The sequence below is a fragment of the Corvus cornix genome, chromosome Z, assembly GCF_000738735.6.
Source record: "Corvus cornix cornix isolate S_Up_H32 chromosome Z, ASM73873v5, whole genome shotgun sequence".
NCBI lineage: Eukaryota > Metazoa > Chordata > Aves > Passeriformes > Corvidae > Corvus > Corvus cornix.
Genome location: NC_046357.1, coordinates 34,574,987 through 34,647,075, shown reverse-complemented (window position 1 = coordinate 34,647,075; position 72,089 = coordinate 34,574,987). Strand labels below are relative to the sequence as shown.

The 72,089-nt window shown below is 39.1% G+C and overlaps 1 protein-coding gene across 1 annotated transcript; it reads right to left on the bottom strand.

Moving 5' to 3' along the window:
* Positions 1-16,459: 16,459 nt before the first annotated feature.
* MFSD14B (major facilitator superfamily domain containing 14B) lies at positions 16,460-47,076 on the bottom strand. Its single transcript, XM_039566807.1, has 12 exons — positions 46,841-47,076; positions 34,648-34,743; positions 31,499-31,561; positions 29,132-29,259; positions 28,140-28,254; positions 26,957-27,175; positions 25,783-25,896; positions 25,156-25,227; positions 22,500-22,612; positions 21,506-21,603; positions 19,549-19,706; positions 16,460-18,052 (listed from the first exon to the last, which is right to left on the bottom strand). The coding sequence occupies exons 2-12, from the start codon at positions 34,654-34,656 to the stop codon at positions 17,849-17,851; spliced, it is 1,293 nt and encodes a 430-aa protein (XP_039422741.1). The 5' UTR covers positions 34,657-34,743; positions 46,841-47,076; the 3' UTR covers positions 16,460-17,848.
* Between the last annotated feature and the right edge of the window lie 25,013 nt (positions 47,077-72,089).

Here is a 72,089-nt window from a genome sequence, read left to right as displayed (position 1 = left end):
TCCACAAGGCAAATTGCTGGCCGGAAGCCACTTTTTATTTTCAGATAAAAGCTTGCTATGTCTAATGTACAGTTGTGCTTTTCACATACCTATTCCCTCTAAAGGCAGCAATTTTCTCAAAGCAGGGGAATATTCACAGGGAGAGGAGTCCTTTAGTAGCTGACTTCAGTCGCCATGGCCCAGATTTCCCCCTGTATTTAAAGGGTGCTGGGCCACCACTTCGAACCAGCGAAGAATTGCTCTCTATGGAATGACTGGCTCTCTGTGCTGAACTTACTCCATGCTGACGCTGACTTCAAGACATCCTCATTCTGCACATCTGCCTTCCAAATGGCTCTGCTTAAATGATTATTTCCTTTCCCTTTATCAGTTTTGTTTTCACCAGGGATTTTTTCTTTGCTTATTTCTGAAGCTACCAAATGACAGCTTTGACTAGAGTAAGAAAAGTGAACACAAGGCCTGAATATACACAAGACTATTTGCTAACTGAATAAATGGCAAACAACATGTTTCCAAAAATCTTAGAAGAATATCAAAACTCTTCATGTAATAAAAGTACAGGAACTAATTTCTGTCATGAGCATGATTTCTCTTCCATAATCCTTTCAGACTTGAAAGCAGGGGTTTAGGTCACCTTTCTGTTCCCCAGACTGGCCTTTTCCAGGATAAAATATATTACTGTACAGTGCAAAATACTGAGAACATTTTTTAAAAATTGATTTGTCTAAGGGCTCCATTCACTTACTTTTTTTTCGTACTAGGAAATAATAGATTCTGACCACTGAGTTTCATAAATGTGTGAGTCTTCACCTACTTGCAAGTAAGAGATCTGGTAGCAATAAAGGAGTACAGTAAGTAATAGCAGTTGGTGCATCTGGTGCATGAGCATAGAAATGTAGTTAACTTGTTCTGCCATTAGTAGCCATCCTCAATACCCTGAATTCTTGAGTAGTTTTAATTGTTTGTCTCCCTTGATTAATAGTTGAAGGAGACATGGAATTATGCCTTAGGAAGCAAAGTATAGTTGATAGGCAGGAAATAATACAGCTTTAAGACGTTTGAATGTGTGAGAAAAGCACTTGAAATAAGTGCAATGAAGGACATCTTAACACTGGAGTTTCAAAGAGCTGATAGCACAGTCCAGGCTATTTGCAGATCATTATATAAGCTTCATTTTCAACACCCTGGATGGTCTGAGGTAAGTAAAAGATGTTTAAAATCAAAATTAAAACTAAAACCACAGAATTGGAAAAAACAAAAGAAATCCTATAAGCAAAGGTTATTACTTTAGAAACTATTTCTGCCCACTGCCCTTCCTATTTTCTTGCTAATCTGCACTGGAGCCTGAGCAGTGAAATATTCAGAAGTGCCCAGCCCTACTGAAATCCAATTTCTTTTTCTATTTTTAAAATTAAAGGTCTTGAGTCAAACCATGATGTATTATGCAATGAATCTGCAACAGGAAGAGCTGTATAACATTGCCAGCTAGTGGTCACTTGTCTTCAGAGCACAATAACTCAATTCTAGCACAGTTTAAATATTTTTGAAATGTAATAAAATCTTTTATAGTTGTAGCTTAAGAAGATGACAAATAAATTGCAAACATATTTCAGTACCTTAGCTATCAGAACATAAAATTCTGCATGAAGGTAACATTTAGTTCATGAATATGCTAGTCCTTCATTTATGTTTAGTTTTCCAGTTGAAAAGTACATGAAAATTTTAAGTTTATAACAGCACTGGTACCAGCGATGCAGGTAACTATATCTTCATAATTGTTGTTTAACATCACTATGTCATCTCTGAGCTGTATCTTCCAACACCTGAATATGTTGGTTTTTTTACAATTGTTGCTGCTAAAGACTATTTACTCATTAGAAGTGAACTCTCACAAAGGCCCAGACATCAGGAAAACAAACATGGAATGGATACAAAAGAGACAAAGAAAATTGAGGAGCCTGCATTTATAACCAGTTGTGCATATATAATCATTACACTTACAGTATTAATGATGCATCTTCCTGAATTCTCTCTGTAATCTAAGGTCTAGCTTCAAACAAGCTGTTTTGTGAAGCTATAAAGGGACATGAACACCAAGTAATGCAAAATACACAGTAAGACAGAAAAGGAAGAGAGAAAGAATGGATCCTCACATAAATGTCAAGTCCTGCAGAAACATACACACTTAACTGTTCCTATAGATAGCTTGACTAGCTACATTACTTTTGCAAAACTTAAGTCAGTCAGCACTTGTGTGTCAGCATGTAAAGTTCATAGAGCAGAATACACATTCTGGAAGCAGACATTTCTTTCAGACTAGCATAAGAAAAAATGAAGTTTTATTAAATATAAAAGAAATTTAAGGCAAGCCTATGATGGTGTAAACAGTTATCACCAAAGAGTTCTTATTAAGTCATTGATGGTCTTAATACATTAAAGGTTATATCTATGCCAGCTTGCAGGCATTTTTAAAATCACACTTTTCACCCTTGGATCAGAATTGGGAACAATCATCCCCTTGCAAGAAACCTGTGTTAATTCATCCTGCTCTGCAGACAGATCTATTGTGTGGATTTCATTTCTGAGCTGGCTGTGGTTACGGGGCCGACACAGTTCAGAAAGAGAACACAGCATGCTCATCCTGGCAGTGTGCACCTGCAGGACCAATCTGGTTTTGCCTGTAAAGGACTGGGCAAACATATCCTAAAACGAATCTGTTCAAGGTCCTTCCAGTCTCAGGACATCATTCTGCAAAGATTTACGTGCCCATTTAATTTTATTCTGGCTTCAGCAGGACTGCTCATGGATGAATACAAGCTTAGCAGGCAGCTTTGCAAATGATTCTGAGAGCCGGGATAATTCTGAGGTGTGATCTGAGATACTGAGTCTGAGGGCCAAGCCCACAGTTGTCTGGAAAATTGAGCTGCCATTAAAATTCAAGTGAGAACTATCCCTAGAGGAACAGATCTGTCAACAAAGGCAGAGAGCTACCAAAGAGGCCTTACTCAGAATCCTTTAAAATTACCCACTACCTATGATGGAAGATCTAATTTAGAAGATGTCTTTAAAAAGTGGAGAGAAGGCAGATTTCACCTTTTAGTCTGAAAGAGGGGTTACAAAAGTCAAAAGAAAATTTGTTCCCTTTGGGCTGATTCCACACCAGTTTTGAAGCCCTTCCCTTAACTGACCCTACAGAACAGTTTGCTTTCACAGGATGGTGTTCCTGTACACTGTACAAATGCCTTGGGCAATACAATAAGTCTCTCTGTCAACAAGGAAGTCCAGTCAGCCTTTAAGCATTTCATCTTTAGCTATCTCCAAACTACCTGTGTGGTGGAGACTTTTGGCATAGGGGATCAAGCTAGATGTAACTCAGAGTAAATCCCCTGAACAACCAGTGTAAACAAAAACAGAAGTCCAGAGCCAGCTTCCAAATAAAATCCCAAGTTTCTGTCGGCACACACAGACTTCCTGTCAAGCATTGAAGTTAACTCAAGATAACTCTAGGTGGGTTGTGGTCATCCCCACAAGCGTCCAGGGATTACTTAGATTTTTCTAGCCATCACAGTGCACCACAGAGCTCATCTCATTCAAGTTCTCCTTCAATACTTGCAAAAGTACTCACCTACTGAGAAATGCCTATTTTTACATTACATTTTCAGGCTCTTGTATCAGTGACTGACACATACCCTCCTCCAGCCAAAGGATGCTCTGCAGCTCCATCTTCCCCTGAGTCAGACTTGGCAGCCTGCATCTTGCTGTGATCTAGCTCTATGCATCAAGTTTTTTTCCCCAGTTTCCAGTGAGAGGAAGTTTATGTTCCTATTTCCTTGCTAAAAAGATATTGGCAGCACTTTTCCAGCTAACTTGATAGTTACTAACTTGTGCAGCTACAAGCAGCTTGTGTAGGAGTGCTTCTAGGCTGACAGTCTTACAGTTCCAATGGTGTCCTTTGACTGCGAAAGCGCATTTGTCACCTCTTGGATCACTCTGTGCTGTGCCACCACTAGCCAATTTTTACAGTTTTATATAATCCCCTCCACAGCCTTCAACTGTCTACAGTACAAAAACTTTGTACAGCCAAAAGCTCATTGATCTCAACTTCCACTTTTCACTCTCTGTCCCACATAAACCATTACCTGATCAGGTACTCACATTCTTCTCCTTCCAGCAATTACTACCATCAATACGCATACATATGCTTTATTTTTTTTAATATATTTAGAACTTTTGTTGATGTATGCTTCACTTTTGCATAGAAGGCAGCATTCCTAAATTTTCTGCAATGCTGTTGCACTAGATCATCCACCCAAGATAAAGGAAAGACACTAAAACCAAACCGTTTCAGAGCTAGCATTGCCACCTAAGAAATGATCCTCTGGCAGACTTCCTTCTTAGTAACCTTTGTGAACACAAAGCAAAGTGCTCTCCAGTCATCACCCATTCTACTAAAATGCCATCAGTCATGGCAAGGCTTTTACTTCACTCCTATATTTGTGGGAATTTGGTCTAGCAAAATTCAGTGCAAGATGTTACAGAAGAGGGAGGTAATTTCATTTAACAAAATTATCTCAAATACAGTGTGCATGCATTTGCATTCTACGAAGTGCCAAGTTATGGTTTCTCTTTTTCTGGCTGGGGGATGAACAGATCAAGAGCAGCCCTGGGGAGAAGGACTTGGGGGTGCTGGTGGATGAGAGGCTGGACATGACCCAGCCATGGGCACTCACAGCCCAGAGAGCCAAACGTGTCCTGGGGTGCATCCAAAGCAGCGTGGGCAGCAGGGGAGGGAGGGGATTGTGCCCCTCTGCTCTGCTCTGGTGAGACCCCACCTGGAACACTGCATCCAGCTCTGGGGTTCCAGCACAGGAAGGACGTGGAACTGCTGGAGTGAGTCCAGAGGAGGCCACGAAGTTGATTAGAGGGATGGAGCACCTCTCCTATGAGGAAAGGCTGAGACAATTGGAATTGTTCAGCTTGGAGAGGAGAAGGCTTCAGGGTGACCTAATTGCAACCTCTCAATAACTGAAGGGAGCTTTACAAGAAAGATGGAAAGGGACTATTTGCAAGGGCATGCAGTGACAGGACATGGGGGAATGGTTTCAAACTGAAAGCGAGCAGGTTTAGATTAGACACTAGGAAGAAAATCTTTACTGTGGTAGGCACTGGAACAGGTTGTCCACAGAAGTTGTGGATGCCCAATCCTTGGAAGTGTTCAAAGCCAGGCAGGATGAAGCTCTGAGCAACCTGGCCCAGTGAAAGTGTCCCTGCCCATGGCAGGCAGGTTGGAACTAGATGATCTTTAATGTCCCTTCCAGCTCAAGCCATTCTGTGATTCTACAGCTCTGTGACACCTAAGCCAGCTGGCCAGAATCACTTGGGTGCACCATGGAGGACAAACACTGCTGTCTACGCAACTCTCATACATGTTGATTTCTTTTGGATTGACTACTTCACACTGACTGGGGCATGTGCTGAACATCATCCTTTAATATGGACAGTGCTGGAGCAAAATGCCCAAGACTTGTGGTTCTTTTCATCTCCTCTATGAATATTTCATTAATGCCTTTTCCTGGTCTTAAAATCAAGAGGCATACACGGTTAGAAGGGTAAAAGGGATTTTACCTTGGTATTTATTCTTAAGGATCCTTAGGTGTACACGTCCAGGTCATATGCATCGAGATGTACCCCACCGAGTCTTTCCCTGTGTCTCTGTGTCTCTCTCCTCCCGTGTGTCCCCCCCAACATTGGGTATATCATTATAGGCTTTACTAATTAGCATATCTATCAAAGATTCCCCAATGAAAGGTTCAAGTGAGCCCCCCCTCCCCAAGGAACCTTCCCCTGGATGGTTCTATCTTGGTTTACAGAATGTGTTCTGGAGAGGACCTTGGGGTCTGGGGCACACTGATCCCTAACTACGAAGCTTCTAAGATGTTTAGTCTCTTAGCTTAACAAACAAGTCCAAGAATGTAGGCAAAAAGCACTAAGAATACAGAAGCTGTAAAAAGGTGTAACAGGGGTATAAAAGAAAAGGCAAAAATCTTCATGGCATCACATGGCTCCAGGTCTCTGTCAGAATTAATACTGCAAGTTTTTCCTTCTTGCTATCTCTACTGGGTTTGCACGGCCTGGTTTTTGGTAGCAGAGATTTTTGGTAGTGCAGGGGCCACAGAGATGGCTTATTTGAGAAGCTGCTGGAATGCCAAGCAGAGCCAACCCCTGGCAGCTCCAAAGACAGACATGCCATTGGCCAAGGCTGGCCCAGTTAGAAATGGTGATAATGCCTCCGTGATAACATAGTTAAGAAGAAATCAAAACAAAAGTGGTGGCACAGTTTTAATTCCAGCCAAAGAAGAGCAGAATGAGAACATGTGAGAGGAACAACTCTGCAGACACCGAGGTCAGGGGAGAAGGAGGGGGAGGAGCTGCTCCAGGCACTGAAACTGAGATTCCCCTGCAGCCCCTGGTGCAGACCATGGTGAGGCAGCTGTGCCCCTGCAGCCCAGAGCTCCAGAGAGAGGGCAGAGATCCATCCACGGCCCATGGAGAAGCCCCAGGCTGGAGCAGGTGGATGCCTGAGAGGAGGCTGTGACTCCATGGGAGACCTGTGGAGTCTCCTTGAAGGACTGCACGCCACGGAAGAGTGACCCACGCCGCAGCAGTTCTGGGAGGACTGTTGCCCGTGGGATGGACTCACACTGCAGCAGGTCACAGAGAGCTGTTGCTTGTGAGATGGATTCATGTTGGAGAAGTTCATGGAGAACTGTCTCCTGTGAGAGGAACCCCACGGTGCAGCACGGGAATGACTCCTCTCCCTGAGCAGTGGGATAAACCGTGGGTGATGAATTGACCATAATCCCCACTTGCTGTCCCCTTGCACCACTGGGGCAGGAGGTAGAGCTTGGAAAGGAGAAAGCAGTGGGGAGGGGAAGCTGTTTTTAAGGGCTTTTTTTACTTCTCATTATCCTGCTCTGATTGTGCTAGCAATGTTTTCAACTCTTATCTCTAATTAGAACCTGTTTAGCCCTGATGGTATTTGATGAGCCATGTCTCCTGGTCCTTATCTCAATCCATGAACCTTTTGTTACATTTTCTCTCCTCTGTCCAGCTACAGAGGGGAGTGAGTGAGCAGCTTTCACGGGTGCCTGGCATCCAGCCAGTGTCAACCTGTGACACTCTCAAGTCATGCGAATGAAAAACTATATACAGTATTCTTTAGCAATTAACACATGCCATCCCCTTGCTTGGCTGTTTCTAAGGCTTTAACACATTCTTCTTTTAACACTTCAATCACACCAGTCTTAATATTTTTGGTATAAACAAAAATATTTTGGTATAAATAAAATATTTTGGTATAAACAAAAACCCCTATACATTCTGTAAGTTAATTATCTTTGTTTGTTTCCATTTCTTTTTCAATAATTTAGCCATCTAACCTCACCAGGGTATGACTCCTCCTGTGTCTGGCTACTTTCAATTGCAAGTTTATTTAACACAATAGCTGACTCTCACCAAAGGTATCCGGCTATTTGCTACATTTAATTATAAAACAGGAGTGTGTTCTACTTTCCATCATCTGTTTCAGCAAACACATTTCTACTGCACAGAGGGTTACTATTTTTGGAAATTATTAAATTATTTTTCAGCTTAATGAAACCCAGGTTAATCTGTATACAAACAGAAGACAACTGTTCAAGCCTACTAAAATTTTTGCAAGACTTGAACAACAGAGACTGTACAAGATTGTACATGAATAGGTGAAGATCTTTAGTCTATCCACAGGATAATGCATTAATGAAACTGATCTCAGATTTCACAATCATCACTTTTGAAGAGACAACAAGGACTTTTCACTTCCTCAATCTGTCCATCCTGGGGGTTGTCTGATGTAACATTAGAACCACAGTTTGCTTCCAGTTGGTAAAGCTTGTGGTCTTTCGAGTTTAAGGGTGATGCCAGTTATAATTTTATCAGATAGTTCAGTATCTTTTTGACATAACACAGGTGGTGTATTTTCTAAAAGAGCTGACAAGGTCTCAGACTAACATCCAAGAAATGCGTATGATGCTTTACCCAAGCATTTGAAGCTCAGTGCCTTAAGGCACTTTCTAATTCAAACACCACTCTGGGATTTGTGGATGGATGTACTACTTCCTCAGCTAAGATTTTCTTCTATGACTAATTTCTCTTAGGAGTAAAGTGGTACTATCTTTTTACAAAGACACCTGCACCTTACAGTTCTCTTGAGACCATGATGGGAAAGCTAACACCATGAAAACAAAAGTCAAGATTTTCTGATATTTTTTACTATTAGCAGCAGGCTTTCTAGATATCTACGACTAGCAGTGACAGACACTTTCAGTCCCTCTTGCCAATGGGAATATCATCACAACCTTAGGCAATAAAGAAACAATGCAGTCAAGTCTTAAGTGATCAGCACATTTGATGCTCTAAATAGGACTGCTGTGTCAACCTTTCCTTAGACCTTTAGGACTTCTTTTATGCAGGACAAAAACCACACAAGAAAGCATCAAGCCAACATTCCTTTGATAACAAGCATCTGAACACTCCAACTAAAGCGTGGGTATTGGCTACTAAACACTGTCATGTACTAACTGCTACAAACCTCCTCAAAAGTTGCATGGGCAGAAGAGAATTGTCATCTAAGGCAAAAATAATATTGCAGCATGAACAAATAAATAAAATATTTTTGCAGCACTGTAGTTAAAGAAGTGTATCCTATTGGAATCAGTTGCAAAATGGATACCTGAGACAGAGCAGTTGGAGTCTTCCATCTCTAAAGAACAAGTTCTCTGAAGCTGTAGGTTTTCCTCTGTTTCCTGTAAGTTTGTGGCACACAGGGTATCACAGGAAAATGGATATGTGAGACAGGGCTGAATTCTCTTCTTTGAAGGCCAAATTTCTCAGTTTTCAGAGATCAAGCTTTCTGTGCAGATTTTCTTATTAGCTTTTCAATCATAGGTTTAAATTCCAAAATTTAGGTATATTTCAGATATAACCTTTGCCAAAATCGTCGATCAGTGTCATGTCAAAAATATTTCATTTCAAAGCTAGGTCTTACATCAAGGAAAACACTTTCTATCAAAATGATATTAACAAAACTTTCTGCAACGAGTGCTAATCTTTCATGCAGCTTTACCCAGATAAAGCTTCCTCACCTCATGAGGTTTTTTATCAGGTTTGAAAATTCAGCTGGTTAGAAAGTCATGCTGTCTTCTTTCCTTCTCCAGTAATACCACACTATCTCAAATGCATTTTTAATACACTTACTTACCCTATTTGCACTCTGTCCTAGGTAGGTCAGCATTTCTGGTAATTGTGTTAGAAATACAATAATATAAGCTGAAACTCTTAGGTTGAGTCTGGAGTTTTTGCAATTAGGGAAAAATAAAATTCCTATTTTAAAAGCAAATTTTAAAAATTTACCTCAAAGGCAAACATGGAATCTTTACTGTTCCATTTTTTTTGCTCTTTCTCCAAATATAACTACGTTCAACACTGAATAAAACCAAATAAATTCAAATATATTTACCATGGGCTCCTTCCACAAACTTAGAGATAAGCTTTTATTTTTGTGTATTTCATAATAAAGTAAAAGACCTCAACCAATTGCTTGAGGCAACTGTGCAGAACTTTTTAGTATGATTGCTACATGGTAGCTTGATGTATTTTTCCCCCTAGAGATGGAAGAAATAGGGCAAATGAGTTGTTTTTACTACCTTCAGTTATTACCTGGAGTCATGAGTTGTTTTTCCTTTTGACAGACGCTGTAATGTCAAGGTGGCACCAGCCCACTCTTGGCGAGGCTCTATCCTAGGAAAGTGTTTTGCTCATAATAGGCTGCCTGACAGTCTGACCTTTATCACATTTTTCTTTTCTGTCACCTTCAGGAAGGGCAGCTGTGGTGATGTTGATGTATTTCATACACAGACAAATAATTTCAGAATTATTATGAAACACTAAAAATTAGGTTCTTCTCTTGATCTTGCAACATCTGGTTCTTGCGATTTGTACTAAAAATAAAAGAAATTTGAATTTGTTTTTGATTACTTGGTTCCAGGATCATTAAGAGTTTCTAGCACTCTGTATTTCCCAAGGCGCTTTCCCAAACACGCCTTCATGTCTGAAAAATGAAAGCTAACTCATTGGTAGGGAAAGCTTACTTCTTGAGAAAAAATGGAAATCTGTTGTCCAAGAAGATTAAATCCTTAACCACTCAGTAAAAGTCACAAATTATCAGCTCTGCAAGCGGCTTTTTCCTCTAAGGACTGCACAGAGGCCTGCAACATCTCTCTCAGGTCAAAATGTGTACCAGACAAGCATATGCAGAATGCAATTGGCTTTAGGTGGCATAGTCTGGTGAATATTTTTATTTCTCAATCTTCCTTTTCAGTTTTATTTCTCTTTCAGCATTAAAAAATATATAATGTACACCTTTTAAATGTATCTTTAAATATTGTATTTAAAATATGCTACTATTCTATTTAAAGACATGTTTCAAACTTTCTGGAACCGCTAGCTGCATTGAATTAATGCTCTCAATGCATTCAAGCATGAGCACAAAGCATAAGGATTAGGTAGCTGGGCAAGTTTGATGTTTCAGCTGTTTATAAGCCAGTTACAGATGATACCAATGATGAAAAAATACATTTTGTTTATTATGCAGGCATAAAGTAGTAAGACATCAAGAAAAAATTGCTTTTGGGCGTTAAGCAACATGGAAAGATGCTTAGACCTGCATGCTTTTTTTTTTCCAGCGCTTAAACACTTCAGTCTGTTACTAGAACAATCTTGTCGTGTTTGGTCTTTTTTCCCCTGCACTGCTTTTCAGAGGATGTTTGAATCACTGCACTGAGAAATGGCATCAAGTTGTCAAAAGCGGTATCTACATATGATAAAGCGGACACCCCCATACATGATTAAGTTTCTCTGACAAAAGAGAATTCATCTGAACTTTCAGAAAAGACCGCAGTATTCTGCTGCAAAGTGTAAAATATGCCTAAAAATACTCTTCATCAAAACTGGGAGGAGGGAAAGGGAAGAAATAGTTGTCTGTAAAACTGCCTATAAAATAGATTTGCTGGACAAAACAATACAACCACAGCAAAGTTTTCAAGATCACCCTTTCCACATATGTAGAAAAGTCATTTGTCATGACTGATGCTGCTTGCCTGTTGGTCACCACCAGTTTTCTTGCATCATCATTAAATAAGGTCCTGCTGAGTAGATTTTTGCCTACATTCAGATGAGCAGAGCTTGCAGCAGTTTTCTTTACAGCCTGTTTCTTACACAATTATATTCATACATAAGCACTAAGGTATGCATCAGGCATCAATTAAGGGACACTTCAGATACAAGCAATTTCCTGAAATCCATAAGCCTAAGCTCTCACCGGGGTATGCAATCAAAAGTGGCCATTTTTTCACATCAACAGAAAAAAAGGACTATAAAAAATACTGACTTCCAAGCTGCTAACATGTAATGCAGTTAATTGCACTTAAATCACCCAGCTCCGTACTTCTCAGAGATTCAGCTAGTGATCCACCATTTACTTTCAAATTAAGGAAGGATTTTAACACACTTAAAGGTGCTAGTGCTGAAAGTGCAGTACATAAAGGCACTTTTATACTAACAGAAAACAGACTGCAAGGGCAGCAGAGTAGCAATGCTAGGCCTGGGACTGTATCCTGAACTGTGCCCAACATCTTCCATTCTCTTAACTGCAGTGTTCTTTTAGAAAACAGAGCAAGATTATTCAAGGCAATGGGAGAAGACAAACAGTACCTTCTTTTCTGTAAGACTTGTTCATGAGAAATTGTTTAGAAAATAAAAAAAATATTTATTTTAGTTCTTTACACATGCTGGATTCAAGATTTTTACTCTCAAATGAATCTCACCACCAAGCTCCTGAAATGGAACCCATGAGACAGACTAAACAGAACTAGAAGTCATGCTCAGTTTCCTCAATCACATAAAAAGTAAGACTGTTCTGCTGATCTGCTCATCCTGGTTCACCAACTTTTTCAGGTTGACCAGGAAGTATCTCATCTTAGCCAACTGAGCTTAGAAGATCCTGTAAGTGAAAGCTTTTGGACCACAACAGAAAAGTATGACCAGAATTTTTTAACAACTTTTTAAATTAAATTCTCTTCATGTTAGGAGACATACTGATGCCAGTATATATAACAGACTGCTTAACATGCTTGTTAAAACAATCTAAGTAATAGGTTTATTTATCACAGGTTTTATTATAATCGTCTAGTATATAATAATCAAAATACAGTGTATTTTTCAATATATATACAATATATATAAATTTCACAATAAAGGCATGAACACAGCAGATCAAAATCTCTGAGGACAGAGGAAAAGGGAACAAGTTTCCCAAGTATAGTTTTCCAGATCTTTGTAGTGTTATCCATCATGTCTTTCCCTGCTTTCAGGGAGGGGGCAGCCAAGACAGTGTTTGATTTCTTCATTTCTTCTGAAAAAATAAAAAAAAAAAAAACCAGGCAAGGTAACTTGCGTCAGAACAACTGTAACTTTGTTTCTCGGGATCAGAAGCACAGCTCAACACAAATGGAGACCAGCAGTTGCCCCAAAGAAGCATGCCCATTACCACCCTGAGGAAGTGAGGCACTGTCTTACTCTTATTGCCTGTTCTTATATTGCAATAAAACATGCTCTGGCAAAAATGGTCTCCTACGTGGAGGCTGAGCACCCCAGGGGGTTCAAGGAAGAAAGTAAGAGGTATTACTTATTTTTTATCTAAAAGTGTTAAGAAAAAATTAAAACTTTACTAATACTTAACATGTCTTGACACTGCATCCTCATTTAGTCTGTATGCCAGGTGGTCGCACTTTACAGTACATGAGGTATCCTTCAGGAAGACTGGGTGCTTCACAATGCAGAACGGGGGTGACAGTGACACCCTCACTCATTTTTTCACTTTCAGTGTACTGACATATTGACATTTACACGTGCCCAGTTAAGTGGATCTATGGATTGTATTATCTATTTGCAACTAAACTAATCCTCACAAAATGACCCAGTCTCTCAAAGAAATTCTGGAAAAAAAACCCTGCAGATTGAAGGCAACACAAATAATACAAGCACAAACAGACAAGAAAGTTCCAGAGCTGATACTTCTGCTCCTAGGGCAAGTCTTTTATCAATCACTTTGCAGGGTAATATCAGTGACAGTGTAGTCAGATTTGACAAAAAGTTGGCCAAAAAATTTGAAAACTATCAAGGTAAGTATTTACATGTATCATTGTTAACAATGAACCTCTTTTTGAGTGTATACTGCACCTTTAAGACATTAGCTAATAGTATGGAGCCACAAGGATTAACAGGGCACTTAAAAACTGGCCATCCAGGACATAAAGAACAACCTTCATAAGTTTTTTCAGCAATGTTTAAGTGCTGTGATATTCAATCCCGTACTTCACAAAATTTCACAGAAAACACTGCTGAAGGTTTGAAGAAATAAATACTAGAACAAACTATGGGTTGTGGGAGGTTTGAAATTACAAGTGTTCCTAACCTGTCTCAGTTTATGGTACTTGCTGTATTTTTTACACTATAAAGTACATAAAGAGCAACTTTTTGTCAAACCCTACTATTACAGCTGGTGGTGGAGTCCAAGGCTGTGACCCAGGAAGAGGTGACCGGTCTGGGGAGATGGTCCCAAAAGGAATCACCTTCCCGGGGTCCAGTGTCTTCCTCTCAGCTGCTGGCAGAGGAGCCCTTGCAGAAGCTGTCAGCTCTTTAGTGATTATCAGCTCGTGATTTCAGCTCAGCTCTGCAGGGCAGCCTCAGGCCAAACCAGACCAGAGAGAGAGACGAGAGCACCCGTATGGCTGGTTCCGCACGAAGGTAGCTTTATTGTGGGTTCCCTCCGGCGAAGGGAAGAGCCAGGGACGAGCTCTCTCTCGAGGAGCTCAAGGGAGCTTGCCTTTATAGGGATACAGGGGATCAGCAAGGGGACCAGTGGATTACAGAGGGTCTGGGACAGACCAATGGATTACAGAACGATCTGCATAGGGTATCCCAAAGGATTGTGGGTCTGCCTTTCCTCACCATGACCCAAAAGTCGTTGCCTTTCCAGGGAGTCCTGCTGGGCGATTGCAAAATCTTTTATCTCAGCAGACATCCCTCCAGGGCAGTGGTTGGGCATATCCCACACCCTACTAAAAAGATGTAATAGAAAGGTAGCTGCTCAACAGCAAACTGTTCCTCTATTAAAAATGCTGTTTTATGAAAAATCTGTGCAAGTGTAACCACTAATGAAGTGGTGGCTTTGAACAGAATAAAAAAGGCATCTCAGGATGTAAGTTACAGCAACAGTGAAATTCATTTACTGGATGACTCATGGAGAAGCTAGTGCAGGAAATAAACTGGAGACAAAAGCAGACAATGTCCTATATTGTCATTCAAGTGGTTCATTTTATAAAAACAAGACCTTTCAATATTAGAATCTTTACAATACTTTGGAAACAGATGGGGAGTTTCATGAAAGTCCACATGGGACTGGTTATCCCATCTCAAAGTGCTCAAAAGAGCTGTCAAACTTACATTTTTCTTTCACAGAAAGAAAAGCAATTGTTCCACATATCTTGACCTTTTCTATGATGAAAAGGGCCTGCCAGTACTATGCTAGTATTTTTGAAAAATAAAAACATTTAAAGTGTCTCTTCAAGATCAAGATGTTATTTTAACAATGAGCAAGAAAATTTTTCTTTTCAAAATAAAGTTATTGTATGGAAGGAGCATTTTGAAAACAGAAACTTGAAAATGTTTCCATCATCATGCAATACTGTTGCAAAAAGAAGGGTAGAAGTGTCACCCATAAAAACTTCTAATATCTGTACATTTGTACAGGGAAGTACTTTCTAACCCATTTTAAAAAAATCTTCCAAAGGAAGGTTTTTCAATCCACTTGTTAACAACACAAAAATTCAAGACCATTCAATTAGTGTGCAAATCCAAGTGACTGACGTCAGAGAAAATGGAAACTTACTACTTGAATATTACGTTTAATATTAATACACCTGTGCATAAGTAGTCAGCAGGACCAAAAAAAGGAGTATTGTGACTTAGTAAGCACAACCTTCAACACACTTTCTATTTGGATTAATATCTGAGGTATCTTTTTCAGTAATGACAGATATTAAAAATAGATATTAAATGGATAATAAAGATCAAAATTAGATAAATTGAACTTAGAACCAAAATTTCTAAAAATAATAAGGCATCAGGTATTTCTGAGCATCACTTATTTATCTTCTACTGGGAACAGAAAAATACTCTGTACCACTCATAAAAAAATATTTGAAAATTGTTTATCTAATCTATAGCTTAAATTTTTATATTTTTATCATGTACTTAATTCGCACAGAAGTACATATACATATTTACAGTAAGGGTGCATGCTTAAAATGCTTTTTTTTAATCCAGCTGTGGATTCCCCAGCACAGGAAACCACAAACCTGTTGGGAGGGAGGAGGCCACAAAAATGACTGGACGACTGGAGCACCTCTCCTGTGAGGACATGTTGAGAGCGCTGGGGCTGTTCAGACAGGAGAAAAGAAGGCTCTGGGGTGAGCCCTTCAGTGTATAAAAAAGGCTTGTAGGAAAGGAGGAAGCATTTTTCCAGGGCATGCAGTGACAGGACAAAGGGTAAGAGTTTTAAAATGAAAAGGGTTAAGTTTAGATTGGACATAGGGAAGAAAATAAAGATGGTGTGGCACTGTTGCAGGCTGCCCAGAAAAGCTGTGGATGTCCCATTCCTGGAAGTCCTGGAAATGTTCAAGGTCAGGTAGGACAGGGTGGCTCTGAGCAACCTGCTCCAGTGAAAATGTCCCTGTCCCATGATCTTTAAAGGTCCCTTCCAACCATTCTGTGATTCTGAGATTCTACTTCAAAAATCTGAGCCATTGCTGGGATACTATTAGCAGTAATATATTTGACAACTGCTACTTTTAACACTAACATACTGTATTTAATTCCATATATCAAGTTTAAGACATTCTAAGCTGGGATCATGTAAAACCTACCCAACTGCACTCTGGCCTGCAGCAAAAAGAGTATCCAGCATAAAAGCCCAGGCTTTAATTACAAGAAATTCAAAGAAAAACAGCCACCTAAGCCTTGTCAGAAAAAGCATTTTAATTCTGCGGTACTGTTCAGATCACAAATTATTCTCGGGGGTTTTTTTGTACTTTGCTTCTCCACTTCTCTACCCCAGTGGATACCATGTCAGACACCAAAGGAATTTCTAAGCAAAGCAGGGTTTTCACCACGCTTGATGACACAGACACAACAGAAGAGGAATTCAGGTACTGTCATCCAGCGCCAGGATTACCCACTTCTGTTCTGAAGCAGAGAAGGCACAACAGTGAACTTGAAAGAACATGCACTTACTCACAACACCTAGAAAGCTTAATATTTATATTTATTATGCATTAGAAAGCTTATTAACTTAAAAACCAAACCGCATAGTACAAAAGGTTTCTTATCTGTGTTCAATGTGGAACAAGTTTCAAAATACGTATTTTTAAAATTTGTTCAGTCAATACATAATCTTTTTTAAAAACTGTGTAACTGTCCGTACCCTCATTACATTTATAAATACATGATTTACACAGAACCCCATCTGGAAAAATTAAAACTCCTTACAAATATCTACATTGCATACATATAAAACATTCATAGGAGTACTTCATTAAAATTGGGTTTAATAGTCCATTTACACTGCAGCAAAATACATATAAATCTGTGTATTCTTCATAAAATGTCTCTAAAAATTAGCACATTTGTAACCATTTGTAACACCTTTGAAGAATCTTTTAGAAAAAAAATCTGATATAAATATATCCATGATATTCAGCGGGTGAGACAGTGATATGAAGGCTAAATATGATTAATAACTGAACACTAAGAAGCAGTTAAGGCAGGGGTGAAAGGAATTAATAGGAAAAATTATTTTATATGGCAGATAAAGTGACAAAATGCAGTACATATATATATTTCTTGATGTAAACTACTCTGGCACCCACTCAAGTGCCTGTATTTCTGACCCTGCTCATTTTAAAATTAAAATTTTATTTTTTTATATGGGAAACATTAATGGGACCTGGCTCTCGGGTGTCATCTGGATTTGCTTTTAACTGCACAAAACCAATTACTCCAGAATGTGGGTTTACAGTTTCTGTATGACCTTCAGTATGGATAATTACTGTCATGTGTGATCACACACATTCTGAATTCTGCCATCTCAGTTTCATCACTGCTTTCTGGTAACTAGTGGACTCCTTGTTAGTAAATAATATTTGAGAATTTCACTGATACCCAGTATTTCAGGTACCAAAACTATATAGAGATCAGTGCCTCCAGTACCATGAAGACTACATGTGGCATAGATGCAGACAGAAGGCATAACAAATGCAGAACAACCTGTAATAGTGATGGCAGACATTGTTCTGGCTCAAACCTGTTTATTTCACATTATCTTGCAATTTTGGGAACTGAACATTCGAACTTTTAAAAAAATTCTATCTGTACATTCAGGTTTCTACCCAATATCAGAATTTGACACAGCATTTGCAGTCCAATATTGGGTAGAATCACACCAGCTTGTGACTTGCTGTTCTAAAAAACCACTCCTGCAAGCATGACATCAACCTCAAGTATCGTACAGCAAGTGACCTCCTGTCACAGCTGCCTTCCTCTCGAAGGCAAGATACTCTGTACCTCCCACCAAGCTCCCAGAGCCACAATTCAGGGCATGAATTTGCTCCACAGACCCCTCAGAATTTAGCCTTCATACACTGCTATCCTGCAGCAATGGTTCAATGTCCTCTTCATTACTTTGGTCTAGGTTGTTACTCCGACTACTGCTGATGCTGTTGCTGTGTTTTTTGGTACTGCTGGCTTTGCTGTTCTCAGGAATAAATAAGGCGACAAGAAAAGCCAGAAGAACAATGCACGCTCCAACCAAGAAGGGTGGACCAGGAATGATCGCTCTCTACAGGAATACAAGAATAATAAAGAATTCATGAAGTTTCAGACATTGACTTCTGCCATTATGAACTACATCACTAAGGCAGGAGATCATGAGAGACATATTTATGGTGACTATAAAATTTTTGCAAACAGGTTCCTATCTGCATCTACAATCCCCACAAATTCTCCACCTGATCTCAACACTGATCTAAAAATCAGAAACACATAAAATTGTCAATTGACAATATGACTGCCTAGCAAATGAAACAGATATTGACTGATGCTTTTTTGTATTTTTTTTCTTTAGACAATGTGCCTATTAAATCAACAAGACTCTTCTGAAGATTAACAGAATAAGGTTTCAACATCGAGAAGTACAAATACTCAATAAATCTTAGCTTCACTTTTCCACGGCTGAGATACTCTAGAAACAAGTTAAACAAGCATCCCGAAAAAACAATAAATGACTACGCAAAGTAATAGCAGGCTATGTAGTACATACCATTCTCACTGCAGCACATTGTTCATGTATGATAATTTAGTATTTGGAGTTATTCTCTCTTGGTTCTAAGCAGTTTATTTTAAAATTTAAAAACAAAACTTACCCATATTTCATAGCCCCAACTAAAAACAAACACCAGAAAGGTTTTAAGATAAATTTTAAATCAGCCAAGTTTGATGACAAACCTCTACAAAAGAAACGTGTCAACAACCCAGCTTTTTTTTCTAATCTTTAACAACTTTTCTTTATCTGTGTAAACTAAAACCAGATAAAAATCAGAAGGTGAGATTTGTCAATCCAGCGTACTTTTATTCTATGAAATGAAATGTAGGAAGCTATTCTCAAATGAAGTGGGAGAGTAGCTGAACGTAAGTATACAGTAACAGTAATATGTTTCCCTTGCCTCAATTCTCCTCTGTTACAGAGGCACAAATTTTCAGCTGATGGTAACACATCAAAAATGTATCTTAATGATATTGAATCTTCAAGAGGTACTACACATACAAATACTTAAAGAAGTAATGAACTTGCACAAATTAATATGCCCTCATTTGTAGTACAACAGCTAATTGATCTGAGCAGCTTTTGAGTATTACAAGATTGTGGTTTCACTGAAGGGAGTAAAAATCTTTCAAAAGCTGTCCTTGCTCATTGCATTGCCAAGTGTTATTATTACTCTACAACACAGCCTACAACTCCACTATTCGGTGTGATTGCTTCCTGTGGATAATTATAATGATGCAACCTCACTCAAACTTTAACTCCAGTAAATTTACATCAAACAAAATTACCTGGTACCATTGCAATACTGAAACCAATGGTGCCACTACTGTAGATCTAAATATTTACTATCACATTTAAATTAAGAGCTATCTTAATAATTTAATAAAAGTGAAAAGTGAGAATTAAGTAGTTTAAGAAATAAGATATGAATATTTTAAATCAACCAAAAAGAAGACAGATTTCTGACCTAATGAGTTCTACACTGAAAACTGCACACCAGATTTTGAACTTACCTTATCACTGGGATTTTGCTTTGTTTTTTTTTCAGAAGTGTTATCAGGTAGCAATTCATTGAGTTCCACATGGAAGAGAAAGAAAATAAAGCCATACAGTGCTGGCCCCAGGCCATTGCACAGTCCTCTTACTCCAGTTATTATTCCTTGGACAACACCTAATGAGGAAAAAAAACCAAAAAGAGTAGGATTGGTTTTTTAAGCAAGAAAGAAATGCTCAGAGCCAAGAGTTCTGCGTGTACTTTAATAAATTTTTCCAAAATATATCACATAATAATTATTTCTACATTCTAAGATGTAAGAAGTACACTGAAGACAAGTCTGTTGGATTAAAATAATCCTCTGCATCATCATAGTTCTGTCACTATACCTGCAGATTACTGGAAGCATTATGATTTTTATCATTATATAATATTTCATTATTATGATTATGAAATTTATGTGCAGGTTTAATTTTCTATATTAGAGTTCTTCCACCTACACCCAAAGCCTGAAATGAAGATAGCAAAGACAGCAGAGCTTAAATGTGGTACCCATTCCATTTATTTTCACATGAAATTTAGAGTAATGTACCTAAGCGTTAAGAACTCTGCTTGGGAAAATATGCACGAATTGTGACCAGCATTTATTTAAATACCAAGTAACTTACTCAGGGCAGTAGATTAAGTGTATAGCAGCAAATTCACAATACGTGACTGGCTGCAGTTTTACACTGGATTCTTTTTAAAGCTTGATTAATCAAAGTGCTATCGGTATATTTCTGTTTCGACTTCATTAAGTGATTGTGACAACAGTGCAAAAAGTGTTTTGATGATATTAACTTTATGTAACAAGAGTCTAAAAATGCCAATTTGCAATATTAATAATCTGCCTTGTTCTTAAGGCAGTAACTTGTAAACTGGGAGGAAAGAAAACATGCAAAAAAGATAGCTGTCCAAGTTTTTACTTCATGGATTGATGACATGAAAGTCCAAAATCTTCATGCCACTAGGTGGCAAAACCTCAGTCTTGAAACTATTGAAAGCCTTAAGCTATTAACGCCAGTTTCTTCTATGTAAAATCAAAGTTCAGTGGCTTCCGTCAGCTTAACTGAACTAGTTATTTCCTGATATAAACAGAAAACAAATCTTGAAAAATCTTTAAAATGTCACTAAAAAAAAAAAAGAGGGAGAGGGGAATAGTCAAAAAAAACTATGTAAAACACTCTATTTTGTATCTTTCAACAGAAATCCACCTCCTGGAACAGCATCTCGTTTGTACTTCTCAGATTAACTGCATTTACCTAACTTCATGTTGTACAATGCTAAAGTATAACTAATACTTAAAATTTACATGTACAGCAGTTTTTAAAGAGAACACTAAATTCACTTCTTATATACCAGTATTTTAATTTGTGATGACTCCTACTCTCATCTCACTTTAAAGGAGGAGTACTTTCTGACTGCACATTGCTTTTCACATCAAAACCAGTAAATTTTGTGTTTTCTCAGATTAATTGGTTCCTTTCGCTTCCTTTTCTATTCCTTGAAGATCTAAAGTACTGTATCAAATACAAAGGACCAACTTTTCTACAAAAAATAAAGCTTCTTGAATACATTTATTTCAACCTGGTAAAATGTGCAATTAAAAAGGTAGTATTGTTACATTAATCCTCACTGTCTACTTAGAGAATGCTGCATGTAATAAAAGGAAAAGAAAAAGAGATAAAGTTTTTGTTGCTTTTGTATTACTTCTACAGGAAGAAAGACAACAAGTAGCTCATCAGAAATTACGTATTTTACAATGCAAATATGATGAATTTGTGCACTTCCTTCCTCTCTACATAGATCTGCAGGCTTCCACAGGTACTGCCAAGTGAAAACTCACAAAGATAACTTGAAAAGTACACCTAGATAACTTCTGCTTTCTAGACAAAAAAGCAGTCTGATGCGTAAACAGCAACTGATCCCATACTCACCTTGTTGATCTGCCTCTGCATTTCGTGAAACCAGAGCACTAATTGCTGGGAATGTAATGCTTGACATCGCTGCTACAGCTCCCGCGGCCCACATCATCCTGTGTTAAATACATAATTCGGATTAAAAGTGAGACTGCCCTTGTAATTACTCCCCATACTCCCAAAGAGCCACAAGGGCACCCTTATTTAACGCTCAATGCCCTTCCAAAATGTTTTTATTAAAATACCTAGAGACTGGAAATTATCTGGTTATCTTCCTGCTCCCCTCCCACATATTATTCTGAACTTGTTGGAACAGAAGCACATTGGATTTGAGTCTATCCTAGCAGAGAAAAAGACAGGAATGGGAGTGAAGTAGGCTTTCAAAACTTTCCAAACGCTGTACAAAAGAACAATTTCCCAGGGTGTCCTAATGAGGCAATTCTCTAGCTTCTGAAACTACTGACTGGGAAGTGTTCTGATAAACAACAAGCACTCATCCTTCTAAGCAGGACTTCCTCCTTGGTAAAGCAGAAGTTGTTCTAGCTTATGGTTCTAGTTGTCTCCACTTACATACAGTTTTTCCAACAGAAGAAACTCTAGACAGTTTCTAAGACCAAATATAATTAGAGTAGGAGAATATGTTAGAAAAACAAAAACAAGTATAGGTCCAGTACCTAATGGGTAAAATAGCTCTAGTGGAATTACTAGACAGAACATGCTACTTACTAGCTTGTGAGTTCAAAAAAAAGTTTTAACCACATTCATAGACTTAGCACTCAGTGGACCAAAATGTTGCCAAGACTCCCTTTGCAAAAGGGCTGTATGTACAGGAAATTCTACCACTCCTACATATGCAAAATACAGACCAAATTTTGGTAGTGTAATGAAAATGGGAATGCTTATTTCACAGAACACTTAAATACCCATGACAACAAAATTAAATAGTAGCAATTCTTGGAAAAAACCCTTTCAGTTCCTTAACAGATGTGTCCATACCAAAATGTATGCTTACCAAGGCTGAGATCCAAAACCATACCAAGCCAGCTGAAAGATCTGAAAGCCAAGGCCGAGGAGAACTGTGTTTTTGTTCCCTATAGATCTCATCAAGATACTGAGACACACAGTCTGCAAGAGAAATTGGTTCAACCAAAAGTTGTTTAAAAGTCAGACTGCTAAAGTAATTTCTCCCATGCAAAGTAATTCAGAAGACCTTTCAAATAATGAGGAAATTAATACCATTTGTCGTCTTACTTCCCCTGTATGAAGTCCAAAATACAGGTAAGTAATTTCAACATTTAATGCACAGGTATTCTTAATTCTTAAAGGGCTACTGCTTTGGGACATCAAGAAGCATACATACTGCCTTCTCTATGTGCATTAGATGACAGCGTCTATTTCCAGTGTAAACAGGCTTTCATTTCCACCTCTACAAAGCCATTTTATTACAGACTAGAGTGTTCCCCAAAATAAAAGCTGTTACCAAGCTAAGATAGTGCAGGCTGGACATGACTTGAATTTACCAGTATCTAGAAATACTAGAGAAAAAAAGACTACTAGCTCAGAAAAAAGTAAACTCCTTAGGTAATTTGAATTATTATGCAAATTTACATTTAAACTTACAGGTAAATCTTGCTGCTTTGTCATCTTCATCATACACACTGAAATTTGGCCAAGGCTGGTTCCCACACACCATTAATTACATTTTCTACTGACTCTTTACACCACTGATACAGCCTTTTCATTTGCACATGGAAGCTAATCCTAACCAAAGATCAGTGTTTCTCTTTGTTAGAACTGTTACTTCTAAGGGGGAAGGAGATCCCAGTTCAGATACAACAGCAAGACACTCAGGGCAAGAAGCAGACACTTCCTAGTAAAGCGAAGTCCACATGGACACTTGACTCAGTTAATGGAGGACAAACTTTTCCTTAAAAGGAGAAACTCACCAATGCTTCAGTGAAAATACAGAGAAAAGGAACCAAGACTGCAAAGCAGAATACACCTCCTCTCTTGTCTTGTCTCTCTTCCTGATTGTATTGGGTCTGGCTGAGATGGAGCTGATTTTCCCGTAGCAGCCCTCACAGGTCTGTGCTTTGTGTCCATAGCTGGAAAGGTGTTGATAACACACCAGGGCTTTGGCTACTGCTGAGCAGCGCTGGCAGAGCACTGGTGCTCTCTCTCAACATTCCCCCACATCAGCAGATTGGGAATGGGCAAGATCCTGGGAGGGGGCACAACTCAGCCAGCTGACCTAAACTGACCAAAGGGATAACTCTTTCCATATGACATCAGCTTGGGTATAAAAGCTAAGGAAAGGAGGAGAAATGGGGCATTTGTTATTTATGGTCTTTGACTTTCAGAAAAAGTGGTACATGTGCTGAAGCCCTGCTTCCTGGGAAGCAGCTCAACACTGCTAGCTGATGGAAAGCAGAAAACAAACCTTTTTTTACTTCCCCTCTTTGCTTGTGCATACCTAAACTTTTGCTTTTACTTTAATAAACTGCCTTATCTCCACCTAGTTGGTTTGTACCTCAATTTCTCTTCCCTGCCTGGCTGGGAAGGGGAATGCTGGAGTAGCTGAGTGCAGTTGGCATCCAGCTAAGGTCAGCCACCCACCCCAGCTTTCTTGCTTTTCATTTTTAGTCTGAATGCTACATAGAAAAAACCACAGTAATTCTACCTTCATGTATTCAGTTCTTTCTGGAGATATCCAACATGCCAACACAAATCAATATTTATGAAGCAAAGATTATGTCAATAAGCAAAGATTATTTCAGTAAGCTGTACTCTTCAAAGAACTCAAAAATCAATAGGTTTTCCTCATTTTAATACTGAAAATTATAAACCAGAAGGAAAGCCATCTTAGAGATTTTTAGCAAAAATACTGGTCTGCATAAAGTATGACTGGCAAATGTGAGTGCACACAACAGCCTCAGAACAAACCACAGCACGAGGATTAAAATAATGACTTGAATTGCTAATGAAGGCCACAACTGACACCAGTAAAACTGGTAAACATTGATGAATGTGTTCATATCAAAATAGTAAGACCTTCATTCTGCTAAGAATGGCAACAAGGTTAGAACATACTCTCTATGCCATTCCCCTACTCGTTACCGAAACAGGAAGACAAACTGTATCCATAAAGATACCAAAGATCATATCATAAAAACTCTTTGATTTACAAAAGACATAAAGGATCTGTTGAAAAATCAGCACATTGTTGCCAATTAAGAAATATGACAAGAAGATACTAAGGCCTCACAGCTCCTCAGCCTCCAAGCTGAGGAGTAACCCTGGAAAGATCAGGTCTTGCTCATATGCAAGTTTGATAGGAGAAGCCAATTGAATAGGTGCAAGTCGCATGACTTTTATTTAAAATAAGGCATTTTCCTTTCAGAATTCCTCTCATTTAGTAACAAATTTCCTGCACCATTTTTATGATTTTAAGTCAGAATTCCAGTGAATTTCCTGATCCAAGTTTAGCAAATTTTGTTTTTCTGATGTCCAGATCCAGTATTTCTAAGGAAAGCTGATACAAAGCAAGAAATTTACACAGGCTGTATCACGAATACAACGTTTAGTGAATGCAAGATACACTGGCCTATTAGAGCATATAAAAAGTTTAAGACAAGCTTAAATGAAGCGCCATAAAGAATAAAGCTTACCTGAGCTATTATGGACAGAATGCCCACCACAGCTATAAATGCTGCAATGCTAGCAGATCCAAAGCCTATAATCTGTAGAGAAGCAGAAATTGCGTAAAACAAATGCCAAACACAATCCAGGACAATTACTAGCAGTGAGTATCTTCTCAACGAAAGCACTCATCCCTGCTTGTACTCTAGATCTATACAGGATCCACACAGGAAGTGTCCACTTTGAAGAATTATCCTTAACTTGACTCTTTGCCAAGAAAACTATAAGGAAAAAAAAACCTGCCTTAAAAGAAGGAGACAGAGGAAGTCATGGATCTAGAAACTGAAGTTCTCTATCCCTCCCACAAACGCCATAGGTCTTCAACAGGCAAGATCCTTGAGACAGACCCAGAAACTGCTGCACTGAATGAGAACCAAGGCCTGCTTAAGGTTAACATGTGCTTAAGATATTGCAGGGTTTATACATCAGGAGTCAAGTGCTACTCATTTCTTGGCTTAGCAAAGCACCCTGCCTTTAATTTTAACGCTTTACTTTGCCAGAAAGCAGGTCTCTGAGCAAAGTCTGTAACAAAAAAGAGGTCATAGGGAATACTTATTTAAACATCCTTAGTAAGATGTGAAGACACCAACATTTACCTGTCTCAAGTACAGGAAGAAACTAGAATACTGGCCAGCCTCAGGCAAATATGAGAGCAACACTGTAATGCAGATTGGGAGAACTGTAGGATCTTTTCTAACCTTCTTCAGAGACTGTAAAAAAAAAAGAACAAACCAGGTATTGAAACATTTGTACAAACTCTAATGACAGCATAAAGAAAGAAGGTAGATTCCCTTTTTGTGCATGCATACACATCAGAACAATTACACATGGAAATTGTTAAGCTGAAACTTAAGTCACAAACAATCTCATTACAGTTCGGGGGATCCAACTCTTTGGCAAAGCTTCCATTAAGACTTTTGAAGCTACTGTTCAGTGCCAAATCAACTATTCCCCAAAAACAGTATTACATAATAGTAAGGGAAATGCATAATGTCTTCCAATGGATTTCCATAATAATAATTTGTTTTGAAAGATGCTAGCAAATAATATACATTTCTTACACTTGTTCACTGATCATATTATTTACTTTAAGGAACAAATAAATTGTGGAAAACAAATTCTGTAACTGCAGTTTTTCGAGCATGTCATTCATCTCTCAATATTCAAAAGCAGTTCCCAGCAGGATGGATCTCATGAAGAAAAATCACTCCTCCTTTTCGTAAGATACTAAGGTGTAAAAAAAATGTAAGTTATCTGAGTGAGTAAGTGAACAAGACTGCATGGTATGTTTTAGCCCTTCCTATACATGCCTATAAAAAAATCAGGCTTCATAGATCCATTCTCTATTAGAAAGAAATCACATATAACCAAAAGTGGAAATCAAGAGTGGGGAAAGACACTGCCAGAAGTACAATTATAAAGTGAATATGTAAAGCATTAAAATACTGGCTTTTGAGGAGTAAGAATTCAGCATTTCTCTTTGCAATAAAATAGAGTACGTAAGTTAGAAAAGTAAAGTATTGTCCCTTTGGATTTCACGCCAAACATTATTTTCAAATCTAGAATTATTTAATCCACAAAGTTTGGTTTGATTTAGTTTTTTAAATGTAGTTAGATCTTTACGGGCAAGAGCAGAGAACAGAGACTATGGTATACGGCAGTCAAGGTACTAGTAAGATTGAAGATTTCTCAAGCTTACAAACTGCAACTAATAATTATTACTCATTAATCATCAAATATTTAATAATTACTTATTGAAGTGCATCTTACTGCAAAAGGATCTGCCTGTTCCCATGATATAGATGATCCCCACGAAGCAGGTCTTATTTTTTCTGGCAGAGATTCTGGTACAGCTATCAGGATGAAGCAGATGTCCACAACAGCCACCAGCGTGGCCACCAGTACAACCAGACTATCTCCGTAGCTGGCAGACAGGTATGCTCCAATGGCAGGACTAGTTACCAAACTTGCTGCAAAGGTGGCAGATACCTATGTACAACAACAGTTTACAAACTCATCAAAGTGGTTATTCTGCCATTACAGAAAAATGAAGTTAACTTGCTCACCACCACCACCCCTCCCCAAAAGTGTGATTTAAAAAACACAGCAGTAAAAATTCAAGTAAAAAACCCAAACCAAACATAAAAAAATTAAATAAACCACACATCATTTATGACAGTAAACATGGGCCCAAAATAAGTTTCTATAGCCTCCTCAACAGCACACCATACTAGACAGGATTTGCAATCCAAAATCAGGTTTGCCTCAAAGGAAAACAGCTCTTACTCTCAAATAGACTGAAATCTTTGTTTTCTAATTATGAAGTGATTTGACTGAAAAAGTTGTCTGTACATTTAAATGCTTGCCTAAATGAAGTCCAAAGGCTGAGGACATCTACCAATGGACCTCCAAAACCTAAAGTAATATAGATATTAGGAAAGTAAACTAAGCAGGAATTATTTTAGCATTGAAAGGGCTAGTTGGTACTAACTAAATTATTTTCCTTATCTTTTGATAATTAAGAAAGGTCATGACTAAGTTACTAAAAATACTGTTTTATGCATTTTCATCCTTCCTCACTGTTCTGACTTTGGAAAAAGCCATTCCATACTAAAAAGAAGTCACATGAACTTGAAGTACAACTTACAGGTGATGGAAAACTATTGCTAGATTACATTACCTGCATTGTCTTTAACATTTAATGTTTTGTTTGCAAAACTTAAAAGACATTCTTTCTTACACATGCCCCCTATGCAAGTTGTCAAGTATTTTTTTTGTTCCCATAAGCACATAGCACTCTGTTCACTGTCTGAACTCTAACCCAGTGTCTTGAGCCATGGTTCATTCCTTTATCAACATCTTTACATTAATCAGGAAACAATCTGTACATCAAAACACAAGTTCAATAGGAAGGTCATAATCTGGCCTTCTTCCCAAGGTGAGCATATCTTACCAGTCCATAGGCTGTAGTTCTTTCATGTTCTTGTGTTACATCAGCTACATAGGCAAATATTACAGAAAAGGTAACAGAAAATATTCCAGATACTGAAATCATAGCGAAGTACCACCTAATAATTTAAAAGCAACAATTAGAGAGTTTGAGCTAAGATCTCTTGCTTTTTATCTTACTCATCAGCAAGTTTGCGTTTAAGCGTAAAAGGGGTGTTCCAAGAGAACGAACACAGAACTTTAGTGAAGATGAATGAATAAATGACTGTGCAGTCTCACTTAAATACTAGAAAACAGCATTTTAACTTTTTTATATTCCTCTGTTTATTTTACATCAGCCTAAAAGAATAAGTGGCCCCTTGAGGACATGGTACCTATAGATTTTTACACACTCAAGTTTAAGTTATGAAAAATGAACTTAGAAGTCATTTCGTCAGCCAGTTAAGGAATAAACTATCATATATATAATGCTGTGGGAGCTGAATTCTGAATGCATTCAGTGTACACAAACTTCTTTTGTAATTCTTCCAAGTTTCACAATTAATGTAAATGAAACTGAAATCTTACTTAGCAGTATTGACTTGGTCTCAAAGTCCTAATGAAAGAGTTAAAAGATCTCACGTGCAACAATTATACTTTTCTGTGGCAAATAGATGGTAGGCTCATTTAGCTTTAAAACATCTTTACTACTGTCAGTCACCAAGGGAAAAAATTAACAGCTGATCTTAAAACAGAGTTAGACAGGATTATCAAATCCTTGCAAGTACTGTTTTACTTGTGCGACTATAGTTCACATTCCATTATTTCTACTTCTAGGATACATGGTTTGAACACATCTTGAACAGAAAAGCTCCAGATTAACACCAACATGGTCTTGAAAGGAAAGATGCTTTCTTCTTGTCTTACTGTCTGTCTCTCTTCCATTTCCCCAAACTACTCCTCTGATTGAACATCTGCTCTCCTGACAAGCTTGCTACTGCAGTTTGTACCACTTACCATGGGCTTATTCGCATTAATGGAATTGGGACACAGGTGAAGAAAACTGTAAGAAGAAGAAAAGATTTCCTTCCCCAAGCATCTGAGAGAGCACCTATTAGTGGAGCACTGAGAAAGGACAAAAAACCCTGTGACAGAAGAAAAACAATTAATATGTCTGTATCTACATTTCCAAGGCTCACTTTATCTACAATACATGAAAGGAAAATTTAAAGTTGATTTACAATTAAACACAGAAGTTGTAGATAACTGAAAATGTACACAATTTGTTCTACAGTCTAATTTCCTGTGATTCTGATGGTTTGTGCTTCAAATCTATTAAACCTGAGTGAATTTAAGAAAAAGACAGCATAGATTTTTTCAAGATCCATTTGATTCGATATAGAAGTAATACAGACTGCAAAATCTTCTTTAAAATCTCCAAAATACAGTCTAGTTCCACAAAGGACACTATCTTAGCCTCTATCAAGAGATTCAGTGCTAGATTTCAAACCCAAGTTGCCCTCTAATCTGGACTGTCCCAAGGGAGAGTTTTGGGTAACGTAACCACTCTCTGAAACAAATTTAACAGAACACTTGCTGCTTTATACTACATATTCATCGCATATTCTGTACAGTGCAAGAACTATGAAGACCATTTGAGCAAGTCTGACAACTTGAGATCATGGGACGCTATAATGAGATTCCCATGGAGAAGGTCAGACTCACATGTACAGTAAAAACAGAAGGAATTGACTAAGGAGCAAATACTAGATTTTCCAAAATTTCTTAAAGTCCTAGAACCTAGGTCTCAAATCTGTTCTATTACACAGGAGAATTAAAATAAGTAAAGGATTTCACGGGTTTGTGAAACAAACTGGGAACTGGGAAACAGTTCCTCTGAATTAGTACATTCTTCACTTATGAATTCAACTCTGCCGAGAGTCCAAACATGAGTAAATGCATGGTTCTGTAAGCACCTTAACACACTGGAAGTCTACTCTGGCTAACTTTAGCTTACCTCTCTTATTCAAATATAGTCACAAGTTTAACATAGGTGTACAGACTGCTGTACTAAATAACTGTTCTGCTAAATCCTTACAACAAACTGATTTCAACATTTCAAGTAAGGAGACTGAGAACAAAAGCCATAAAGCCAGACTACGAAATCCTCAGAAGGACATACTGTCTTACTCAGTTGAAATTAATGTTTCTGCTCCTTAGAATCAGATTTCAGTACCATATGAACTAACATATTTTGCTGTCACCAAAGACACTTCCGATGTTTCATAAACAAAATTTTAAAGAAAAAAGAATGGACGTACAAGCTCCTCCATTTACTACACCTGTTAGAGCAATCCAAACGTTCATGACATTAATGCACTTTTCTACAGATATCCTCTGTACAAAATCTATGGGAACCCCTCTATTTACTACTATTTATACACAGTTACATTGCACTGTGAGTGAAAAACTTGAAAGAAAACAGGAAGAGGAACATGAACTTTGTTTTTCTATGAGAACAATGAGAAGATAACTTCCTCTTTCAGTCTGAGATAAACCAACACCCTGAGTGCATTGTGTTCTGCCAATCCACCATAAAAGACAGCAAGACAGCAAGTCAGTCCTAAAGACATCATGTTCTTACAACTAAAAGCAATGCTTTACATTTGTTACAGGACATAAAGATAAGTAATTTCTGAGTGTTATAAATTATCTTAGTCATAAGTTACAGCAAGAGCTTTGCAGTCTCTCAGTACAATAGTTATCAAAGAAAAGACTTTACATTAGTTATCCTAGAAACTCTTGCAAGCTTTTTTTGTGGCCACAATCCAGCATAATCACAGCGTGAATGCAGTGGTGTAAGTAAGCTATAAGCTGTCCTGAGTATCTTGAGGATCATAGAATGTTAAAAGAGTTGATGAAAAAAGGTCCAGTAAATAAAACCAACCTGATGAAAATTAGCTCTTAGGCCACATTTTAAGACAAAATCCCAGTGTTTAAGTGCTTCATTTTCTATCTCAATGGTATCATCATGGTTGCATTAATTTGCCTCTGACATAAATCATTTAACATTAGGAAGCAGACAATAAAAACCTAGCTCTATTCTCAGACAGATCCTTATCAAGATTACAATAGCTACAAGTGGTACCTATTCAAATGAGAGGAATTTAAATTTCTGAGAAACATTCCATTTGTTTCAAGATGCTGCCACTTAGCAGTAAAACTTGAACTGAGCCCAAGAAAGAACCCCTACAGTGAAAAAAAGGGTTTAAAATTAACTACATTCTCAGTGTTTTGTATGTTGTTATGGAGAATGCAGGTGAGACAAGTTAAAATATGAGAACACACAGAATATTTAGGTCAGAGGTTTAAAAAAAATCTTACCTTAACACCTTGAATAAGACCATTCATTAAGAATGTATGATGGGGAAATGTTTCATGTAAGACCTGATGGGGGGGGGGGGGAAAAAGCATTATTTTCATCAGAAGAGACAGGAGAAAGTTGATTCCCAGTTTAAATTTGATTTGTAAAACAGGATAGCTCTATGAGGACTTGTTAAGAAAAAGTATCCCATCCCAAAATAAAAACTAAAAGAAGAGAAAAAAAAAACCAAAACCCAAACCCCTGGAACAAGCAGAACAAAAAAGTATCTTCTACCTCTTTTCTGTCTTCACAAGAAAATGGAAACAAGATTTAAGATCAATTTATTGGCATAAATTCCTCTGCTGGCAAAGACTGTAATGCAGAGATAGTCTGGGACACTTTGCTCAAAAAGAGGATCAATGTAAGCAAAAACCATCTCCATGTGGTACAAGTTACAAAATTTTTACGCAGATAATTCCTTCAAAAGGTTGACTCAAACATCGTTGATATTTAGGAGTGAAAATGAGATTCAGCTAACTTGCACTGATGAGGAAAAAACAGTGCTACATTCACAATGGAACAAATAGCAGCTATTAAATAGCCATACAGTTAGAAACACCTCCAATTAACAAGCAGATGCTTAAAAATACCAGCAAGAATTCTGAGTGTTTAAATACAGCTACGAATTCATGTAAGGTGCTTTACCAGCAGTCTTAATTCAAGGGCAAGAATGTTAATCTACGCTAAACAGATTTACCATAAATATGCAAGAGAGTTAAGGGGCCTCAGAGGCGCTACCAGGTTGACTAAAAAAAGTTATTGTGATGTTCAAAGCACATATGCACAAAAATTTACATTCAAACAAAATTCACATTAATTTGCTCCTGATATTTATAAATAAGTGCCACCAACTACAAAAATTACTTACACGTATACTGAGAAAGTGTCACTGAAAAGTACCAGCATTATTTTTCTAGGAAGACTGGGATTCTCAAATCATAGGTTTAATAAAAGTGGTGGTTCTCATATTAATTATTGGGCAGATAATTCTCCTTATTTACATCACTTTTCCCTTCTGGTATCGTATTTTGGTTAGATATTTGGAACAAATTTTCACCTATTAGAACAGTAATCTTATGATACTAATTAAGGAAAAAAAAAGTCAGTATTCAAATTACAGATCTAAAGCAGGTGTCTTCTAAGTTAAAGGAAAAAAAATAAACCAAAACAAACAAAAATAGGAAACTCAGAGAGTCAAATCTAATTACCTGTCAACTGTTTTCTAGTATTTTTTCCTGAAAGACAACCACTTAAGTTCAAGTTTTCGAGATTAACCTGTTACTTTATAGACAAGAGAAATGCAAGTTGACAGAATGGTAGAGGGAACTGCTATACTCAAGTTCTACCAATAGATACATATTGCAAAAAAATATGTATTGAAGACAGAACATGTCATTAAGTAATTAATATTGCTTATGGTAATTTTCTAACATTGGCATAAAAGTCCATAAATAAAAGTAATGTCCATAAGCTTTGGGCAGTCTTTGACCAGAACAGCCTTTGTGTGCTTTATAAACACCTTAAATCTTTTCTTCTGCAAGTATAGTGTCATGTAACAAACAGTACAGCTTTGCTGACATATGTCAAAAGAAGTGAAAAAGCAATTTAAAGAATGAACTTTAAATAATCTCAGCTCTTAAAAATACACACGATGTATTTTCATAGTATACAACATTTTCGTTAGATTGAAAGTTGACAATGACCTGCAGAATCATGAAAAAACCACAAGAATTGAGTAACCACAAGCTTTGACCAACAGGCCAGCCATTTCCATTTCTGCCCTTCCTACATGACAAACCTGCTTGAGCAGAAGTGGGCAGCTGGCACTTCAAAGGCTGACCTTTGCTCAGAAGAAATCTCTACATGACTTCTAATACTGCTGCCTGATAACCAGGCCAATGTAAGCTACCACAAACACATCATAAGACAGAAAGGTGCAAAGTATCAAACCAGACTTGAAATTATATATACCCAACAGCAGACTTTCAGTGCATGCAAAGCTGATTACAAATAAAGATGAACACCCTCAACCATGCACCTATTCCAACTGGAGTATACTACTGGAGAACTATTGAAGAACCCACCTAATATACAGTATTATTAAAATGGGTGGGGGTTTGCAGATCTGTAAGAATTATAATTTGCACATTTATCCTTTTAAAAGAGAAGTGTCGAACTTGGGCCAGTTGAAATTGAGCACTTTGGTTAAGGAAAAAAGCAAAGAAAAAGAAAATATAAGAAAGACCACACAGTAAGCTTCCCCGTATTTTGACACCAGGAAGACAAGATGTCAGGACAGTCATTTTGTGAGACACCTGCTTTATGGAAATGTGTTAACTCTTTATGTGAACTTTTTTATTACTAAGTTATGTTAAGAAGTTCAGTGACTGTCTTTGGAAAGGTTAGACAAACACATTCCAAGAGTTATGTACATTATTTTATTTGTAGTTTGGAGAAGGAAAGAAATTAACTCTTTCGATCCCACAAAACTTTGCCTGCCATGTATTCAAAGTGGTCTCAGATACCAGCTGATGAAAACCTGGACTAATAGACCTCTTGCAACTGCTCATAGGCAGGCCCTACTAAAATAAATGAGATCCATGTCTTCAAACATATCCTATTACCAAGCACTCAAATTTTCTGTTCATCTGGAAAATAACCAGAGCAGATTAAATACTTACGAAATCAATTTCTTACATGAATGCCTTTACATTTTACTGTAAATTATATGCTGGCAGAACAGTCAGCCCACAGAAGTATACACAGTTAACAAAGGGTTGCATAGTTTATTCACTTGTTACAACAGGAAGATGAGTTGAACTACGAAGACTTTAAAAAGCCAGAATTTGCAGAGATACTTGTGATCAATAGACTAAACTGGTGTCACTCTAAAAGGCAAATAAGAGTTAAAGACTAGTACAGAAGAGTTAATTTATTTTTCCTCATCTTATAGTCTTTCAGCAGTCCAGATCTCAGGTGTTAAGGCTTCTGGAATTCAGATAATGAGACACACACTAATGTAAAGCAAATTAAATCCCAAATCCCTAGGAATTAGCAAATTAACATTTGTCACTATCACCAAGATTAACAGTTGATGAATGATACTTACTGTTAGCATTGGAGTTGTCAAGAGCCCCCAGGCAAAGAATTCTAGAAATATGACCACCACGGCATGGTATACACTTGGCCGACCGATACCCTGTTGCTAAGAAACAAAAACATATGCAGTGGTTGTACCCACCCGGGTCGTTACATAAGCAAGTATCTCTTGCAAACATGTTTTGAGCATAACCAGTTTGCATGACCTATTAACCAAGCCCTTGGGAACAACAATAAGCCAAACAAGCAAGGAGAAACTGTTCTGTATTACAAAACAATTAAAGACCTCTAGGGAACTTGAAAAAGTTTATTCCCTTGAACACTTGCTGACTGAAAACAATTATTTACCCTATTCCTGACACTGCGCTGTACTGCTCTCACCTCCAACATGCCTTTAGGCTTCCTCCCCCCTCGAGCATTATTCACAACCCTTCCACAACAGGGTGACAAATGCTTCCTGCTTCCTCTGATGCCATGATGATTTTTTGCCTTTTCTCTTATACCCTTTTTATATACCTTTTCATAGCTTTTTGTATTCTCAGTGGTTTTTAGCCTACATTCTTAGATTTACTTTGTTAAGCTAAGAGACTGAACATCTTAGAAGCCCCAGACACCAAGGTTCTCTCCAGAACACATTCTGTAAACCAAGATAGAACCATCCAGGGGAAGGTTCCTTGGGGAGGAGGGGGCTCACTCGAGCCTCTCATTGGGGAATCTTTGATAGATATGCTAATTAGTAAGACCTATAATGTTATACCCTATCTATTGTGGGTGTGCACTGCAGTGTGCTTTTCAGTGCATTCCACCTGGACGTGGTGCACCTAAAGATCCTTAAAATAAATACTGAGGTAAAACTCCTTTTTCCCTTCTAACCATGCTTGATTCTTGATTCAAGACCAGGAAAAGGCATCACTTCCACAAGTGACAACAAGACAGATCCACTTTATTAAGTCACAGCATTGTTTCAACAAAACTATGACAATGTCCATAATCAGAAGAGCAACAATTTTTGTATTTGAAAATGCCAAAATATGAGAAAATAAGGATCTGCTTATGTCATCTGTACAACTGTTTTCTGTTGATTGCTGACCAACTGATTCTATGCTTGTGTCTGCAAACACAGACTACAGACTGAGGAACTATTCTACTGGTCAACAAGTAATTCCAAAAAGAATTAGCAAACTATCAAAGTACTCATGACTCTGTGAAACTGCTGCCACTGAAGATCAAAGGACTTGATCCCAGATGAGATTAATGAAATCTTTTTATTTAGATGAAATGGACAGAACCCTTGGGAAAGGCATATTTAACCAGAACTGCTGCTTGCTTGCTTGCTTTCTTCCCAGAGGAGATTTAAGCAGAGGTGCTGAACAATCTAGTGGCCTTCGGTACAGTGACAGCAATGGCTGATAGGGGGAGACTGACAGGTGTCATTTACATAGACTTCTGTAAAGCCTTCAACGCAGTTCCACATGACAACCTCATCTCCAAAGAGGAGACACATGGATTTGAAGTGTGAGCTATTTGGCAGATAAGGAACTGGCTGGATGAATGCAGCCAGAGAGTTGTGGTCAATGGCTCTGTGTCCAGGTAGAGGCTGGTGACGAGTGATGTCCCCGAGGACTCTACTCTGGGATCAGTGGTCTTCAGTATCTTCACTGATGACACAGACAGTGGGACAGAGGGCAGCCTCAGCAAGACTGCAAATGGCACAAAGCTGTGCGGCACACTTGACACAACAGGAGGACAGGATGCCATCCAGAGAGAGCTGGACAAACTTGAGAAGTGGGCCCATAAGAACCTCATGAAGTCTTAACAGGTCTGGGTGCAAGGTGCTGCACCTGGGTCAGAGCAACCCCAGACATGAGCACAGACCGAGAGAAGAACTATAGAGCAGCCCTGAGGAGGACTTGGGGGTTCTTGTGGATGAAAAGTTGAACATAAGCCAGCAATGTGCACTCACAGAGCCTAGAAGGCCAACTGCATCCTGGGCTCATTAAAAGCGTGGCCAGCAAGTGAAAGGAGGGGATTTTTGACTCTCTACTCTGCCCCCATGAGACCACACCTGTAATACTGGGTCCAGCTCTGGAGCCATCAGCATGGAAAGGACATGGACCTGTTACAGTGGATCCGGATGAGGCCACAAAGCTATCAGAAGGCTGGAGCATCTCTCCTATGAAGACAGGCTGGGAGCGCTGGGGCTGTTCAGCCTCCAAGAAGAGAAGAGAAAGCACCAGGGAGACCTCACTGTGGCCTCTCACTGCTTGAAGGGGTCTTTTTAAAAAAGAGTGACTTTTAAAAAAAGGAGAGTGACTTTTTACACAGGCAGAATGCGATAGGAGAAGGGGAATGGTTATAAATGAAAAGAGGAGAGACTTAGATTAGATATTGGGAAGAAATTCTTTACTCAACAAGTAGTGAGGCACTGCAACAAGTTGCCCAGAGAAGTTGTGGATGTCTCATACCTGGAAGTGTTAAAGGCTAGACGGATGTGGCCCAGAGCAACTTATATAGTGTGTGGAATCTTTTCCACTGGTGCAGGGGGTTGGAATTAGATGATCTTCAAGGTTCCTTCCAATCAAAAGCATTCCATGATTTTTTCACTTCTAACTACCCCTTGGCATAGTAGCTGTTTTACATAGTTTCTGTGTTCTAAAATTACCCTTTGCCTTTCCCACAACAACTGTTCTGCAAAAGACTGTTTTTCAGTGTTTCCAGCCAATCCAAAGCCATTACACTTCAACAGAAGAGTGCAATTTAATAATGCAGAATTCAGTTGAAAGGACATTATCCAGTGATAAATATCAACCTGACTCATTTCAGGAATTGGAGAGCAGGGGAAGTGTGAAACTCAGGTTCTCCCACTGAACCCAAAAAAGTCAAAACAATCTATGATGAACACAGAACACAGACACCTATGGTGTTTCTCCCCGGCCCAAAAATTTTCATCCAAATGGTAGAAATCACATTTTGAAAATGCTTGTATTACAAGACTCATTTAAGCTTACTGTCTATAGTAAAAACTTTGACGAAATTCCTATTGTTTAAATATTAAATGCATAAATCTCTAAGAATTTTTAGGTCTGTCAGTTTATCAAAACCTGTAGCAACAGTGTATTCTAGTTACTAAGATTCAATTTATTTTCTACATTGCAGCTTGCTTCAAAGCACGCAGATTTGAAGAAAACAATTCTCTTTCTTCTGGGAAACAATATAATATCACAGATCAAAGACTATCTCTGGAAGGCTGATAATTTTCAAGCATTAACATTTCTCCATAGGTTATCATGCAATTTTTAATTTCTAAATAGTAAAGATTGCAAAGGCTAGAGGGGTTAAAAAAAAAATCCTCCTCATATAAGAAGTCTGTAAGTATTTCTATATAAGCTAACAGGATAACAATTTTATGAATTTTTTTTGCCAATCCATATGCCACTTAACACCAATTACAATGAAGTCTGAAGACCCCTTCCAAAGCAGTTTCCTCTGAAAAAAGGAAATTTTACAGTAGAGTAGGTAAGGGATGCCCCAGACCTTCTCCTGCCTCTATTTTACTTCCCTCACACCTTTTTATCACTAAGCAAGTTGCTGCACCATACATATCTGGTCTGCATTTAGCAAACATTTCTAATGCTACTAAAAATGAAGTTTTGGAGTGTTTGAGGTTTTTTAATAATGTTTCTATGACATACAAATTTGACCTGAGATTTATATGGTTTAGCAGAAAGATAATACATACTCAAAGACATGCATGAAGATTAAAACAGCCTGCATATCATTTCTAGCAGTATCATGCAGCTTACAGTTAGCTGCACTGACCTACTAAAAAAACCAGAAAACACCATAGTCTTTTTGATTCAAGCCATGACCTGGAAAAGTAAAATTCAAATCTTGAAAGGAACATGTACCTGTTAAAACTAAGACAAGCATTATAGGTCAAATATACTAGCACTACCAATCTATGATCCACATAGACTGCAGTTGATGATCTTCAGTTTTCTTGACAGCATACTAAATGCCTAGATTAATTAAAAAACCACAGGTGCAAAAAACTGCATTGGAAAACTGAGATCATGAAACCAGGAAAATTCACTATCAAATGGACTGATGCAGACAGTTACTTCCGAATGTTCATCTTTTCTCTAGTTCCCAAATACTCTCTCACAGAAGCTTTCGATTTTTAATCAAGGATCAACTTATTTTTTAAGGAAAGAAAATAGTTTATGGTCTACAGACTAAAAGAAGCAGTAAAAACTCCTTACTTCGTTCAAAATCAGTTTTCTAAAAACACCTCACACTTGCCTTTACCATGAAGGTATCAGAAGTACTGGGTGTGGCTCATTGCCACATTGAGAAAACACCCTGCAACAAAACTCCACGCAATTTACATAAAGAACTTTGAGTAGGCAAAAACGGTTAAAAACTTTTAAACACAAGACGTTCAGGCTTCTTGAATAAACAATATCAGAATAACCTACTGAATTCCTTATGATTAAAAAGATTTTAAAAGGATTTCAGAAATAGAACAGATATGGTCAACATACAAGTTGCTTGCATCGTTCACTGCCCTCGAAATTGGAAGTGTTGTAAGTAAGTGCCCTCAGGAAAGCCTTAAAATTGTTATGGGCTTATTTTCTATTCACATGGATCATTTTCACGGGACAGACCTGTGTGTGGGTTAAGAAACTACATATGAACACTGCAACTGCCTTCAAATGCAGCTGTTTGTCAAGGTTTTATACTTGCACAATCATTACTGAGCAAAACATTACTTAATCTCAAATGCTTAACAATACGAGTTTGAGGCCACCCGTGTAAAATCTTAAGTCCTAGAAGTTCTAACAAAACATCTGTTATTTCTTCAGTTTTACACTTTTGCTCCTTCAATGCCTCTTTTCACTACCCAATTCCAAAACAACATTTTTTCTTCTGTCTTTCCTCGAGTCAGAATAAACCCAAAAGTTAATTTGAAGGAAACTGGGAGGACTACAGGGAAGCAGTACAATTTCTTTTTCAAAGCAGAACAGCTGTTGAGTATTAATAAGTCCATGAAAGAATGCCAAAATGATAAACCCAGCTGGTAATAATTGCTCATAGAAAAGGATGGGGGGAAATGCAATATAGCATTAGTAAGAATACCTTAACTTAGACATCTTTCTGAAGAACAGCTAGTACAATTCACCCTAAAATACTCCACAGCAAGATGCCATCTTATAGCCAGTCCCAGGTCTACAGAGCAAAGCTAGAACTGGCACTATTTAGTTATTATTTATAGGTAACTGTTTATCTGTTAACTCAAAACTATAATGTAATAATTAAAATTGTTTGAATGCCTGCAAAAGCACCTCAACATCAATTTCAAGCATGCCTAACTATTTATTTCTCTGAAGAAATATGCTTATTTGAGAACAAAATCACTTCCCACTGTTCAAATCCTGAAGTCCTCTGGAGACTTCAGGACCTTTTTAAATTTTTCATAATTTGATGAGGGCCACACAATCCTGCTAGGCATATTAAGCAGAAGATTCAATTGGATAAATACAGCAGGCTTTTTTTCCTCCCATAAGGGTGAAGCAGCCGAGCTGGACATGAAGGGTTTGTTTCAATATCCAACTGGAAAAACCTTAAGCAACCTGCTCAGGCATCACAGCTGACACTGTCTTGAAGAGGAAGGTACTTCCCTAAAGTACCTTTCCAGTCACATAATCCTATTACCTCTCAGGCAGAAAACAACCAAACTCAAACTGAAGTTCTGAACTGACAAACCGTAGGAGCTTGCCTTTGTCCCTCTACACCATCCTCTGGGAAATTCTTTCCCACCAGGCAGTAGGGTCTCTCAGGAGAGCATACTAGTTGCTTGTTCTATTTGCAATACAGACATACCTTTGCAAAGAGCACCCACTGCCCTACAATATGTAAACCAACATTAAAATGCATTAGTGTGAGTTGTATTACCTTTTTTTTTTTTTAAGTGTCTACAGAAACATTTTCCCCTATAAAAATCAACTGGTTCAAATACTCATTTTTTGTAGTACCACCTGTACTGCAGTACACGATGTCAACTCTGATATTTTCAAGAAAACAAAGAACTAAACTCACAGAATCAGTAAAAGACTTCAATAAACATGCTTTCATGTATGAATCATTCAGATCTCAAAGTTCATGACAAATTATAAAATTCATTTCCTTTACATATTTACCCCCACTACTATTTTGTTAGTTTCCCCCAAAATACAACCATTTCAAATGCAAACTTTTCCTGGTATGACCCCACTACAGGACTATTTAATCACTTTAGCTTATTCATGCACTAATATTATGCCATCAATCCATCTCACTACATGATGGATTCCCTTTCTTCCACACATATTACCCAGGTAGCTCTCTAGGCATATTGCATGTTTATCTCTTTCTAGTAACTATTCTCTTTAATTTTCAAACAGAAGTACTTTGGATCCACCTTAATTCCAACTGTTCACCACAAATGCTCTATTTGTTGGAACTGGCAAGAACTCAGTGCAAAAATACGTAGAACACAAGAGAAAGTGCTTTCCAATCCAGTACAGCATTTTAGGTATGCCTTGTAAGCTGCAATATAAATCATAATTAATTCAGATTATACACTGTCCAAACTTGTAGTTCAGTTGCAAATAAACACCTTAAGCAGATCTGTATCTGGACTGGAAGATCATGCATATTTTCTCAACAGAAAGCTGCGGTAAATCATATTGCACATGTCTCGAGTATCAGAACCACAATTCATTCAAAATGGAAGAGCCTGTGAAGATTTTGCGAAGAGAAACTGTGCATTAAAAAGTTCCTGGAGTTCTCAAAAGAAAATGTATAGATAATGTAGGTCACATTAATAAGTCTTCTGATAATTCAGTAAGCATACTCAAAGATGCTCACCAAAGGCTCTTAAAGCCAGCAAACTCTTCACAGGACTTGAAAAGAAAAAAAAAAGTAAACAAACACAAAAAAACAACCCACTCAAAAACGCCCCAAACATACATACACAAAAACCCCAGGACAATTTACAAAAATAAACCCACTGCAATCTGTTCATACAGCATAGCAAAGTTACCAGATGACACCTACTGCTCTGTCCTAGCACCTATTGTTCAACACATTCAGAAGTGAGCTGTAAAAAAGGAGGAAAGTGAAGTGATGAAGTTCACCGATGACAAAATGCAATTCACTCTGGAAGAGTTATAGTGCAATGGTAAAGAACAACAAAAGTTCATGGAATCAGCAGAACAAATTAAATGGCAGATTGAAATTTGTGTATATTAATTTAAGCAATGCAAACAAGAAAAACAATTTTAATTCTACATATAGGGTGATTACATCATAGGAATGTGATCCTGGAAAAAAAGAGTTCAATGAAAGAAATTAGTCTAGCATTCAGCAGAGGTTTACTGAAGTGTGTATCTTTACTAAAGATACAGCCTGTTAGGAAAAAGATTATCACTATACTACTGCAAGTGATATGCCTGCCTTGCTAACTCTCTGCTTCTGGTGTTCTGACCATTTTTAATAGGTCTACATGAAGATCCTGCTCTTATCCCATGACTGTTTTGTTCAGAAGCTTTAATCAATATGCATTGTTGAGTAGTCTATTATACAGAAGCACAAGAGGCCCACAGAAAGAAGAAGAACACTACCAAAGGTATGGAGGATTGCTGAAGCAGCTTCCTCCAAACTGTGATCAAAATATCTGTAGAAAGATACCAATGGGATTCATTGAATTGGGAGTGACATGAAGGATGTTAAGAAAAAATTGCCACTACCTCCTTATTCTAAAATACAAGAAGAAAGCGGCACTTCATGAAATTTATTCTTGAGGTCTAAAATGTCTTGCCATATTGTATTTCCTTCCGGGGGAGAACACATTCCTGTTTAATTTTAGACTGGACAAGTTTAGAAGCAGAAATCTTCTAAGTCACATAAAACACGAAGACCATTTCTGGTTCAGTCTTCACAGCTGAGGCCACTGAGGTACGAAGACCAGCTAAGTAAACAATTGCCATACACCCTGCCACATTCTGAAAGCTCTGCTTCAGACAGTACTGCACTGTCTAATTAAACTACTTCTTACAGAAATAACATATAGCCAGCATATTACACTAGAGCAAGCTGGAAGCCAAGTTATCTGTTTAAGTTTTCTTTGTAAAATGTAGAAAGGTGTACAAGACTGAGAAATTCCTCTAAAAAGCACTGGCTGCTCAGTTAATACACATGCTTCTCCATGGGGCAGACAGTTACTCAAACTCCTTGTCCAGTAGGCTAGGTTTGAATCTTCGGAACTAATTATATAGCCATGACTTGATAATTTAAGTTTTTATTGCTCTAACCTACAGTACTTCTCTTGGAAGGCAACACTATTCATATCTGGAATAACCTGGAGCACCAGTAACAGTAGACTTGCAACAGCAGAAGTGCCCTTTCAGCATAAATATACACTGGAGTTACTTGTTTTTAAACAGAGTAACTAAACATTCCTGGTAACAGTGCACACTTAGCGTCAATTTAACAGGATGGGAAGATTCAAAATGCCATTGGCAATCTTGGGAAGGCAATATTGTTCATCTCTAATTATTCGGATTTAACAAGAAAAATACCCCGTGTGGGAGAAAACAATGCTCCACCAAGTACTGAATACCCAAACTGACAAATGAACAATGTGTTTACTACTAGCAATACAATTTAAATTCTACAAGCAAGAAATTTAAGAAACCAGCTTATTGAATTGAGAGCTGTTTGAGTAAAGTCTCATAACATTACATCATGCTGCCTTAGTTTAACTGTGCTGGATTTTTTATGAAGTATAAAAGAAAAATGTGAACACTAAGGGCAAGAACATGTAATTCTTTGGGTACACAGAGTTGTGCTTCACTGTGTAAAATAGTTTAAATAATAAAGGCTGGCAAAGTTCCGAGATGTACAGTTCAGAATGCTTACATTATCTTGGGCTTCACAACAGCTGAGGCATTTTACAGTGTCCAAGAACATGAAACTAACATCTGATTAATTCTCAAAGAGGTACACAGGTGTGACTTTTCTTTTCATACCCTATTTAGGCTTTCTCCCATAAGAGCACTTTATTTAGACAGTATGACAGTGTATTTTGCTGAAAAGATTCCTTAGTGTTGACATTATTTTACCCCCAATAGGTTGCACAGAAATGAAGTATGTGGCACAAATATTCTGAATGCCATGCTAAATTTTATTCTACCAGTATTTGTAATTCAGATGTAACAAGACTGCACAACAGGCTAACAAAATGTCCCATGGCATCATTTACTTCAATTTCTGAGGCTCAGTGAAGTCATGGTAATACAGCCAAAAAAAATTATTTAATTCCACTGGAATTTACTTAAAACATATCGTTCTTATTAATTTTGAGGCAGTAGCTCAATTCATAAGAAGTCATTTGTTCAACATTTGTATTTCAGCTCTTCAATTCAGTGAAGCCAGTGCATTCAACAAGGTGAAGACAGTTACAGCTACATCAAAAAACAGAAGCTTCTTACACCCAAGCTGGAGGGGTAAGAGGAGAAAGTCTTGCACAACCTGACAGACTTGGTCATACTCTTCCACTTTGTCCTACTGATCTGATGTGAAGAAAGAGTAAAAATAAAAATGAAAAATTAAGACATTCTTCACAGACCAAAGAAGCAGCTCACAAAAGTTTCACTTTTCTTCAGCAGCAGTCCAAGCAGCAAGCTTCCCCTTCCAAATGCCAGGGAGGCACTCCTCCTGATACCAAACATATCTCTGCAACTACATCTAAAGCCATTATCCGGCTTTAGATGTAGTTTATTGTGAATAAGCTCTTTCAATAAAGTCTTATATTTTATTGTGAATAAGCTCTTTCAATAAAGTCTAGGCAGAGAGAGTTGTAGTAATATGATAGCCACATGAGAATCACAGGGACGTGCAGGAATTGCTATTACAAAACAGACTGCTCAGTCAGGAACAGATGCAGACCCTAACATGATATAACAGCACTACTGCTGTATCAGTGTACAGAAGATAAAGCTAGAGCCCTTCTCTCTTGAGATGCTTTAGAGGAACACAAAGTCCTCGGAGGGCACAACTAGGAGGGAAGGGACAAAAAATACACTCAGAAAACCAAACCTCAGATCATTTTATAAAATTAAGAATGTATGTCATTTTGAAGCTAAATTTTCGAACTTATAGAAGAGCATATATTAAGTACTCAAAAGCATTTTTCTAACACTTAATCCAACATTACCAAACATTCCATCCATTAATAAAAAACCAGGCAGTTATGGATTTAATTTCCATTTGAGCTTTACTTTTCAAAGCTAGAGAAAGAAGGCAGTTCTTTGATTTTTTTTTTCAATTTCCCTATCTGCACCTTCCATTTCCTAGCCTCTGTTCATACATTAAAAAATTCAGCTGTTTTTCTTCTGTATAGTGAGATCAATCCTCTGTTTGTTTCACCAGATCATCTGAGCTGATAAAACTGAAAGCTTATGTTTCTTGGCTAAAACATTCACTTTTCAAGACTCTTCTTGGAGATATTTTTGTAGTCAGACTTCAGACTGGGTTACTGCATCTTACACAAACTAGACTCTTTATTGGGAGGTGCTGTACATAAACCTGGAACAGGAATTCTACCATACAGCACACATCAGATGCATGTCTTGAGGAGTCCAACCTGCTTTTTGAAAGACATAACCATTTCTTAAAGACAACTGAAACACTCAAACACAGAAGTTATGCATACAAGAAGTGTGAAGCAGCCATTTTTGAATTAACTTACATAAAATAAATTACTTGACTAATGAATTCCATAGAACAACAATTTTTCTACATCTTCTCTGTGTTAATCATCTACTAGAAGTCCCTTAAAATCTTCATCAAGTACAAGTAAGGTAGAAACAATGTAGGTGCATCAGATGTTTTCAAGATGATTTTTTTTTTTTACATTCTTCAGCTCTAGCCATGGTATCACATTAATGCTACACTAATAATGCTCAGCTAAAAATACTTCTTCACATTCACATAAAACAGCACGCTCTGTCGTCTCTGATAGCAGAGATACTTATCTGTGGGAGGACAGGTAACACACGAAGGAGATGCCGGCTCCCTGACAAACTTAGCATTGTTTTATAACTTTTGGCATATTCAGTGTTTTCAGCATACCCAACTTTGTGAGTAAACTAATACTAAATTATTTAAGTACACATGAACATTAACAATACCCCACGAAAAGTTATTAATAGCTTGTAATTCAGACTGCAAAAAAAATTTATGAGATTTCAACTTGCCAGAAGAGATTCGGCATGGTAAGGCATTTCCTTGTTTTGCACCTGGACCCCTGCAAAAACTGTCAGTGCCGGGATCATCTTTTTATTACTTTATGTCTTGCCCTGAGTTCTTCTACTCCATCGTGACCTCTGGGCTAACTCCAACAAAAAAGCATGGGTTATATATCGCCTCAGCCAGTATCATCCTGCCCGAAACAAGTTACCTGTCTCCACCTACTGCAGAAAGCTCAAGGGGTGTGGTTTTAATGCACCTTTGTGAGCACACTGACGTACTGAGGGAAAGGCTTAAGCCTTTTCGGAAAGTAATTACGCACCCGCTACCACATTTACAAACGAAACTTGGCAGCGAGTGCACGGATTACTCCCTTCCAGCTCCATTTTTTGCACAAAAAGATCTCAGTGCTTAGTATGAAGAGACGAAACAGGCAGCACAGCAACTTAAGAAAACTGCGGATCATAACCCCGTGGGTTCGGTTCAACAAGGAGCACCTCCAAGAGCTCCTAGGGAAAACTTAAGTTTTACCTTCCTGGCACCTTGGATTCATGTATTTTAAAAGAAAACTTATTTACAGCCACCTGCTCACAGGTGCGATTACTCCGGTTCCTCCGCCCGGGACAAACTCGTAACGAACGTACCGAGGCTGTCAGAGACGGGCAGGGCAGGGCCTGCCCGAAGAACCCGCCGCACCCCAACTTCCATTAGGCATCCAGGGGCAGGACGCTCCGGGAAGCCTCTCGAGGGGCAGCTGAGGGTGAGCCGGCCCCTCACGAGCAAGCCGGCTGCTCATCCCCACGGGCCGCCCAGCCCAGCCCGCAACGCACGGCTGCCCTCAGAGCCCGCACGATCTGCACGCAGCCGCCGTCGCCACCTCCGCGGAGCCCCCGCTCCCACCCTGCACTCACCGCGTTGCAGCCGCCCGCCGTCAGGCCGACCCCTCTTTACCAGCATGATGCAGCCGCCCCACCTGGCGGCACCGCCGCCGCCCTCCCACGACGGCGACGGAGGCGGCGGCTCCTCTTCCTCTTTTGCCGCCCGGGCCCGGGCTGGCGGCGGCTCTGGCTCCGGCTCGGGGCTCATGTCGCTCCGACCATGGCCCCTCCCGGAGCGGCCGGGCCGGGCCGGGGGAGGCTGCCGCGGCCGCCTACGCCGAGCTCACGTGACCGCGCGGCCCCGCCCCCCTCGCGCCAAACCGTCCCCGCCCCTGAGGCGGGTTCGAACGGAGGCGCGCGCGGCTGTCAGTTTTCCTCCGGGAATCACTGGCTCCCTGAGGTTGGAAGGGGCTTCTGAGCTCATCGAGTCCAACCTACGACCGAACACCACCTTGTCAACTAGATCATGGCGCTAAGCACCACATACAATCTCTCCTTAAACACTTTCAGGGACAGTGACTCTACCCCCTTCCTGGGCAGCCCATTCCAATGTCTAGTCACCCCTTCTGTGAAGATATTCTTCCTCATGTCCAATCTAAACCTTTCCCGGCAGAGTTTAAGATTGTGTCGTCCTGTCCTATCACTGGTTGCCTGGGAAAGAGGCTGGCCCCCACCTGGCTATACCTCCTTTCTGGCAGCTGTAGAGACGGATAAGGTCAGCCCTGAGCCTCGTTTTCTCCAGGCTAAGCAACCCCAGCTTGCTCGACCATTACTTACAGGACTTGTGCTCCAGACACTTTACCAGCTCTGTTGCACTTCTCTGGACATGCTCCAGCACCTCAGTGTCCTTGAACTGATGGGCTCAGAACTGGACACAGGATTCGAGGTGTGACCTTACCAGTGCTGAGTACAGGGGACAGTCATTGCCCAGGTCCTGCTGGACACACTATTGCTGATCCACAAGGTGAATCTCTTCCAAACTACCGTTCTGTGTCGCTCAGCTAAACCTTTCTGAAGCCCTTGGTCCTCTGTCGCCGGGCGGATGTAATGGCAAGCTCAGTTTTCTCTCACTGAAGTACTGCAAGACCAGCTGGTTGTTGTTAGCAGTGTCCCAGGTTCATCACTAGAAGCAGAACTGGTTACCTCCCCAGTGCACCAGGTGCGCACAGAGTGCTTTGAGGCAGCATGGTGCTTACAGTAAAGATTGTAGCTACTGACAGACACTGTAACATCCATACAGCTGACCAGTTGCCCATCCGGAATAAGCTTTTCACCAGAGAGCTCAAAACGTCCCCTCACGGCCAGCAACAAGAAGCTTTCATATCCTGCAGAAGGACAGGCAGTAACACATCCTTCCATCTGGATATGCTACTGGAGTCAAGCTGCTGCTTTTCCTGGTTCCTCAACTGTTCTCTGCTAAGTACCAAGCTGGTTACAGGATCAGAACTTTTCAGTTTGCTAGAACAGTAAAGGTTACTTTAAAATGCTGTTTGCTGTAGTCTATACACCTCCTAAATATGGTGCATTGTGAAATTTACCTTTTATGGTTCGTTATGCAGTAATTTAACAAACATTCTTTTTTATCGAAGTAGTGTGCACTGACTTAAAAGCTTTTCTTTATATGAACTTCTTTTAAAGCTCTATTTTATTTAAAGAAATCACTATTTCAGGAGGAACGCTGGTTACTATGAACTAAATGGATACACCAAGTTTTCTTTCTTATTTTATAGGGATTAGTAAATAAATACATATTCTTTACATTTCCTTGGCAGCCCAAGCCAGTTGTGTGTAGAATTTCATGCTTACTTTCCACCTTTTTTTTTTTGTTCTGGTCTCCTAGAAGCTCTTACAAAATGTTTCATTTCTTCAAAAATAGTCATCATGAAATACAGTAATGTTTTTGCTCTTTTCAAGACTTAATGTTTTTTCTACTGACTTGAAAGCCAAGGGACTTTATCCTGTACAGTTTTCAGTGTTGGGTTTTGTTGCTATCTTTTTTTTTATTAACAGGCTTCCAAATAATGAGAATTTTAAAAATTCAAACAGATTCCTCAGTCAGAAAGGTATGAATTTATAAGCTTGGTGTATCAGCCAAAAACCTGTTCACCACATGAGGTTAATGTAAAATGTATTGCTTTAATTCATCATTGTATTTTGAAAATTTCACCATTAAATTACTTACATATATCACTGAAATTTTTAATCCACTTCATATACAAGCAAATATCAAATGGTCAGCTGTAATGGCTATTGACTTGGGCTTAATAGACCACTACTTTATGTCATTATGTCCTTGTTGCATACAGAATTTAAAGTTAGAACAGTTTTGTTCACATGCTGAGCTACATGTATAAACCTTATTAGGAACTGGTTATCCAAATAAGTGAAAACAAAGTGAAGGAATGAATACTCAATTTATGAAGAGATGTTACTAGTACAGTTCCTCTCAGTTCTGTGCTCTATGCTTTTTAAAATATTCTAAGCAATATTTCTAAGCTATCTGGAGGGGTCATTAGTAATGAAGATATAGAGTTTATTAGAGAATACTATTCAGCTTGATCAAAACTATAAAGAGTTGTAAAAATACAATGAACTTGAGTGACTGTTGGAATGTCAGCTGAAAGTGTTGGTAAATGAAGATAGGACATCTGGGGGAAAAGAATTGTAATTAGTGATTGGGTTTGTAGATCTCTAAGTTAGCTATTTCTCCGTTAAAAAGATACTAGAAACTCTTATAGTTTTCTGAGATAATTCTTACACCTGGCAGTAGCTAATTACCTGCTTAGAGATAATAAAAATATCCTCTGAAATTTAAAACTGTACTTTATCTCAGCTTAGGTACCTGCAAGTTTTTTGTATTTTAATTCATTTTTTGTAGTTAATAGAGTTAAATTGCCTGTTTTATTGAAGAAAAAGTATAAAATATTGACAAAATATTCATGGTAAAAATATGAACCAGATCTAATCTTTTTTTTTTTTTGCATAGTTTAGAGAGGTTTTTTTAAGTGTGAACCATCTGCAACACTGTTTGAACAAAATATTTCTAAGAAGCAGAACAAAGTCCAGGATTAACAAAATTCACAATTGAAGGTGAATCATATGTTGATATCAATAAACCGTGGCCAAGAGTATCCCAAGGGGGATGCCCTTGGAACAGCTGGATGCCTGAGGTGCTGTCCCTACATCCACCCCTGCCATGCCTCCCTGTGCTGCTCTCTCAGATGGACACTGCTGCTGTTCAGAGCAGTCATCTCCAGGCTCTGGGCATGGCGCTGGCAGCCAGGCACTGCTGCTCCCATGGACCACAGGCACCAACAAATGCCCTACACACAGCCCCAAGTGACCTCCTGAACGTCAGGAGCGTTCCTGCTGTCATGGCAGGGTGTTAATGCCAGAAGGCTGGATGGCACTGAGGGGTCTTCCCAGGGAGTGGTAGAGATGGCTCATGGCCAGTGTTCGTGTGCGTGATGCTGCTGGCCTGACCTGGATGCTGCTCTCTGGGACAGCCAGGCCAGGCCTGCCCTTGCTCGGGCAACGCTCGACTCTTGGATATGGCTGGGTCATCCTTGGCGTCCCTGTGACCACCCAGGGCAGGGATGTGCTCTGAGGGTTGCTGATTGCTTCTCTGTGGGAGAATGAACTAAACTGAACTGAAGCCACTGGATAATGACTCAAAACATTCCCCGTTTGTGGAGACCAGGGAGCTTTGTTGAAGCCTGGCTTGAAGATGGAGGAATTGAGCTTTTGAGTGTGTAATGGCTAACCTCTGATGTGATAAGACAGAGTGACTGATAGGCTATGAGTGAGATAGGACATAATCCTGTGGAGACAGGATGATGCCTCTTGTCCTGCTAGGTTGTCCTCCCTTGCACAAACCACCATCTGCCCCATCTCTCCACACACATGCCTTCCTCTCCCCTCTCCCACCACCCCCACCACCATCTCCCCAAGTACACATTCACATGTGTCCTGAGGGTCATATGGCTGATGGGTCATAATGGGCCATAACTGACTCAGCTGCCCTGATGTGGTGGGCACCTGTGTTGTCTTGGACACCTGTGTCGTCTTGGGTAGCTGTGTTTTCTCAGAAGGTGTCAAGGGCACCCAAAGTGTCCAATGATCCACAAAATGACATCATCCAGTGTGAAGCTCCCTCCCTCAGGGGAGATACCTGGGCACCTGGGCATTCCCACCTGAACCTGACTATAAACCAAACAGATTTTGTGTTCTGCAGATTTTCCTGGGGATTTTTCCCCACCACTTCTTTGGTACTTTCCCCACCACCCAACAGATCAGTTCTGCAACCACAACTTTGACCAAGATTGCTCAGCAACCAAGTCTTGGTGCAGGGCCTATCGGTGGTGAGAGCTTCACACTGTTGTGCTTTCTCTTCTTTTTTTGTTCTTCACACTCTTGTATTTTCTCTTTCTTTTCGCTTTTGCATTTCCTTGGGTGATGTTGTTGCATTTTCATATTGCAATGCTTTCTTGTTATATTACTAGGGATAATACCAAGAAAAACTGCTACAGACCTGTTTTCCTTTGCAACCAAATTGTTCTATAATAAACCCTACATGTGTATATTTACAAACACCAATCATTCACTGTCGTTTCATCAGTGTCGTAATCCACCCCAAAGGATCTATTAACCAGAACTCGGGCTGACCTTGCCTTCTGCAGCACTTCTGACTCTCTCCTGATGCTGCTGTGCCCTCATCATCTTCATGTTGAAACAGGTCTCGGCCACTGTGGTCTTTCAACACATCTCAGGACACCTGGCTTTTGCTGTAGTCTTCCCACCTCTCCAAGGGCGCTGGACATTGTTGGTCCTCTTCACACATCTCATGGGACAGCTCTTTGTCAATATTGCATTCCCAGTCCTCTTCCTCGGCCAAGGTCTCTGGCTCACTAGAGACATGGGCTTCAACATGCTCCAGCACCTTCTGCATGCTTGGGATGGCCTCTGTCCCCTCCAGGCCTGTCTGCTCTGGCTGCCTAAGGTCGAGAAATGTGTTCACCTGGCAGATGGGAAAGGAGAGAGGGAGGAATTATTGAAGAGTTCTTCATGTTCTTTACACTGAGGCTGGCAGAGCACTTGGAACAGGCTGCCCTGGTCATAGAGTCTCCCTCTCCGGAGACATTCTAAATACACTTGGACACATTCCTCTGTAACCTTCTCTAGGTGACCCTGCCTTTGCAGGGCGGTTGGACTAGATGACCTCCAGATGTCATTTCCAGCTATTCTGTGACTCTGACATTTTGTTGCCTTTCCCTGGTCTTAAAATTAAGAACTAAACATGGTTTAAGGGAAAAGGGGTTTTTACCTTGGTATTTAAGGATCCTTAAGGTGCACCACTTCGTCCAGGTGGAATGCTCCGAAATGCACACCAAAAGGTACACACACAATAGATCACGTATACAGTTTATAGACCTTGCAAATTAGCGTATCTATCAAAGATTCCCCAGTGAGAAGCTTAAATGAATAGTGTGGTATCCTCCCATCCCAAGGAATTCCCCCCTGGATGGCTTATCTTAGTTTACAGGATGTGTTCTAGAGAAGACCTTGGTTTCTCAGGATAGTGTGGGACTTTCTGGCGCAGACTGCGAGGCCTCCTGCGAGGATGTTTGGTCTCCTGGCTTAACGGAATATTAGGACTATGCTAAATTTTCAGGCTTAAGGAATTACAGGTATGCATGCTAAAAGCCCTGAGGATACATAAAAGCTATATAAAAGGGTATAAAAAGCTATATTAAAGAAAAGGCAAAAAATCATCATGGCATGAATTTGTACAGTTTGTCTAGCTCCCACCAGCAAAAGTCTGCTGGGGACCTGGCCATGGTGGCTGCTGGGACAGGAGATGATGGGACTGCAGCCATGTGGCACCACAGCTGGCTCCAGGAAGTGGAAGGCTCGTTCCCCTTTCCCATGCCATCCCATCTTTTCCTCGGCACTCACCTGCCTGGATCTGTAATTGAGCTGCCAAGACCATGGCAGGGAGGCAAGCTGGTCCTCAACCTCCTGCTGCAGGACCTCCTTCTCCAGACTGTCCAGCTGCTCCTCTCCCACCTCTGCAGAACTTTCATCTGCAGGCTTGGCAGTGTTCTGCGAGGCTGGAAGCTCGTGTTCTCCAAAAGGACCTCCATTGCTGTCTTTGGCATCCTCTGCCACAGACCTCACAGGGGCACCCAGGTAAGATGCTGTCTCCTGAAGGAACTGCTCCCCCTAGAGTGGGTATCCCAGGCCTCTGTGTTCCTTCAATATCCTCACAGCCAGGTCAAGGCCCTACGGTATCACAGTGATCTCCAGGCTTTACAAAGCCCTGGCAGCTGACCCCAGCAGCCACTCCCAGTGCAGGTGTTCCATGGCACTAAACCCTAGACACGGTGTCTGATAACAGTTGCCATGGCACCCAATTCATCAAAATCACCAAAGTTCCATATTTGTCATTTTCACAGTATAGGAGATCATGCCATCTTGAATAGGAAATCATGCTACCAGCTACTTTTAGAAGTGCAAAGGTTCAAGATGAACAGGATGACCTTTTGCACTGTGCAACTTGGCTGCTGGGAAACTTGACTGCTGCTATCTTACTTTATGGAGGGGCTTTACCAACATTATTTGGAGCACCTTATAAAAATATTGAAGTTTTTGTAATGAAAACCTGCATTCTTACATGTATTAACCATGAAGAACATTCATTTTAGGCAGTGAATGGTTTTGGTTTCAGAAATAATCTAACAAGTATGTAGACACAAGTGAGCAGACAACAAATAGAAATCTACAGGCCTTGTACTCTTTGAAGGAGGACAGGAAAACTGATTTACCTGTGATTAATGGAAATTGGAGCCCATGCAAAAGAAACCTTTTTCTCTCAAAGATTTTCATGCTTGTTTGAGACGCACAGTACAACTGTGGTTGTAGCCAAGTTGACGAAGCTGCATATGGCCTGTCTCTGAGCATGTCCAATTCCTATGGCATTCAGTGGGAACTATGTGCCTGGGTAGGCAGACATAAAGTTGCACTGTGATTGGATTCACTGCAATTGTTTTCGTGAGGGTAAGAGGAGATTCAGCTCAAATATTCTCAACTTGAAAGTAGTGATTTTTGGAGGTGGAAATTGGTAACTGTCATCTAGAGCACAATGCTTTATATGTAAAAAGAAGTATGATTTTTTATTACTTCAATTACCTGTTTTAAAAATTTTGTTGGTGTTATGTCGTGTATAACATTCATTGAAGAATTTGCAGAGGTTTAATACATGTATTTGGACATGTGTTGCCACACATCTTCCCTCTTATTTTAATACAGAAAAGAGACAGAAATCTCCCTTTTCCTTCCAATTCAGTTTTTACATTTACACAGGAAACTGCTTCCAATAGTTAAGTCTTCTGGTTTCAGAGACCTTATGCTGTTACACAGAGATCAAAATAAAGTTGCTGCCTTCAACCTGTGAACTGTCCTAGCAGAGAGAGAGAGAATAAAACAAGGGCAGCACAAGCACCAGGTCAGATTGACCTGTCTGCTGGTGATAAGGACAGTAGAACAGCATTTTACTCACCTGACAAGAATAGCAGAACAACCTTTACTTTTATCAAGTACCACAGGACACAACTGCACAGCTTTGGAGAAATAAATAAAGGATGTAACTTAGGGAAACAGGAGTCATGAAAAATGCTAGCAGGATGCCAGCTTAGCTCTGTAAGGCTGACAACGTAGGAGTTATGTGAAACAATGATATTGTGCTTAAAAGCAGGGGGTCAAGGAACAGCTGCCTAAAATGGATACTGGACATTGAAGACAGATCCCAGAGAATCATATAAGGATTTCCAATAATGAGTGTGACTTTGTCATATAAAGTCAAGGAAGTGGGGATAACTAATGAATATGTAATGCGTGTATGATAAAATCTCTGCTCATCCTACACTTGTGGCACTCAAATGGCGGAAGGATCCCCCAAGTGACCAGCACACTGTAATAAAGAATTCCTGCTTTCTAATACTCAAAACTGTGTTAGAAATTTTCTTTCTGGCTGATTTCAGTATCACTGGGAAACTCCTTGTGTGCGAGTGAGGTGATGGTGCTATGGCAGCTGGCGAGCTGTGCTGCTTTAGAGTTGCTGATTCACCCAGCTGCCCCTCCCATCCCATCCCATCCCATCCCATCCCATCCCATCCCATCCCATCCCATCCCATCCCAGGAGGCTGTGCATGGCTCTTACCGCCATTTGGGGCATCCTGTGTAAGAAGAGCTTATAGCCAGCAAGGGCACGGCCAGTGAACTCTTGCAGGCTGGAAGTTGAAATGTCCGTGTGTGTGGTTTGCTCTTGGGTTGGATTTTTCAGGTACAGTTTTTTGGGTTTTTTTAAATATTGCGGAATAGTTAAAAATATACAGATTCACAGTGGTCTTACTGGGAACCTAAGAACTGCACGGATTCACCGAGAGGAAATTATGTTTTACCAAATCTGATAGCCTTCGATGATGACATGGCAGATGGATTGACAAGGGGAGAGCAGTGGATGTAGTCTGCCTTGACTTCAGCAGAGCTTTTGACAGTGTCTCCTGTAACATCCTCTTAGGTAAGATCAGAAAATGTGTGTTAGACGAATGGACAATGAGGTGGATCAAGAACTGGCTGAATGGCAGAGCTCAGAGGGTCGTGATCAGTGGAGTACAATGCAGTTGGAGGCCTGCAGTCAGTGGTTTTCTGTTGCAGTGGCTAAGTCCACTTTGCACCCCTCAAGTTGCCTTAAAAGTGGTCTCTCCTTGAAACACTGTGCTAGAAAGTTCTCCCTTTGTCTAGATTCTGCTGGTCACTGGCCCTCTCCCCCTCCCATCCCTTTTCCCATTGGCCTCTGTTATGTCACTCAGCCTTGTCTCTGCCCCCTAGCCCTCAGACTATTGGTTTTGGATGTTCTGCCCGCCTTTGGGAGTTTTCGGGATAAAACGGGTGCGGGCTTTCAGTAGTTGTTCTTTTTCTTGACTCTGTTCCCTTCGGGGTGTTGCCATTAAACGCCTCGGAATTGCATGCAAAGAACCCCTCTCGCCTCTTTGTCTCCGGTTCATGCATACTGTGTGTGTGAGCGGCTGTTCGCAACCACCTGCGAAGGTGAGATTGTGTGCACATGTAGGTGCTGGGAGAGTGCTGCCTAAGCGGTCCACGAGAGACCCAGTAGGAACAAATGCAGCATCGATCCACCGAAGCTCTCTCTTCTTTAGTTTTCCCCTGGGATCAATACTGAGTCCAATCTTATTCAACTTATTTATCAACAACCTGGACGAGGGGATAGAATGTACCCTCAGCAAGTTTGATGATATGAAACTAGGGAAAGTGGCACAACTCAAGGTTATGCTGCCACTCAGCAGGACCTTAATAGGTTGGAGAGTTGGGTGGAGAGAAACCTGAGGAGCTTCAGCAACGGCAAGTGTAGGGTCCTGTACCTGTGGAGGAATAACCCCAAGTGCTAGCAGCTCTGCAGAGAAGAGCAGCTCTGCAGAAAGGGCTATCTGCAGAAAAGGACTTGGGAGTCTTGGTGGGTCACAAGTTGACTGTGACCTGGCAGTGCCCTTATGGCCAGGATGACCAATGGCATCAAAAAGAGCGTGGCCAGCAGGTGTAATGATTCAATGGATGTTAAAGTCCTCTGCCCAATTTAAGGTGCAAACAAGACCAAATATCCAACATCATCAGTTCAACAGTACAGGCTTTATTTTGCAAAATTGCTTGAATAACAAAAAGAGAGAGAGAGGAGGAGGAGAGAGATAGTGCAGGTAGAAGATGGTTACCACCATGGATGCAGGATTATCCCATTAGTCATTCAGTGCACTGGGCTTCATCTGGTGCTAGGTACCCACCCCCTGGTTCACTCCCTGAGTAATTTTATAAAGTACCTTATTTGCACAAGAAGCAAAGGAACTTAAAGTGGCTTTAAGTTCCTCATTAGTAGGAGCAATTCTCAGTTCCTCATTAGCATGAGCAATTCTCAGTTCCTCATTAGCATTAGAGGGAGAGGATGAATGGCTTTGGCTATCACGCATGCTCGAGTCTTAATTCAATGGTCATTGAGGTCTACTCTGGCAGTTATATAACATACAGCAGTAGAACATTGCAATGAAAAGTGTCGGTTTCTGTCCTGCCTAGGCAAAGACAGAGCTGAAACATTTTTTCTTTTGCTGGTTGTGCTTAGGGACTGCTGACGTTTTCTGCAATACGTTTCACAACCAAGTGTTTGTTTAAGGCATATACTACAAATGTCATTAACTCTTTCCTTACTGCAGGCCAAAGGAGGTGATCCTGCCCCTCTACTTGGCCCTAGTGAGGCCACATCTGGAGTGCTGTGTCCAGTTCTGGGCTCCTCAGTAAAAGAGAGACATGGAACTACTAGAGAGAGTCCACTGGAGGCCACAAAGATGATTTGGGGTCTGGAGCATCTCTGTTATGAAAAGAGACTGCAGGAGCTGTGTGGGGAGAGAGCAGATAGAATTGAGCTTCGGGCTGTGAGACACACCTGCAGAATGCCATGGCAGCACAGAGAGGCTTGTCTCTACCTGACCTTGGGGGGAGGAAATGCCACTCAGCAGAGCCCTGCAGAGAGGAGCCTGCCAGAAGCTGACAGACACCTGAACAGCATGTGATCACCCCCATATCAGGACATTAAGAAAGTATGTTACTGACATGGCAATGTGTGATAGGTCACTTAGTGAAAAATACCATATTAGGAACTAAGGGTCTGAGGGCACGGGAGGGGTACTGTGTCTTGAAGAAGTGTATAAAACCAGCTCGTTTCTTTGAATAAATATCTCAGATTCCCTGCTGGTCTGAGTCCATGCCTTAGCTGCTACATCAGAGCTGGGCTTGTTTAGCCTACAGAGGACTGAGAGGTCATCTCGTTAATGCATATAAATATCTCAAAGGCAGGTGTCAAGAGGATGGTGCCAGACTTTTTAGTGGTGTGCAGTGACGGGGCATGGAGCAATGGCCTTAAACAAAAACACAACAAGTTTTACCTCAACATGAGGAAGAAATTCTTCACATTGAGGTTGGCAGAGCACTTGGAACAAGCTGCCCAAGAGGTGATAATCTCCCTCTCTGGAGACATTCCAAATCCACTTAGACGTATTCCTCTGTAACCTTCTCTAGGTGACCCTGCTTTTGCAGGGCGGTTGGACTAGATGACCTCCAAAGGTCCTTTCCAACCCTAACAATTCTGTGATTCTGAATGCTCAAAATTGTTCAAAAATGAAAATACACATTTTGAAAATATTAGGAATTAGCTAGATGAGAAAGAATTTGAAAATACTACGGTATGTCACGAATCCGTGAAGTCTTTATGCTGTTGTCATCCCCATCTCAAAAAGGAAGTAATTGACAAAAGAGTCAGGGAATGGCTTTTGTACATGAGAGATAACAGAGGGAAGGGAATGATACAATAGCAGTTACAAAATGCTGAGTGGCATGGAGAAAGTGCTGTCATTGCTTGATATTCTCTTAGACAGGAAAAGGAGGCATTAAATGGGATTATCAAGGAACAAGTTTAAAACCAACAGAAGGAAGTGTTTTTCCAGTCAAATTGTCACTAAATCATGAAACTCATTTCTACAGGATATTTTAGTTAAAAAAATACAAGTGGTTTAAAAGACAATTACAGAAATTTGTGGAATAAAACTCTATTAAGAGCTATTAACCAGTACAAAGTCTTCCAAGCTGTTGGCTGCACAAAGGTGGGGGAGTTTGTCAGGAGTGCCTCTGATGTTGCTTGTTTTTTCTTCTATTTGCGTAAGTATACACTGTTGTCTCAGAACAAGGATAGGTGGAAGTTTGGTGTAGCTCTCTACATACCTGCTCTTCAGTCTTAAGTCTCAAGTCTTGGCAGTCTTACAGACTCAGAGCCTTTGAAACAGAGACCACACTTGCACTGTCTGACCAACTTTCCAAGTATTCAGCTGCTGGTCTGACAGAAATATAACTGCCCCATTTATTTCACTGGATATAGTCTTTTGAAAATTGGTGAGAAATTGTATGTTAGGGCTGATGACCATTATTACTGATCAAATAAATACCAGAGATTACAGAATCATTGGAATGGAGAAGATGATGATGTTTGGGTCAACAAAGTTTGTGAAAGCAATCTTTGCAGCTTGTGAGAGTGCTCCATCATGGCAGGGTGCCAAGATGAAGATAGCCTAACTCAGTGAGCTGTCAATAAAACAACAGGAGGGTTTCTATCAATGACACAATAGTGTGTGCAGGAGGTGGGCCAGCTTATTCTGCAGGGCAGTCACTTGCCATGGTTTCTGCTTTGAGTCTGAGCTATATGTTACAATAATGTGATGAACTATAAATACTAGGGACCAGAAACACCCTCCACTCTCTCCGTTCTCTATACATCATAGTTCCTAGTGAGAAGAATTTAGCGCTGATGAGCCATCTTTACTCTTCAATTTCTTTGTGTTATTAAAGACAAAGAGCAAAAACAGTGGAATATGTTCATACTGCAATTTAGTTGTGTGCACTGCAAGAATTCATTATGATTTTGCTCACATTCATCATAGCCTAGTCCCCAACATTCACTACAGTACAATTACATTATTTTATGCTCTTAGGTCCCCTTGTAGTTTATTAATTTCTATGAGGGAGGACGACTTTGAAGGAAATTCAGGCAGGCTAAGTACTCTAGGGACAACTGACCAATACTCTTTCTACACTGTACTTTTCTACTTGTAATCAATTACATCTCATAAACCATATTTTTTCCACAGTCTTGCACTAAGCTTTTTTCAGAGCTCATCCAGGTAATACAGTAGATAGCTCTCTGCATGTGCCAACCCTTTGCAATTGATGAGCTAGTCATAAAAGTAGCAAAAATAGAATCTTCTAAGGAGACATCTGGTGCAGACAAAACCTGAGAATCTCCCATTTTTATTTGATGGTCTTTGCTAACACAAAATACTCAGAGTAATGAAAAGATCAAATCCTATCAGCTATTAAAAAGAAGTCCCACTAGATGGGGTTATAGTTTCAAAGGAAGAATATTTTCTCATCTGGTCTGAGGAGAAGCATTTTTTTTTGCTTATTTCTTCAAATTGGCAAAATAATCCTGTGAAATTAGAATATATTGTCTTTTTGTTTTCAGTTCAGCAGTAGATTTTTTGACCATTTCTACATTCAGAACAAGCTATTGTATCTGAGTAAATTATTGATGTGTTTGGGGCAGTGTTGCCACTGCTCACAGATTTCAGTGGCTGAAATTTGGTTTTTTCTTTGCTGTCCCTAGCACTGCATCAGTAGCATTTTATATGCTGCCATGTAGCAGTTACAGAAGAAAAAAACTAGCACAAATCATCTTAATATGGCATTAGTAACATCATTGGTGCCATAATCTATGAACTGTTTGGAACAGAGGTTTTGGTTATTTATTTATGTGAAAGTGGTTAGAACTGGGATGCTGGGTAAAACTGGGTTTAAATTCTCCTGAAGTCAATACTAAATAATTACATTGAATATAAGTAATAATTAATCTAATAATTGTTCTCAGGTCCTTGTTACTACTAAGTTTTAGAAGAAGTTTCTCAAATGAGAATTCATAAAATATAGTAATAGCCAAAAGAAAAAATTGTATGCACAAAAATCCAGTGAAAACAAATTAAAAGACAAAATTAATTTTTGACGTTGTCTGGTTTGTGATTATTTAAAAACTTAGATTAATATTCTTGAACCATATTCATTGTTGTTATGCTCAGAACGCTTTAATTCCTACATCAGCTTAATTAATATTTATAGGAATGCCTTGCATTTTACACTTTAAGAATAGCGATAGGAATCTCAAGGGTCATCCTTGTTCTAATGAATTTAATTGAATTAGATTAGTACTAAATCATTTCTATCTACAAGTTTTGGTACAAAAGATGACAAATGAAATTTAACTTTTAAAACCACTGAGGGGGAACTGGGCAAGGACAGGAATGCAGGGAAATTAAAAGTAACCTAGCACTAATATTAAATATTGTGAATTCCATTAAGAGGTATTAGAAAATCAACGTCTTTAAAAATTATCTAAAACTTATCCAAACTCTATTTTTGGAAGTGATTGAACATCTCCCTTTCCTAGCCATAGTATGAATTTTAATTTAGTTCAAATTCTGAGAATGGAATTTCTGACTTTATATTGAACCTACAGATAGTCAGTCATTACTCTACAAGTGTAAACAACAGGTGCAGCAAATAGGACTATAGGGTGAAGGAAAAGAAAAAATAACAAAATGGGGCTCTTTTACTTCACTTTTGGCTCACTGACTCAATATTTGAACTTCATCTTTTTTCCAGTAAAAGAGACTTCTAGCATGGGAGCTGTCAGGAGTACTGTCATTTATTGTATAAAATCAAAAAAAGCATAATAAATATACAGTGGCAATTTGTTTTCTTCTGAATTCTTTAGGTGAAATAATTGAGTTCATTAACATAATTCTGAACATTCCTGCTGAACATAAAAACCCCCATTGTTCAAAGATGGCATTAGTAAGTGGAAACTGGATTACACACTGTTAGAGATTGTCTAATACTAAGATACATTATGTTAATTTATATGGTTCTTGTCAAATGTCTTCCAATTTCATGTACGCATTACACCATAATTCAGCTCTGATGAAATTTGTTTGTTTGCTAATTTACTTAACTCGTGAATAAGAAATTCAGCTTTTGCTTATATGTAACATTTTTGTCTTCTCTGTGCTTGAATCTTTGAATTCATGAGAAGTCCCTTTTTCAGGTTTTTTTTTAGATCATACATTTAGTGCAGTTATAGCACAATTTAGGAGTTTAGTATTGTGGTTCATTCAAATCTAGTTTTGGTTCCAAAATTTACCTGCTCTTACCATTACTCAGTTTCACTTGCATTGTGAAATAATGTATATACACACATCTAGAATAAATGTATGAAGTGTTTGTATAGCGGTTTCAGTCTTTTTTGAATGAAGAATCTCACAGCCACGTATTATTTTACTTTATTGGTTGTGGCAGAATAGATACACTAGCCTTCAGGGAAATTAGGTTCAGGAGAAACGGCTTACTGAGTCAGAAAATTTGTGTTTAAAAACTTTTTTTCACTCTGTGAAGCAAGAAAGAATGTGGATGCTGGAGAATATCTTCTGTCCACAGCTCTGGGGACCTTCCAGCTTCCTGTAGGACCATGATGCTATCTATCACAGCATACTAGGCAAGATGTAGAGGCACAGGATAAGGTATTTCTTTATGGTTAGGTAAATATCCCTGCAGAAAGTTGCAACACTCCTTGGCTGAGTGGCGAAGGAAGAAGAGGACAGAAGATCTGCTCATGTTTCTGTCCAGGGCTTCAGCTATCACAGACAGGAGAGCCACCAGCTGAAGCAACCACCCTCTGATGCTGCCAGCCACCCGTGCCACTGTGCCCATGGCTCTCCCAGCCTCATACCAAAGCTGTCCATTATATGCCTCTGTGATGGCCAAGACACACCAATCTTGAGGGAACTGTGCTGGCTGCCACCAGCATTCCACCCACTCTGACATGGCCATTACCTCACTAGAGGTCCTGCCAGCAGCTCAGCCCCAGTGAAATAAAGGCAAAGAGATCTCTTTGCCCAAGGATTTAGGAGGCTTCAGCTCCCTGTGAGAGCACTACAGTATAGGGGTTGGTGCATTCTTATCTATCCTGTAGATTATTGGCAGCTGTACAGCTCAGTGGCAGAGGAATGCGAGGACAGGAGTGTGCTGTGGTCTGGTGGCTTCCGTAACTGCAGTCCAAAGCAGCCACCCTCCATCACCGTGGGCAGCCCCTACCCCTTGTGTGTCCTTTCCTTATTTCACTTGGCAGCTCCCCTGCCAGACTGCCCTTTTCGTACCAATCCTGCACTGTCACTGTCAACAAATGCTACTGCCAATGTTCTGCATGCTATGGCACCACCACCACATCTCCAGGGCTGGTGCCAGAAGATGGAAGCTGCCTTCTGGGACAGCACCAGAGCAGGCACACTGACTTAGTTCTGCAACACTATGATGTAGCTATTGCCTTCCACCTGTCAAGATAGAAGGAACAATTAAATAATTTATATTTTAAGAAATGGTAATGCTGGAAATGGAAAATAATTATCTGTAGTGGTAATTCAAAGAGCAGCACATTCAACAAAGTTCAAAAGATAATTAGAAACATTGGGTCCTACTCACTGCACTACCATTAAATATTTGTGATAGCTGATACTAAGACTTTTGTGTTTGAAGGCTAAATTTTGGAAGAAAGATGATTTTTGTTTTTGACTGAAGGCAATACTTCACTCCTTTGGAGTTAAAGGCATGTAAAATGACAACCTCTTCATCAAGAGTGGTTGGCACTACTGATAATTTTTCAGCATGAATTACAAGATTCATGTCTTTCTTTTTCTGAGAAGAACCTAATGTTTTTCCAGGGATTCTCCTGAGCTACATATTTGAGTTGGACACTACAACGAAGTAAATATACCAGCTTACATCTATTTGATTTTCTGAAGACTATTACATCCTCTTTAATGGACAGGGCAAGAGACAGTGGACTGAAATCTGAAATACTCCTGAACATCAGAAAACACTTTTTCATTTTGAAGATGACTGAGTATGAGAAAAGGTTGCCTAGGGAAGTTCTGCAGCCTCCTTCCCTGGAGATATCCAAAAGCCATGGGGACATGGTCCTGTGCCTGCTTGATTACAGAATTTGGACAAGACAATCTCCATAGTTCCAGCCTCAACCATTCTGTGATTCAGGAATTTATTTAGAAATATTTAACAGTCATTATTTGTGAATCTGCTGTATTCAGATCTGCTTGTAAAAATATTCTATGTTAGCCAGAACAGTTTGCTGTTAATGCCAGATATAGAACATATAGAGTTTCTTCTTCACGATCCCTTTTAAAATGTATCATTGAGTTTTGGATTTTTATGTAATGATGTTGCAGAGAAGCTTGACATGTTTCAGCAAGGATGGGGAGGAAGAACAGTGAGCTGCAAACTCAGGAACATTTTCTTTTTGTTTTATTGGTAATGCATACCTCTCTAGAAGCATCTATGTCACAAGATGTAATGTGCTGTTTTCAAAATAAAAAAAAAATTATTATGTGAAATTATTATGGGAGAATAATGGAAGTCTATGATGTATATTACTTATTTAACATTCCTATTTGTCCACAGTTCCTCATACTGGATTCCCTATCCCCATCCATCTGCAACTTTGAGGAAGAAGAGCGTATTGCTCTTGTCTGAAGAGGACACACACATTGGTTGGACCATCTCCTTAATTATGTAGACAAAAGGTCAAAATTATTACATCAAGCAGCACAGGCTGCTATTACAGATAAGATGTGTAACATATAAAGACATACAGCAAAAATTAGTGACAAAAATTGAAATATTAGTCCATGAGAGCACCTGCAGCTGCCTTTATTGTGTGAATGTTTGAGTGGTAACTTGCAACTGTTCAGGTTAACATGCTTAAAGGCAATTTTGTGTAATTTTTTCAACCACCGCTGCAGCACATTGGTAATTTCTTACTTTTTGCCAGCAGTTTTGGAAGCAAATTTCAATTTTATTAGTGTTTAATTTGTATACAGCCGTAAGAGTGATATACATGAGTATTCAAACGGTTCATAATGGATTTGCTTCAGATTTATCAGTGCAATGTTGAAGATGTGCTCTCCATCATTTCTATCAATACTTTTCAAGTAGATCATATGAAAATATCATAGCCATTTTTCATTCAAGATCAAAGTTTTATTCTTTGTGAGTTAAAGAAGGTGATATGCACATATTACCCTTGTTTTTTTATAGCAGTATGTCAAGGAGTAGACACTAATTTAGATTTTCTGCTCAAAGTAGTCTTGGGATACTTCTTTACAAGGTTCTTTATGTTTAAGTACCTGAAAATATTTAAGCTAATTTAATCAAATTTAGGTAAATGTCACATGGCTGGGTCATGTCCAGCCTCTCACCCACCAGCACCCCCAAGTCCTTCTCCCCAGAGCTGCTCTCCATCTGTTCATCCCCAGCCTGTGCTGGTACCAGGGGTTGCCCTGACCCAGGTGCAGCACCTTGCACTTGGTCTTGTTAAACCTTGTGAGGTTCTCATGGACCCACTTCTCGAGCTTCTCCAGGTCCCTCTGGATGGCATCTCATTCCTCAGGAGTGGCAACTGCACTACACAGCTCAGTCATCTGCAAATTTGCTGAGGGTGCATTTTTTGATCCTCCTGTCTCTGTCACTGATGGAGACATTATTAAATATTCTATTAAAACATTAATAATTCTAACCATCGTTTTATTGATTTAATTAAAATAGTAGTTACTTTTTGCAAAGTCACAAATAATTTATTTAATCATAAAATGCAAGGATTAGCTGAATATTTGTATTATTAATGAACAAATCAGATAAATGAATCAGATTGATTCAGATCATAGCATACAGTCTGCTAAGTCTGTGAAACAATACTGAAAATTAGCCCATTATAATAGTCTCAGAGTAATCCATTAGGAGGATTAAGGAAAGCAGGAAACCTCTTTGTATGTCAAAATGGTATATGCTTTCAGTCTGAAGAGGGATGTTGGCATCAAGGAGAATGCATACATGGGCCACATGGGAAATCTTGCTGGCTCATAGCAGTATTAAAAAAATTGAGCCACTATTTTGAAGTTCAGAAGGTCATTTAGCTGATTAGAAGAAAGTTTCTCTAGGTACTTGTTTCTCTGTTTACTCTGAGAGGGAATAACACATTCAGTGATGCTTTGCACATTCAGCAAGGTTGACATTGATGCCATATTTCAAAGACACTCATATATCAGTGTGCTAAGCCTTTGCATGTGTTTAGATCTTGGGATGAGTTGGTTGTCAAAGAACAAGAATTGCTGTGAAAATTACCACATTATTGAAATACGGCTTCATCAAGTGAGACCCAGTTTGCAACAAATACAGAACATTTTTAATTTTCGTTGTTCTCTATTTTAAAAGTATGTCTGCCAAATACATATATACCTCTCTCCTGTGTTGTTTATGCCATTTAGTAGTAGAAATAAATTATTAAAAAATGCCACCAGATTAAAATGTTAAAGAATCCATGTCAACAGAAAATGGCAAGTTAGTTACGGTGCCTGTGCTAAAAACTCAGATGAAAGACTTCAAACTTAAACAGAAAAAAGAGAGACGGTGTTTGACCTTTATCAACACAGATCCTACTTCATTTAAGCTGAGTTCAATCATTTAAGATTAATTTACTGGATACATGTGGGGGTTGGAAATCAAAGCTCAGCCATAACTCTAGTGGGTGTTGCTTCCTCGCTTATATTATAACTGTCATTCAACCACAAGTAGCTGCAGTTTAACAGTTTGCAGCAGCTTGTACAATTTAATAGATAAACTAAAGAATATAGGGCAGTCAGTTTCAAGTAAATGAAAAATGCCAAGGTGGCAGAACCTACTTACCTAAGCCTGAATTTGTTCAAGAAACAGAAAATGTGAATATCAAAATTCCAACATACACAGCTGCATACAAGATATCTTCTCTATTGAAATTTCAGCTGGCATTACCCTTAGCCGTTTAACTAGACCTTTTGATGGTGCTACTGCTCCTCTGCTTCTCTGATGTAAAGCAAAAGTTTATTCTACTCTTATTAAGTAGTACAAAAGCCATTCTTAATGTTTTGACTTGTCTATATCCCTGACCTTACATATTACATATGTCACCAATTAATAAGAAGAATTAAATTCTCACCTTTTATCCTTTTTTACTAAAATAATGGAATATTAACTATAACAGATATTTAATTACTTTGAAAAGGCCTAGAGGTTGAAGCATTTGCAGCATTTCTCTTTGAATGACAGATTCATATATCCCCAGGTATTGTAGAGTAGTGTTTGGTAGCTTCCCACAACAGGAATGGTCATAGCAGCTACTGCTGCTCACCCCTTGACTCCAATTTCTCTGGCAATGCTCCATTCAAAAAATAACTGGCTCTAGTTTTCAGTTTCTAGTGCATGATCATATAAATACCTTGCAATATACATCTTCTGCTTTTTTTTTTTACTGGAATTTTAATACCATTCTTTAAATTACTGATTATTTTTAAACCCCTCTTTCACTTGGAGGAAAATGGCTCTCAAAATACTCACCAGACAAAAATTATCACTAGTAGCTAGTGATTAGCAAAGTCGCATTTTAAAGAATCAGTGTAATTAATGAAAATGAATGGGTAAATTCACAGCTTACTTAGTAAGTATAGCTATATAACTTCCAGGTACAGGGAAATTGTCAATTTTAGTGGTATGACCTATTATAGCACTTTTTGAGAAACTTAGTAGTTAAGAATATGTGCCTCCAGTACAGAGAATGTTAAGCTTTAGTAGAGTCAGTTATTTGCCTTGCAGATGTATTTACACCTGTATCAGACCTCAGAATTCCCCCTTGTATAAATATTTGTTTCTCTTTCACATTCTTTTGCAATTTTTTGTTTATTTTGAATATGCAGTCTTAGATCTTGCCTTCTGAGCTTCAGAAAGGACAAAAACCAAAGCAGTCATAGAACTGCTTAAGTATGTGTATATTTTAGAATCATTTCAGAAGCATTTTCCCTTCTGCACAGAGTTTGAGTCCTCTCTAATTTTGCACAGATATAATGAAAGAGAAAGGAAAAGCAGACATTTTGCACAATGTGTTCCCCTTTCCCACTTGCAGTTCACAGATAGTCATGTAATAAATGCTACAGCAGCTCAGCTTTGCTCCATGCTGCTTCCTTTTCAAGTAACAAATGAATAATGATAATGCTTTTTTCCGGGAATAAAACTGCTGTTTCAAGGGTTTGTTTCTTCTTCACAGTCCCCCATAACAAGAAATGCAGAGGGGCAAAAAAAACGGGCATTTGTGACCGTTTTCAAACAAATGAAGAAGTAGTCTATAGCCCAAGTGACAGCACTTTTGACTTCTTTCCTTCCTGAGCAAAAAGGGAACAAAATTACAGTACTTGCTTTTATAAATAGAAGCAGGGAATCTGGTGCCCATTTGGCGTGAAAAATTGCAAAGGATTCCCTTTCCCCATAGAGATTTCAAATGTGTGCTCTCTCTGCTAACATGCCAGATGTACGCTACGTGTTACAATGTACACTTTATGTCACAGTAGACCTGACTTGCCTCCAAGGTCCCCAAGAATCCCAGGAATTGAACCTGGCATTTTGTACAAACTAATATGATTTATAGGCTGCAGCCTCAGGAATTTCCCCTGAGGACACTAATTCTTCCTCTTGGTGGAAGCACAAGCCAACATGTCCTGAAAACTGTGGAGCCGTAGTGCTGTCTGCTGAACAACTCAATGACTGCAAGGCACCAGTATGGGCCTTCCTTAAGCAAATGCATATTGTTTATAATTGTCTCTCTTTCCCCATCTCTCTGATTGGCTTAAACCCTTCTCCCCACTCCCACCTAATTCCAGATGCTATCTGTATTTTCTATCTCTCATTGGAAGCTTGTTAGTAGATCTGCAGTGTTACTTATCCCATTTCTATAAATCAAATGTTAATAGTAAGGCAGGAGAAGATAATCTATAAAAATATTGCAATCAAAGAAACAGCGAGTGCCCTGAAGGAAGTTGGGAGTTAATGATTGCTGTGGGTATCCTCTGGCATTCCAGACCAACTGTCACCTTTCTTTTGTTTATTTGTTTGGTTTTTTGTTGTTGTTGTTGAATTCTACACTTACTTGTTTCTACTTTTGAGATAAAACACAATTTAATACAGTAATAACATTTTGTTTACATGCATGACAAAGCAGTGGTCTCTTGCCTGCTGCTTAAGACACACAGTTGTGTGTGTCTATTTCAGAAAGGTTAGGTGATCTATCAATTAAAAATGTTGAAGAACAATGGGGTAAGGAAGTAAAATTTAGATGATGTGGCATGAGGTTTCAGCTACAAGGAAGTTAGAGACAGTTGTCCTTGAACAATCATATTGGTGTATTCCTGAGCAAATTTCTAGTGCAATGTACTGCATAAGGTGAAGCAGAACTTTTGCTGGTGGAACTGTCTCTGAGCTAAACAAAGCTCTGCCCTCAGCATGGGGCTTCTTAGGAAATGCACATCAAAAGAACTGCATATGTCTGGGTATAGAACACAATCTGTGTGCTAAGTGGAAACACGCCACAGAAAATATCCCACAGCAAAAGATCACATTTCTTAACAATTTTTAAATGATTTGTAAAGGTCGTTAACATTACCCTTGATTTATGCCATTGTCTTCAGTGCCTCTTGCACAGGCTTTTCCCATATGGAGCCAATTAGTCTACTGGAGAGACATACATTCTTAAAGAAAAAAATTGAATTATTAATCTTAAAAGAAATAATGACATTTTGTCGCTTCTAAGAATACTAAAGCTCTTTAGCGTATCAGGTAACCAAAATTTGCAGCATTCCTATGAAGTTGCTTAGTATTATTTTCTTTTAAAAGCTGAGGAGAGTGAGAAACAAAATCGGTTTAGTGCTTTTGCAAGTTTATGGTTATATAAGGCCAGAAGCTTTGACCCTTGATTCTCAGAAGTCCTTTCTGGACTCTGCATTTATTTGTCATTGTAATACGTTTTCTTTTGAATAACAGAGTTGTAGTAAGAGCTGTTTTGGGGTGACTTTGTGATGTATATCCCATGTCGCTGCCCTATGCCCAGAAATTAATTCTGATGCCTTTCTATGCCTTTAAACTGAGCCTGAGACGGGGAAGGAAAAACTGAGCAAAACTTTCTCAAAGCAGTTTGCAGCTTGTTCAAGGTCACACACAGATAGCGACTTTTTTTCAACTGCGGCAGGGGAACGAGGAGGCACCCAGCTTGCTGCTTTCCAGTCAGCTTTTAGCCAGTTGTTCAGCTTCTTTTTTTTCTCCGGAGAGAGACTGAGAGTTGAACTTTGCTTTTCCTTCCCTGGAATTTCAGATTTTCTCCCTTTTCTACTGGACTGCTTTCAACCTCAGAGCAAATCAGGAGGACTTTCCACTGGGCACAGAGGGCCTGGCCCTGGGCCAAGCCCCAGCTCCAAGGAGACCAAAGGGAGGACTCTAACACTTTCCCAGGTTTTTGTCTCCACAGTGAGAGATTTTATTATTTAGCATTATTATCCTTTTCCTGTGTGTTTGGTAAATAAATAGTTTTATCTCCTTCACTTTCCTTCGAGGAAAATTTATTTTTCCCGAACCTGGTGGGGGAGGGGTGGTTGTGCCTTCTCTCAGAGGATATATTTCTAAATTTGGCCAAACCAGTACAGAACATAAAACTCCTGACAGTTTTCTGCTTTCAAAAATATTTTATTTTGTTGCTTGGAATTGATTTTATGTGGTGCAGTCACGAAACAAATGAAAAACATGAGAGCCAAACAGTTTCATGGCAGGGAATCCTTAACCATAAGAGACATACAGGAACTGTCAGGAAGACAGCTGACGTCACTCTATTTTGAAATAATCTGTTTCTGAAGCACATATTTATAATCCATATAATCACTATACCAGAGACCCACTTGGCCTGTAGCATTAGTCTTTAAGAATTCCATTCCTTGCAAAGACTTCAGATTTCTATTGGATATAGGAAAGACATGTGAGATGACTCTTATAGGTTAAACTTTCTATTCTCAAATGAAGTAACTATCTGGATTTTTGCTCTCTCTACTAGTGCATCATTATTTTAGAGGCAAGTGCTTTAGTCAGAAAACCGTATCAAGTATTTATCTAGCATTTTCAAAAGCAATATAAGGGATATGAATATTAGTGATGCCTTAGGTTTTAACTTTTATATTTTTCAAATCCTGCACTGCCTAGTGTGTAACTCTGAAGTTTCTTGTGGCCTGTTAGCTGCTGTTCTCTCATCCTGGTTAGACATAACAAACCCCTCTAGGTTTCCACATCAAAGACACCAGGCCCCAAAATGTGTAAAATAAAAGCCTCTGAGAGGGGGGCAAACCTGGGGTAATTACATCATGAACTGAGGTTATAATTGGACAATTAACCCTAATATGCAAATGAACCAAACTTATAAAAGTGTGAAGAATCCATGACCCAGGGTCCATCTTGGGTGGAGCCTTTTGACTGCCAGGGTGTCCTTTTGAAGGCCCTTCAAATAAATACCTCCTTTTGTTCTCTTATTCTTGTCTAGTCTCTGTGTTTTAGGTGGCCACCTCAGGCATCATAAGTATATTAAAATGGCATATGCATCTTTTAAACTATATACCTACACGGAAGTCCATAATGTTTAATGAGGAAAAAAGTATCCAATGCTTAGATATGTGTAATACATAACCTAGAAGAGTAGCACAAACTTCCAAAGTAAGAAAAGCTTACTGAAAGCCTCCACTAATGTACTTAAATTTATCGATTGCTCCAAAGCACCAAATATAAAATCTTGGTGCCAAGAAGATGGTGTGAAATATCCAAATAGGTATCCATTCTAAAATGAAAAATGTTAAAATCAATATAAAAATTAAACTAGAACAAAATCTGGGAAAATACAGATAGAATTGAAACCTCCACATCCGTTAAAATGAAGAAAAGAATAACACAGTTACATTTCAACAGCACCGATCAATTACAGGTAAAGAAGCTTGCATCAATGTTCTTTTGCTTTCTAGGCGTCTAATCTATACTATTTTCTTTAAATACACTGTCAGATTTATAGCTTTGAGATAAGAGGCACTGCTTCTACTTTTCCTTGATTTCAAAATACTTTTCATTTTTTGTAGTGCTTTTTTGGAAACTTGGCAAGAAAATGTACTTCACATGTTTCCTTACGGACACTGTCATGTGTGCACTGGGGATGCACGCTGCTTAAATATGTGTCAAAAAAAACCCACTTTCTTTTTAGTTACTCAGTAATGAGTTGAAATGCATTTTAATACTAAAAAATTAAACTAAAAGTTTTTTCTGTAATACTTCTGAAGTTTGTAAAGTTATTTGAGGTCCCCTTTTAACATAATGAAGAGTAAACTGGAGCTTTAGTTTCAAGCAGTGTTAGAGTTCAAATTTTCATCAGATTATTATGCTTGAATCCAATATATGTTCTATGTATTTGACTTACTACAAAGAACAAATCTGAAAACATGCTGGATTTTATAGATATTCTACTTATTAACTCAGGAACTGCACCATTAATCAGTCATTCCAACCTCCCACCAAACTTTCTCCCATTCCCCCTACTCAACAGTCAGGTGAACAAAATACCAAGAAAAAGCCCATGGGTTGAGATAAGGGAGATCAGTCACCAATTACCAGTATGGCCAAA

Bases quoted from the DNA above. Each gene is read 5' to 3' on its own strand.
- MFSD14B (XM_039566807.1), bottom strand. The intron at 25,897-26,956 runs GTAAGATGCACT...TTTTTTTTACAG, and splicing joins AACAGGCAGATCCTTTTGCA to TCTCTGAAGAAGGTTAGAAA. The intron at 18,053-19,548 runs GTAAGTTCAAAA...GTATTCCTGTAG, and splicing joins AGCAAAATCCCAGTGATAAG to AGAGCGATCATTCCTGGTCC.